The 72089-nt window shown below is 42.8% G+C and overlaps 2 protein-coding genes and 2 pseudogenes across 10 annotated transcripts; 2 read left to right on the forward strand and 2 right to left on the reverse strand.

Annotated features, from left to right (window-relative positions):
* Positions 1–9195: 9195 nt before the first annotated feature.
* On the reverse strand, positions 9196–11687 carry LOC147963595 (uncharacterized; annotated as a pseudogene).
* A 2580-nt stretch (positions 11688–14267) lies between these two features.
* On the forward strand, positions 14268–15389 carry LOC125516421 (alpha/beta-gliadin PW1215-like; annotated as a pseudogene).
* Positions 15390–36996: 21607 nt separating this feature from the next.
* On the reverse strand, positions 36997–42704 carry LOC125532013 (uncharacterized). 9 transcript variants are annotated; one of them, XM_087531088.1, is made up of 13 exons: positions 42275–42704; positions 41949–42052; positions 41475–41646; positions 41333–41387; positions 41147–41237; positions 40863–40935; positions 40330–40481; positions 39914–39981; positions 39599–39817; positions 39229–39346; positions 38266–38407; positions 37940–38004; positions 36997–37720 (listed from the first exon to the last, which is right to left on the reverse strand). In XM_087531088.1, the coding sequence occupies exons 6-9, from the start codon at positions 40906–40908 to the stop codon at positions 39739–39741; spliced, it is 345 nt and encodes a 114-aa protein (XP_087387214.1). In that variant the 5' UTR covers positions 40909–40935; positions 41147–41237; positions 41333–41387; positions 41475–41646; positions 41949–42052; positions 42275–42704; the 3' UTR covers positions 36997–37720; positions 37940–38004; positions 38266–38407; positions 39229–39346; positions 39599–39738. The 9 variants fall into 9 exon arrangements, 8 of the variants coding, with proteins under 8 accessions (XP_087387214.1, XP_087387212.1, XP_087387217.1 ...); XM_087531086.1 differs by having other exon boundaries at positions 37814–38004; XM_087531091.1 differs by lacking the exon at positions 38266–38407.
* A 14565-nt stretch (positions 42705–57269) lies between these two features.
* LOC125517166 (glutamate receptor 3.1-like) lies at positions 57270–65983 on the forward strand. The gene is made up of 9 exons (XM_048682352.2): positions 57270–57416; positions 58379–58719; positions 58819–60161; positions 60242–60519; positions 60962–60993; positions 61095–61501; positions 61698–62922; positions 63164–65070; positions 65706–65983. The coding sequence occupies exons 2-7, from the start codon at positions 58455–58457 to the stop codon at positions 62145–62147; spliced, it is 2775 nt and encodes a 924-aa protein (XP_048538309.1). The 5' UTR covers positions 57270–57416; positions 58379–58454; the 3' UTR covers positions 62148–62922; positions 63164–65070; positions 65706–65983.
* The last annotated feature ends 6106 nt before the right edge of the window (positions 65984–72089 follow it).

The raw sequence follows: 72089 nt of genomic DNA on the forward strand, positions 1-72089 counted from the left end.
TATATTTTTATCATTTTTATTACATGGTCAACATTATTAACATACACATTTAACAATTTCCCAATTCTTGATTAACATTTTTTTAAATACTCGTTTAACATTTCCGAATTTTAGCTAGTTATGGTGCAAACTAAGGGTTGTGCCTCGTCTTAATCTATCTATATATCCTATCTTCTATTCGGCGAGGTGGTTGCGCCCGTGGCGGATGTGGTCGCCGCCATGACTTGGTCGATCTCCCTCTTCTGTATTCGAGAAAAAAAAGATCTCTGTCTTCTCTTTAGATGAGATGGGGAGGAGATGGTGAGCGATGAGGTCAACGGCATTGGGGAGAGGATAAGGGTAGACGCCAGTGGTGAGGCGGCGTGAGGAATAGGAGGTGGTTGGCGGCTAGGACGCATGAGGGGAGGGGAAGGGAGGGGAGTGGTGCGTGGAGGGGAGTGGGTGTGCGGCGTGCCCAATTCGCAAGAGAGGAGAGAGGTCGGCAAGGGAGCGACCCATGGGAGTTTTTTTTTCTTCTGAGTGAGCCTAGTTGGGCTATCTGCTGCGTCCAAGGCCCAATGCACCACATGTCTTTAAATTGGCCACCAGTAGCAGCCCTTAGAACAGACAGGGCCAGTTTGCAAATTTAAAGACATAAGTTTTTTGCACGCATGAAAAACATACCACGTATCTTTTCACACATAATGAACTATAGGTACTACCCAAAAAAACATAATGAACTATAGGTTGTCACAAGAACTCATGCCATCCCACAACCTCCCTCTGACCCTGCCAACATTGTTGCAACTGCACTCGCAAGTGTTATCGTAGATGATCATTTGCATGATTTCCCGTAAAACAAAATAAGATCTACAAACGAATAGAAGCTACACATACCTTGGCATGCACACACATTGCAAGCCATACTAAGCAGATAAGTGTTAAAAACTTGTACTCCCTCATCTCAGTTTACAAGTCTTCCACGTGTATCTAGTGTTGGGGAACGTTGCAGAAAACAAAAAAATTTCCTACGGTTTCACCAAGATCCATCTATGAGTTCATCTAGCAACGGGTGATCGGATTGCATCTACATACCTTTGTAGATCACGCGCGGAAGCGTTCAAAGAACGGGGATGAGGAAGGCGTACTCGACATGATCCAAATCACCGGAGATCCTAGCACCGAACGGACGGCACCTCCGCGTTCAACACACGTACGGTCAGCGTGACGTCTCCTTCTTCTTGATCCAGCAAGGAGGAAGGAGAGGTTGAGGAAGATTGCTCCAGCAGCAGCACGACGGCGTGCTGTTGGTGGAGCTGCAGTACTCCGAGAGGGCTTCGCCAAGCACTATGGAGGAGGAGGATGTGTTGGAGAGGGAGAGGGAGGCACCAAAGGCGTGGGGGGTCAGGTCCTCCATCTCCCCACTATATATAGGAGGGCCAAGGGGGGGGCGCCGGCCCTAGGAGATCCAATCTCCTAGGGGGGCGCCGGCCAAGGGAGGAGTCCATCCCCCCCAAGGCACCTAGGGGTGCCTTCCCCCTTTGGGACTCTTCCCTCCTTGAAACCCTAGGCGCATGGGCCTCTTGGGGCTGGTGCCCTTGGCCCATATAGGCCAAGGCGCACCCCCTACAGCCCATGTGGCCCCCCGGGGCAGGTGGCCCCACCCGGTGGACCCCCGGGACCCTTCCGGTGGTCCCGGTACAATACCGGTGACCCCGAAACTTGTCTCGATGGCCGAAATAGCACTTCCTATATATAATTCTTTACCTCCGGACCATTCCGGAACTCCTCGTGACGTCCGGGATCTCATCCGGGACTCCGAACAACATTCGGGTTACTGCATATACATATCCCTACAACCCTAGCGTCACCGAACCTTAAGTGTGTAGACCCTACGGGTTCGGGAGACATGTAGACATGACCGAGATCGCTCTCCGGTCAATAACCAACAGCGGGATCTGGATACCCATGTTGGCTCCCACATGCTCCTCGATGATCTCATCGGATGAACCACGATGTCGAGGATTCAATCAATCCCGTATACAATTCCCTTTGTCAATCGGTATGTTACTTGCCCGAGATTCGATCGTCGGTATCCCAATACCTCGTTCAATCTCGTTACCGGCAAGTCACTTTACTCGTACCGTAATGCATGATCCCGTGACCAGACACTTGGTCACTTTGAGCTCATTATGATGATGCATTACCGAGTGGGCCCAGTGATACCTCTCCGTCATACGGAGTGACAAATCCCAGTCTTGATCCGTGTCAACCCAACAGACACTTTCGGAGATACCCGTAGTATACCTTTATAGTCACCCAGTTACGTTGTGACGTTTGGTACACCCAAAGCACTCCTACGGTATCCGGGAGTTACACGATCTCATGGTCTAAGGAAAAGATACTTGACATTGGAAAAACTCTAGCAAACGAACTATACGATCTTGTGCTATGTTTAGGATTGGGTCTTGTCCATCACATCATTCTCCTAATGATGTGATCTCGTTATCAATGACATCCAATGTCCATAGTCAGGAAACCATGACTATCTGTTGATCAACGAGCTAGTCAACTAGAGGCTTACTAGGGACATGTTGGTGTCTATTATTCACACATGTATTACGATTTCCGGATAACACAATTATAGCATGAATAAAGACAATTATCATGAACAAGGAAGTATAATAATAATGCTTTTATTATTGCCTCTAGGGCATATTTCCAACAGTCTCCCACTTGCACTAGAGTCAATAATCTAGTTACATTGTGATGAATCGAACACCCATGGAATTCTGGTGTTGATCATGTTTTGCTCTAGGGAGAGGTTTAGTCAACGGATCTGCTACATTCAGGTCCGTATGTACTTTACAAATATCTATGTCTCCATCTTGAACATTTTCACGAATGGAGTTGAAGCGACGCTTGATGTGCCTTGTCTTCTTGTGAAACCTGGGCTCCTTGGCAAGTGCAATAGCTCCAGTGTTGTCACAGAAGAGCTTGATCGGCCCCGACGCATTGGGTATGACTCCTAGGTCGGTGATGAACTCCTTCACCCAAATTGCTTCATGCGCTGCCTCCGAGGCTGCCATGTACTCCGCTTCACATGTAGATCCCGCCACGACGCTCTGCTTGCAACTGCACCAGCTTACTGCCCCACCATTCAAAATATACACGTATCCGGTTTGTGACTTAGAGTCATCCAGATCTGTGTCGAAGCTAGCGTTGACGTAACCTTTTACGACGAGCTCTTCGTCACCTCCATAAACGAGAAACATTTCCTTAGTCCTTTTCAGGTACTTCAGGATATTCTTGACCGCTGTCCAGTGTTCCTTGCCGGGATTACTTTGGTACCTTCCTACCAAACTTACGGCATGGTTTACATCAGGTCTGGTACACAGCATGGCATACATAATAGAACCTATGGCTGAGGCATAGGGGATGACACTCATCTCTTCTATATCTTCTGCCGTGGTCGGACATTGAGCCGAGCTCAATTTCACACCTTGCAACACAGGCAAGAACCCCTTCTTAGACTGATCCATATTGAACTTCTTCAATATCTTATCAAGGTAAGTGCTTTGTGAAAGACCTATGAGGCGTCTTGATCTATCTCTATAGATCTTGATGCCTAATATATATGCAGCTTCTCCAAGGTCCTTCATTGAAAAACTCTTATTCAAGTAGGCCTTAGTGCTGTCCAAGAGTTCTATATCATTTCCCATCAAAAGTATGTCATCTACATATAATATGAGAAATGCTATAGAGCTCCCACTCACTTTCTCGTAAACGCAGGCTTCTCCATAAGTCTGCGTAAACCCAAACGCTTTGATCATCTCATCAAAGCGAATGTTCCAACTCCGAGATGCTTGCACCAGCCCATAAATCGAGCGTTGGAGCTTGCACACCTTGTCAGCATTCTTAGGATCGACAAAACCTTCCGGCTGCATCATATACAATTCTTCCTTAAGGAAACCATTAAGGAATGCCGTTTTGACGTCCATTTGCCATATCTCATAATCGTAGAATGCGGCAATAGCTAACATGATTCGGACGGACTTTAGCTTCGCTACCGGTGAGAAAGTCTCATCGTAGTCAACCCCTTGAACTTGTTGATAACCCTTAGCGACAAGCCGAGCTTTATAGATGGTCACATTACCATCCGCGTCTGTCTTCTTCTTAAAGATCCATTTATTTTCTATGGCTCGCCGCTCCACGGGAAAGTCAGTCAAAGTCCATACTTCGTTTTCATACATGGATCCTATCTCGGATTTCATGGCTTCTAGCCATTTGTCAGAATCCGGGACCGCCATCGCTTCTTCATAGTTCAAAGGTTCGCCGTTGTCTAACAACATGATTTCCAAGATAGGGTTGCCGTACCACTCTGGTGCGGAACGTGTCCTTGTGGACCTTCGAATTTCAGTAGGAGCTTGATCAGAAGTATCTTGATCATCATCATTAACTTCCTCTCTAGTCGGTGCAGGAACCTCAAGAACATTTTCTTGAGTTGCGCCATTTTCCGGTTCAAGAGGTAATACTTCATCAATGTCTACTTTCCTCCCACTTACTTCTTTCGAGAGAAACTCCTTCTCTAGAAAGGATCCATTCTTGGCAACAAAGATCTTGCCTTCGGATCTGAGGTAGAAGGTATACCCAATAGTTTCTTTAGGGTATCCTATGAAGACGCATTTTTCCGACTTGGGTTCGAGCTTTTCAGGTTGAAGTTTCTTGACATAAGCATCGCATCCCCAAACTTTTAGAAACGACAGCTTAGGTTTCTTCCCAAACCATAATTCATACGGTGTCGTCTCAACGGATTTCGACGGAGCCCTATTTAAAGTGAATGCGGCAGTCTCTAAAGCATAGCCCCAAAAAGAAAGCGGTAAATCGGCAAGAGACATCATAGATCGCACCATATCTAATAGAGTGCGATTACGACGTTCGGACACACCATTACGCTGAGGTGTTCCAGGCGGCGTGAGCTGTGAAACTATTCCACATTTTCTTAAGTGTGTGCCAAACTCATGACTCAAGTATTCTCCTCCACGATCTGATCGCAGGAACTTGATTTTCCTGTCACGTTGATTCTCAACCTCACTCTGAAATTCCTTGAACTTTTCAAAGGTCTCAGACTTGTGTTTCATTAAGTAGACATACCCATATCTACTCAAGTCATCAGTGAGGGTGAGAACATAACGATAGCCACCGCGAGCCTCAACACTCATTGGACCGCACACATCAGTATGTATGATTTCCAATAAGTTGGTTGCTCGCTCCATTGTTCCTGAGAACGGAGTCTTGGTCATTTTACCCATGAGGCACGGTTCGCACGTGTCAAATGATTCGTAATCAAGAGACTCTAAAAGTTCATCAGCATGGAGCTTCTTCATGCGTTTGACACCTATGTGACCAAGGCGGCAGTGCCACAAGTATGTGGGACTATCATTATCAATCTTACATCTTTTGGTACTCACACTATGAACATGTGTAGTATTACGCTCGAGATTCATTAAGAATAAACCATTCACCATGGGAGCATGACCATAAAACATATCTCTCATATAAATAGAACAACCATTATTCTCGGATTTAAATGAGTAGCCATCTCGAATTAAACGAGATCCTGATACAATGTTCATGCTCAAAGCTGGCACTAAATAACAATTATTAAGGTTTAATACTAATCCCGAAGGTAAATGTAGAGGTAGCGTGCCGAAGCCAATCACATTGACCTTGGAACCATTCCCGACTCGCATCGTCACCTCGTCCTTCGCCAGTCTCCGCTTATTCCGCAGCTCCTGTTTTGAGTTACAAATGTGAGCAACTGCACCGGTATCAAATACCCAAGAGCTACTACGAATACTGGTAAGGTACACATCAATTACATGTATATCACATATACCTTTCGTTTTGCCGGCCTTCTTGTCCGCTAAGTACTTGGGGCAGTTCCGCTTCCAGTGACCACTTTCCTTGCAATAAAAGCACTCAGTCTCGGGCTTGGGTCCATTCTTTGGCTTCTTCCTGGCAGCTTGCTTTCCGGGCGCGGCAACTCCCTTGCCGTCCTTCTTGAAGGTTTTCTTACCCTTGCCTTTCTTGAACTTAGTGGTTTTATTCACCATCAACACTTGATGTTCCTTTTTGACTTCTACCTCTGCTGATTTCAGCAGTGCAAATACTTCAGGAATGGTCTTTTCCATCCCCTGCATATTGAAGTTCATCACAAAGCTCTTGTAGCTCGGTGGAAGCGACTGAAGGATTCTGTCAATGACCGCGTCATCCGGGAGATTAACTCCCAGCTGAGTCAAGCGGTTATGTAAAGTCAAGCGGTTATGTAACCCAGACATTGTGAGTATGTGCTCACTGACAGAACTATTTTCCTCCATCTTACAGCTGAAGAACTTGTCGGAGACTTCATATCTCTCGACCCGGGCATGAGCTTGGAAAACCATTTTCAGCTCTTCGAACATCTCATATGCTCCGTGTCTCTCAAAACGTTTTTGGAGTCCCGGTTCTAAGCTGTAAAGCATGCCGCACTGAACGAGGGAGTAGTCATCGGTACGTGCCTGCCAAGCGTTCATAACGTCTTGTTCTGCAGGGAGAACAGGTGCATCACCTAGCGGTGCTTGTAGGACATAATCTTTCTTGGCAGCTATGAGGATGATCCTCAGGTTCCGGACCCAGTCCGTGTAGTTGCTGCCATCGTCTTTCAGCTTGGTTTTCTCTAGGAACGCGTTGAAGTTGAGGACTACGTTGGCCATTTGATCTACAAGACATATTGTAAAATTTTAGACTAAGTTCATGATAATTAATTTCATCTAATCAAATTATTCAATGAACTCCCACTTAGATAAACATCCCTCCTGCAATCTAAGTATAACATGATCCGAGTTAACTAGGCCGTGTCCGATCATCACGTGAGACGGACTAGCCAACGTCGGTGAACATCTTCATGTTGATCGTATCTTCTATACGACTCATGCTCGACCTTTCAGTCTTCTGTGTTCCGAGGCCATGTCTGTACATGCTAGGCTCGTCAAGTCAACCTAAGTGTTTGCATGTGTAAATCTGTCTTACACCCGTTGTATGTGAACGTTAGAATCTAACACCCGATCATCGCGTGGTGCTTCGAAACAACGAACTGTCGCAACGGTGCACAGTTAGGGGGAACACTTTCTTGAAATTATTATGAGGGATCATCTTATTTACTACCGTCGTTCTAAGTAAACAAGATGCAAAACATGATAAACATCACATGCAATCAAATAATAATAGTGACATGATATGGCCAATATCACATAGCTCCTTTGATCTCCATCTTGGGGCTCCATGATCATCTTGTCACCGGCATGACACCATGATCTCCATCATCATGATCTCCATCATTGTGTCTCCATGAAGTTGCTCACCAACTATTACTTCTACTACTATGGCTAACGCGTTTAGCAATAAAGTAAAGTAATTTACATGGCGTTTCTCAATGACACGCAGGTCATACAAAAAATAAAGACAACTCCTATGGCTCCTGCCGGTTGTCATACTCATCGACATGCAAGTCGTGATTCCTATTACAATAGCATGAACATCTCATACATCACATATAGATCATTCATCATTCATCACAACTTTGGCCATATCATATCACAAAGCACTTGCTGCAAAAACAAGTTAGACGTCCTCTAATTGTTGTTGCAAGTTTTACGTGGCTGAATCAGGGTTCTAGCAAGAATGTTTTCTTACCTACGTGAAAGCCACAATGTGATTTGTCAACTTCTATTTACACTTCATAAGGACCCTTTTCATCGAATCCGCTCCAACTAAAGTAGGAGAGACAGACACCCGCCAGCCACCTTATGCAACTTGTGCATGTTAGTCGGTGGAACTGGTCTCACGTAAGCGTACGTGTAAGGTTGGTCCGGGCCGCTTCATCCCACAATACCGCTGAAGCAAGATAAGACTAGTAGCGGCAAGAAAGTTGACAACATCAACGCCCACAACAAATTTGTGTTCTACTCGTACAAGAGAACTACGCATAGACCTAGCTCATGATGCCACTGTTGGCGAACGTTGCAGAAAACAAAATTTTTTCCTACGGTTTCACCAAGATCCATCTATGAGTTCATCTAGCAACGAGTGATCGGATTGCATCTACATACCTTTGTAGATCACGCGCGGAAGCATTCAAAGAATGGGGATGAGGAAGGCGTACTCGACGTGATCCAAATCACCAAAGATCCTAGCACCGAACGGACGGCACCTCCGCGTTCAACACACGTACGCTCAGCGTGACGTCTCCTTCTTCTTGATCCAGCAAGGAGGAAGGAGAGGTTGAGGAAGATTTCTCCAGCAGCAGCACGACGGCGTGGTGTTGGTGGAGCTGCAGTACTCCGACAGGGCTTCGCCAAGCACTATGGAGGAGGAGGATGTGTTGGAGAGGGAGAGGGAGGCACCAAAGGCGTGGGGGGTTAGGTCCTCCATCTCCCCACTATATATAGGAGGGCCAAGGGGGGGGCGCCGGCCCTAGGAGATCCAATCTCCTAGGGGGGCGCCGGCCAAGGGAGGAGTCCATCCCCCCCAAGGCACCTAGGGGTGCCTTCCCCCTTTGGGACTCTTCCCTCCTTGAAACCCTAGGCGCATGGGCCTCTTGGGGCTGGTTCCCTTGGCCCATATAGGCCAAGGCGCACCCCCTACAGCCCATGTGGCCCCCCGGGGCAGATGGCCCCACCCGATGGACCCCCGGGACCCTTCCGGTGGTCCCGGTACAATACCGGTGACCCCGAAACTTGTCCCGATGGCCGAAATAGCACTTCCTATATATAATTCTTTACCTCCGGACCATTCCGGAACTCCTCGTGACGTCCGGGATCTCATCCAGGACTCCGAACAACACTCGGGTTACTGCATATACATATCCCTACAACCCTAGCGTCACCGAACCTTAAGTGTGTAGACCCTACGGGCAGGGGCGGGCCCAGGAATTCAAGACTGTGTATTCAAATTTTGAATTTTTTTTGAAAGTCTATGGCCTTCCTTTCAGGCGTATAATCAATTACAGAAGCATATTGTACTAGTTCTAAACTATATAAAAGATACCACATAATATATTATATTCACAAAAATTGATCATAACTTGGTATTGTTCACCATATGGAAGTAAAAAGCATTGTTCAACATATAATCGTAAAATCTAAAATATATATAGGATCGATAAAAACTTACAAATCACAGGATAACTTTGCGATCCTTGATGCTTTGAAAATGTGTGATAATGTCCTCATCCTTAACTTGCAAGAAGAAATCCCTTTCAATGAATGTGACCAAGCAACCATTCAAGTATTTTTGCCCCATCTTGCTTCTTAGCTTGTTTTTTTATATAGTTCATTGATGAAAATATCCTCTCAACACCGGCTGTTGCAACAGGAAGGACTAGCACCAATTTGAGAAGTTTGTAAACAATATCATACCGAAGAGCCCTCCCTGTTCTAACAAGCATCATAGACAACTCTGCTAGACTTCTCAAGTTTGTGAAGTTTTCATCATTCTCACATCAGTAATATAGAGATTCAATTGAAAAGGAAGTTGGTGCATTTCTTCAAAGTCAAAATCATGAGGATAGAACCCAGCAAGCTTAACCAGGTCATCAATATTAAAAGAAGAAAATGACTTGGCTGGACTGAATGATGCCGTGCATCTAAGTAGCTCCGTGTTTACCTCATCAAACCTGTTATTAAGCTCTTGAAGTTGCCTATCAATGACACCCAAAAACATATCGGCATGGAACCGGTGGTAATTCATGGCATTTTTATAGAACGCTCTTGCTCTTTGTATAGGCTTGTACTTCCCATCCATGTCAACACATCTGACATTGTGCTTCACACAAAAAGAAGTGACATTCTCAAGGAATTCTTTCCATCCATCATCTTCTCTTAGAACTTGCAGTTGTACCTTTGTGAACTCGAGAAGATCAACTGCATTCACAATATCTTGATCCCTCTTTTGCAAAGCGTTACTTAAGTCATTTGTGTACCCAAATATTTCATTCATCAAGTGCAACATGAAAACAAACTCAAATGATTTAAATACTTCCAACATAGTTTGAGCTCCTAAAGCCTCTGCCGAATTACTTTCTTTCCCAAGCCTAAAGAGAACTTTCCTGATTGAAGGATACAAAGACATAACATGCATTACCGTTTTGTAGTGAGATCCCCATCGTGTGTCACCGGGCCTTGCTAGGCCCATCTCTTGATTCAAACCTTGGCCAGCTTCAATTTCACCTAGTTTCAATGCTTCAATCATATACTCAGCCTGAGCTACGCGAAGCATGCGGATCTTTTTACATGACATCCCAAGAACATTCAACAGATATGCAAGGTGCCCAAAGAACCATTTGCAATCAATATTCTCCTTAGCAACAGCTACAAGGGTTAGTTGAAGCTGATGGGCGAAGCAATGAACGTAATAAGCAGAAGGAGAATCTTCCATGATTAGTTTCTTCAAACCATTAACATGACCCTTCATGTTACTCGCACCGTCATACCCTTGCCCACGTACCTTGGATATCGGCAGTTGATACTTCATAAGCAAGGTCTGAATTGCTTCTTTAAGAGTCAATGATGTAGTATCCTCAACTTGAGCAAGACCAAGAAACCTTTCAACCGGCTCCCCTATTTTATTGACAAATCGCAAGCAAAGAGCTAACTGTTCTTGTTGGTATGCATCACTAGATTCATCAGCAAGAATTGCGAAACACTCATCACCAAGTTCCTCTATGACAAATTTTGTTGTTTCATGAGCACAAGAACTAATAAGCTGTTTTTGAATCTTGTGATCTATCATCTGACAATTCTGTGGAGCATTTCCTAAAACAACCTTATTAACTTCTTCAAAGTTGCCTGCCAGCCATTGCAAAAGTTCTCGGAAATTTCCTTTATTTTTAGAATCCTTTCCCTCATCATGACCACGAAAAGCCAACCCCTGATGCAAAATAAATTTTATGCACTCAAGTGACCATTTTAATCGAGCTAGATACTCAGCCTTGTACTGTGTGGTCTGTGAGGAAATGGCCTCACGGATTGATGCTTTAGGTTTGATGAACAAATTATATTTCTCTTCGGCTTCACAATGAGAACTATTCACCTCACCAGCATGCTTACGAAATCTCGCTTTCATATTCCAATTTCTGAACCCTCCATTAACAAAACTATCTCCACCAGCAAATTTAGTACTATCTTTGAACAAATAGCAAAAAAGCAATATGCAGCATCTTTATCCACACTATACTCAAGCCACTTATACTCATCAAACCAAGCCGGTTGGAAGCGACGCTTACCTCCGCAGTCATGTTGCGGAAAATCTTTCTTCCGCATCTTTGGTTTACATCGTCCCAATGCAATGTAGGCCCTTCTAACTGAATCTCGTTCATTAACATCATAGCTTGAGATAGGAGTCCTCAACCCAGGATCAGGCACGATGTTATAAATGTCATCATCACTATCATCATCTTCTGTTATTGGGGCCTCTGTGTGAGGAGCTCTCTCAGGTTCAGGTGGTATTGTGTGTGTCTCACTACCACTTTGCCCTTCAAAAATTACCAATTGCATCTGACTTTCATTGGAAGATGGGGTAGCACTCGTTGGTTCAGGTTGTTTTCTTTTTGCAGCAACTCTTTTCATGAAAGCTCTCAAATTAGTAGTGCCAGTATTCTTACTCTTCATGTTTTACACCTGAAAAGTAAAGTTGCTCAAGTTTTAGAGTACTAATCATTATACATAACGCTCACTGGAACAAATTTAGAATTTATAAACGTTCTCTCATTACAAACTCGAATGGAAAATTGTAAATTCTCATGTCTAAACAATTCTTAATTGACTGCAAACTAGTCTCTAATTTCACTATATTAAAACAAGAAAGACAAGTGATTAGTGGTCAAACTAACTTACTTAGTCTTGCACTCCTGTACTGCAGCCTGCTGCCTGGACAATATGAGAGCAAAAGCGCTGCCTAGCTGCCTGAATTCAGTTCGACACTGATAAATAAATTCAGTTAGAACACGGGCATGAGAGGAGAGAGCCCAATTTCTGGGTCAAGTGATTAGTACATCTAATTAGTGATTATACCTTCGATAGTTGAATTCGAGTTGTGGCTTTGAAATTAGATTGATTCCTGCAATCCTGCTACCCGCCACCTACAACAGAGATTAGAAAGTTCAGAACCAAAAGGGGCAAGGGATTAGGGATTCAGGGATGTATTCGTCGGGCGCGTCCACGCTGCAGCCGCCGCCGCGCGTACCTGCAACCGATCGCCGATCAAGCGACGGCAGCTCTGGACCCTGGCCGCCGTGCGGTGCCGATCAGGAGGCGGTTCGTTGCTTGGCCGCTTGGGTCGCGTGCGGCGAGTGGAGAACTCGAGAACAGGGGCGGCGCTGCCGGTTCGTGTGCCTGGCTCTGATCAATGGAATTTTTTCTGTGCGATGATGGATGTGTGCGAGTGACTTGGGCCAATGGGCCATGCCTGGTCGTGGTGATGAGGAGAAATAGACAATGGGCTGCCTCACTTTTTGGGCTGAAAAGCTTAACTCGACACTCTGGATGTGTTGGTATCGTTTTTCCTTATACAACATAGTATATAGACTATATATACCTAGTTTTTTCACAAAAATAATGGGTATTCAACTGAATACCCTTGAATTGAGGTGGGCCCGCCCCTGCCTACGGGTTCGGGAGACATGTAGACATGACCGAGATCGCTCTCCGGTCAATAACCAACAGCGGGATCTGGATACCCATGTTGGCTCCCACATGCTCCTCGGTGATCTCATCGGATGAACCACGATGTCGAGGATTCAATCAATCCCGTATACAATTCCCTTTGTCAATCGGTATGTTACTTGCCCGAGATTCGATCGTCGGTGTCCCAATACCTCGTTCAATCTCGTTACCGGCAAGTCACTTTACTCGTACCGTAATGCATGATCCCGTGACCAGAGACTTGGTCACTTTGAGCTCATTATGATGATGCATTACCGAGTGGGCCCAGTGATACCTCTCCGTCATACGGAGTGACAAATCCCAGTCTTGATCCGTGTCAACCCAACAGACACTTTTGGAGATACCCGTAGTATACCTTTATAGTCACCCAGTTACGTTGTGACGTTTGGTACACCCAAAGCACTCCTACGGTATCCGGGAGTTACACGATCTCATGGTCTAAGGAAAAGATACTTGACATTGGAAAAACTCTAGCAAACGAACTATACGATCTTGTGCTATGTTTAGGATTGGGTCTTGTCCATCACATCATTCTCCTAATGATGTGATCTCGTTATCAATGACATCCAATGTCCATAGTCAGGAAACCATGACTATCTGTTGATCAACGAGCTAGTCAACTAGAGGCTTACTAGGGACATGTTGGTGTCTATTATTCACGCATGTATTACAATTTCCGGATAACACAATTATAGCATGAATAAAGACAATTATCATGAACAAGGAAGTATAATAATAATGCTTTTATTATTGCCTCTAGGGCATATTTCCAACATCTAGGTCGTCAATTTAATTATAGAAAATAAATTGTTTGACATAAATTATATCATTAGAAAATAGAAATATATATTTTGTAATGTATGCCTCTTATTAAGTTGATCAAATTAACAATCTAGGTACACATGCAAGACTTCTAAACTAAGATGGAGGGAGTACAACATATACAACACTTACGACAAGTAAAAGCAATTTGATGAGTCATGGTCTATCAAAGCAAGCTACATTACTAATCTAATCTATCTTAACATGTCACACATGATTACAATCTTTTTTGTGTGCAAGTCAAGCCTATCTAGTCTACATGTAACAACTTGTAGAACATTACAAAATTGATGTTTGCTAATAACTTTTAGAACACTACAACACTTGACATGTAAAAAGAATTTGATGAGTCATGACCTACTAAAGCAAGTTACATTACTAGTCTCATCTATCTTAATAGGCCACACAAGATTAAAAACTAAGTTCTGTGCAAGCAATGCTTATCTATTTTACACATAACAACTTGCATAACATTACAAACTTAGTTTTAGAAAATTAGGCAACCTAGATTAGTGTTTAGCTGTAAAGTGAATAAGATGAGTCATGTGTGTTATCACACCTTTTTGTGGTGGAATGATAGTGCCACCAAACACAACATACCAAAATATGATTTTGGGAAGCATCCAAGCACTTTCCAGACAAGCAAATGCCAATTGTGAAAGAGATAATGCCATAGCAGCTATAAATAGGCCTGTTGCATGATGATCATCCTTCCTCATTCATCATTCTCATAAGTAGAGTGCATCATTCAAGCCAAGCAAGCACTGGTCAATACAAATCCATCATGAAGACATTTCTCATCCTTTCCCTCCTTGCTATCGTGGCGACCACCGCCACAACTGCAGTTAGAGTTCCAGTGCCACAATTGCAGCCGCAAAATCCATCTCTGCAACAACCACAAGAGTAAGTTCCATTGGTGCAACAACAACAATTTCCAGGGCAGCAACAAACATTTCCACCACAACAGCCATATCCGCAGTCGCAACCATTTCCAGCACAACAACCATATCCGCAGCCGCAACCATTTCCACAACCGCAACCTTTTCCGCCACAACTACCATATCCGCAGCCGCAACCATTTCCCCCACAACAACCATATCCACAACCGCAAACACATCATCTGCAACCACAACAAACAATTTCGCAGCAACAAGCACAACAACAACAACAACAACTACAACAACAAATCCTTCAACAAATTCTGCAACAACAACTGATTCCATGCAGGGATGTCATCGTCTTGCAACAACACAACATAGCGCATGAAAGCTCACAAGTATTGCAGCAAAGTAGTTACCAAGTGTTGCAACAATTATGTTGTCAGCAGCTGTGGCAGATCCCCGAGCAGTCGCGGTGCCAAGCCATCCACAATGTCGTTCATGCTATTATTCTGCATCAACAACAACAACAACAAGTACAACAACAACCGTCGAGCCAGGTCTCCTACCAGCAGCCTCAGCAACAATATCCATCAGGCCAGGGCTCCTTCCAGCCATCTCAGCAAAATCCACAGGCCCAGGGCTTTGTCCAACCTCAACATCTGCCCCAGCTCGAGGAAATAAGGAACCTAGCGCTGCAGACGCTACCAGCAATGTGCAATGTCTACATCCCTCCATATTGCTCGACCACCATTGCGCCATTTGGCATCTTCGGTACTAACTGAGAAGAGAAGAACTCTAGTACTAGATATATGAAACACCGTGTTCTTAGTCCATGGTTTGGTCGTTGTACCGTTCAAAATATAAGGTGACATGCACTATCATGTAAGAACCCGAACTATACTAGTTCAAACATGGGAATAAAAGACAAACACATGTCTTGTCTGCATATGATTGTTTGTTTGAGTTCCATTCCTGTGCCCATTCACAAGTTCACCCCTAATTATATATATTACACATTAAGTAGATATTTATGTTGCATTAATCTGAAGATAACAAAATGAGTCTGAAACATGAATTAAATTGAAGTATTTTCTTGGACTTTCAAATTGTGTATTATTAAAGTAGTAAGGACTATCCACATCCTTGGCTTGCCCTTGATCAATTATTCCCAGAGAAGCTTTCAGTTCATAAATCAATTCATTGATTTTTGTGAATGGTACATCTCCTCATCACGAGTATCATTACGGCTACTCCAAATCGCCCACATAATCGAAGCATTAATAGCGCCCTTCTTGCATCCGGAAATATGGATCGAAGATATCACTTGACCATGTTTCCAGGTGCAGCCTTGGGATTTTTATGTCAAAATATTCTCAAGCAGAATCCAAGAATAAACTTGCATGCTCATGTGTGATGAGGGCAGATGAAGTAACATTTCCTCCCCATGGCCACACATAGGGCACACACATAACCCCATCACATGCCTTTTTAGTTATGCATATGAAAGGTAGGATGCTTTTAATTACTCGCCACCAAAATACTCTTAACTTGGCTTGTACCCTAAGATTTCGTTGCCTTTTCAATTGTTCTTCCCCATTAGACAAACTAGACAGTCCATCTACCACACCGTACCTTGTGTCCATCATTTCTCTGTACAACAATTGAACAGAACAAATGTCATTTCTTTACGATACCGACGACCAAATGTCCTTTGCTGGATTGTTTGGTCGTGGAATATTAAGGATGGCCACCTCATCTGATGGGGTAAACAACTAATGAATGAAAGGATTGTTCTAGTCGCCCGTGTTTTTCATCGATAAGATCATCTACAAGTTGGACCGGAGTTTCTCACATGCATCATAGTGGTTTCATTAGCGGCGTGCCCTGCACCCATTTATCACGTCGTATCTATGTAGTATGTGCATTCCCAATTTGTCACAACATACCCTCCTTCAAACCTTCTTGCCCTTTCAGATTAGCACGCCAAGTTAGCTATGCACTATGCGGGAACCTGCATTTGAAAAAAAAGAATCTCATTTCATGGTATCTTCCATGAAGGACCCTCGTACATGAGCTATGTAGGTAGAAATAGCCATGTATGTTTAGCAAACTTTGTATAAGTGAATAGATCAAGGTCGTGGAACCCCAAGCCTCCAATTACACACGACCTCTCTACCAATAAGATATCCAAAGACATCAAGGATACAGACAGCCAAAAAAGAAAATAAAAATAAAAAAATACCCTGCCATGGTGATCAATCACAAGCATCAGCAGCACTCTAACCACCACCAAAGACAACGCCCAGATTACAAAAAAATTCTCCAAAAACAATGCCCCCAAGAAGGAAACAATACACAAGCGTTGTCGTTTCCCGATCGAAGATCGTGGGTTTTCACCCTGGAAAATTTTTGAGTTCACCCAAAAACAATGCCTTCAACAAGGCCATTGCCAAGTACAACAAATATGGTCGAGACCTTGGGTTTTCACCCTAGGAATTGAGACTCGATGCTCGAGGAGTACCACCAAAAATGCAGTCCACTAGTGTTGCTGCCCCCACTTGGCGAGGCCGCTGTTGCAAGTCACCAAACACCTGGCATATAGTTGTCATCGCATCCAATACACCCTTCGGCCGAAGCTTCAAGACCTTGATCTGTCTCCAATGTATCTATAATTTTTGATTGTTCCATGCTATTATATTATCTGTTTTGGATGTTTTATATGCATTATTATGCTATTTTCTATGATTTTTAGGACTAACCTATTAAACTAGAGCCCAGTGTCAGTTCCTGTTTTTTCCTTGTTTTAGAGTTTTGTAGAAAAGGAGTACCAAACGGAGTCCAAACGGAATTAAACTTTTGCAATGATTTTTCTTAGACCAGAAGACATCTAGAGGACTTGGAGTGCATGTTAGGAAAGCCACGAGGCGGCCACAATGACAGAGGCGCGCCCCCACCCTTGTGGGCCCCTCGTGACTCTACCGACCTATTTCTTTCGCCTATATATTCTCAAATATTCCAAAACATACTACGAGAGCCACAAAAACACTTTTCCACCGCCGCAACCTTTTGTACTCGTGAGATCCCATCTAGGGGCCTTTCCCGCCATCCTGTCGAAGGGGGATTCGATCACTGAGGGCTTCTACATCAACACCATTGCCTCTCCGATGAAGCGTGAGTAGTTTACCACAGACCTATGGGTCCATAGCTAGTATCTAGATTGCTTCTTCTCTCTCTTTGATTCTCAATACCATGTTCTCCTCGATGTTCTTGGAGATCTATTCGATGTAATACTCTTTTTGCGGTGTGTTTGTCGAGATCCGATGAATTGTGGATTTATGATCAGGTTATCTATGAATATTATTTGAATCTCCTATGAATTCTTATATGCATGATTTGATATCTTTGCAAGTCTCTTCGAACTATCGATTAGGTTTGGCCAACTAGATTGGTTTTTCTTGCAATGGGAGAAGTGCTTAACTTTGGGTTCAATCTTGCGGTGCTCAATCCCATTGACAGAAGGGGATGATACGTCTCCAACGTATCTATAATTTTTGATTGTTCCATGCTATTATATTATCAACCTTGGATGTTTTATATGCATTTATATGCTATTTTATATGATTTTTGGGACTAACCTATTAACCTAGAGCCCAGTGCCAGTGCCAGTTTCTATTTTTTCCTTGCTTTAGGGTTTCGAAAAAAAGGAATATCAAACGGAGTCCAAACGGAATGAAACCTTCGGAAAAGTTATTTTTTGGAAAGAAAGCAATACGGGAGACTTGGAGTGCACGTCCGGGGATCAACGAGGAAGCCACGAGGCAGGGAGGCGCGCCCACCCCCCTGGGCGCGCCCTCCACCCTCGTGGGCCCCTCGTGGCTCCCCAAATGTATTTCTTCCGCCTATATATATCCATATACCCTAAAACGATCGGGGAGCACAATAGATCGGGAGTTCCGCCGCCAGAAGCCTCCGTAGCCACCGAAAGCCAATCTAGACCCGTTCCGGCACCCTGCTAGAGGGGGAATCCCTCTCCGGTGGCCATCTTCATCATCCCGGTGCTCTCCATGACGAGGAGGGAGTATTTCTCCCTCGGGGCTGAGGGTATGCACCAGTAGCTATGTGTTTGATCTCTCTCTCTCTCTCTCTCTCTCTCGTGTTCTTGAGGTGATACGATCTTGATGTATCGCGAGCTTTGCTATTATAGTTGGATCTTATGTTTCTTCTCCCCCTCTACTCTCTTGTAATGGATTGAGTTTCCCCTTCGAAGTTATCTTATTGGATTGAGTCTTTAAAGATTTGAGAACACTTGATGTATGTCTTGCCACGCGTATCTGTGGTGACAATGGGATATCACGTTATTCACTTGATGTATGTTTTGGTGATCAACATGCGGGTTCCGCCCATGAACCTATGCATAGGGGTTGGCACACGTTTTCGTCGTGATTCTCCGGTAGAAACTTCGGGGCACTCTTTGAGGTTCTATGTGTTGGTTGAATAGATGAATCTGAGATTGTGTGATGCATATCGTATAATCATACCCACGGATACTTGAGGTGACAATGGAGTATCTAGGTGACATTAGGGTTTTGGTTGATTTGTGTCTTAAGGTGTTACTCTAGTACGAACTCTAGGGCTGTTTGTGACACTTATAGGAATATCCCAACGGATTGATTGGAAAGAATAACTTTGAGGTGGTTTCGTACCCTACCATAATCTCTTCGTTCGTTCTCCGCTATTAGTGACTTTGGAGTGACTCTTTGTTGCATTTTGAGGGATAGTTATGTGATCCAATTATGTTATTATTGTTGAGAGAACTTGCACTAGTGAAAGTATGAACCCTAGGCCTTGTTTCAACGCATTGCAATACCGTTTACGCTCACTTTTATCATTAGTTACCTTGCTGTTTTTATATTTTCAGATTACAAAAACCTTTATCTACCATCCATATACCACTTGTATCACCATCTCTTCGCCGAACTAGTGCACCTATACAATTTACCATTGTATTGGGTGTGTTGGGGACACAAGAGACTCTTTGTTATTGGGTTGCAGGGTTGCTTGAGAGAGACCATCTTCATCCTACACCTCCTACAGATTGATAAACCTTAGGTCATCCACTTGAGGGAAATTTGCTACTGTCCTACAAACCTCTCCACTTGGAGGCTCAACAACGTCTACAAGAATAAGGTTGTGTAGTAGACATCAAGCTCTTTTCTGGCGCCGTTGCCGGGTAGGTGAGTGCTTGAAGGTATATCTTTAGATCTCGCAATCGAATCTTTTTGTTTCTTGTTTTAGCACTAGTTTAGTTTATAAAAGAAAACTACAAAAAAATGGAATTGAGTTTACCTCACATGCTTCATCTTTTTAATATCTTTCGTGAGTATGACGGAAAGTAAAATTGTGCCAAAGTGTTAGAAGAAGAATGCATTAAAATGTTTGGCATTAAATATTTGAATGATGAGCATGATTGCAATGTTGTTAGTATGAATTCCTTGAATATCCATAGTACTAATGATGATTGCACTAGTTATGATGAAAATCTCTCCTGTAAACATGTCAATTTTTGTGGAGTGCATTGGGTTTGCAAGTACACACCAATTAGGGAAGATAGATTTTGCAAGAGGCATAAGTACTTAGAAACTAAATTGTTGCAAGAAAGGCTAGATGAATGTGCTGAAAATTTGAATTTTCTTGGTCATACTTGTGAGCTTTGCAATGAACATGGTCATTTAACCATCTGATGCAAATTGTTTCATGATCTAATCGTTTCCAAAAATTGTGATGACTTGATTTCCCTTGCACATCATAACGAACTTAGTTTGCTTATGGGTTATGAAGAAATGAAACGTATAACTAACTATCTTCCAGTATTTGCCCTTGATAAACTTCTTGGCTTTGATCTAGAGGAAATTTATATGTATTGTGCGGTGAATTGCATTGAAAACCCCTATATTGCCAATTACATAAAGAAAAGAAAACAAATAGAGGATGAATAGAATACTAATGAAAGGGAAGAGACCTCCCAATATCCTCCTATTATTTCTTATGATGAATCAGGTAACGAGGAGGAGCCTCCTATTCAACCAATCTCATTAATAAGGAGCTCCAAAAAGAGGATTGAACCCACACACGATGTAGTGAAGAAGAAGAAAAGAAAGAGGAAGAGAGGTAAAAAGATATATCTCCCAAATAATGCTGCTCCTATTACTATTGTGCCTCATGAAAATATAATTGTGGAAGATAATGATACTTCTTATGATCTTGAAAATCCTTTTGGCACTTGCTTGGAAGAATATGATAATTGCTATACTATTGGTGCTTTCCATACTATTAATGATGAGAGTGATTATGCTTATGATATGAAAAGGCCCAAGCTTGGGGATGCTATGTTTGATGAAGATGATGTTTTTGAGAATATATTTGCTACAATTAATGTTTGTCCCAAGCTTGGGGATGCTACGTTTAATGAAGATGATATTTTTAGTCTCCCAAGTTTTGATATGCAAATTTATAATGATGATAGCATGCCTCCTACTTATGATGATTATTGTGATGATACTTATGCTATAAAAAGTAGTGATTATATTTATAAAACTTGTCATGATTATGGTTACCCCTTTTCTGAACATTACTCTTTTAATGTGGAAACAATTTATAGTATCCGAGTTTCTTATGATACTCCCACTATTCCAAATGAGAAGAATTTTGCTTGTGTAGAGAGTAATAAAATTTCTATGCTTGTAGATCATGAAAAGAATGCTTTAGGTGCTGGTTATATTTTTGAATTCATTCATGATGCTGCTGAAAATTATTATGAGGGAGGAACATATGCTTGTAGGAATTGCAATAATATCAAGTTTCCTCTCTATGTGCTTAAAGTTTTGAAGTTATGCTTGTTTTTCCCTCCTATGCTAGTTGATTATTGTTCCCATAAGTTGTTTGCTCACAAAATCCCTATGCATAGGAATTGGGTTAGACTTAAATGTTCTAGTCATATGCTTCATGATGCTCTCTTTATGTTTCAATTCTTATCTTTTATGTGAGCATCATTGAAATCATCATGCCTAGCTAGGGGCGTTAACCGATAGCGCTTGTTGGGAGGAAACCCAACTTTATTTTTGTTCCTTGCTTTTTGCTCCTGTTTAGAAATAAATAATTTATCTAGCCTCTGTTATGATTGAGTTTTTATGTAAGAACCGTTGGGAAGACTTGGGGAAAGTCTTTACGATCATGCTGTAAAAAACAGAAACTTTAGCGCTCACGAGAATTGCTGACATTTTTTATTGGAGAGTGCTATTTGGTTAATTATTTTTGCAGATGATTAATAGATAAATTCCTCACTTCCAGCAATTTATTTTATAATTTTTGGGGTTCCAGAAGTTTGCGTTAGTTACAGATTACTACAGACTGTTCTGTTTTTGACAGATTCTGTTTTTCGTGTGTTGTTTGCTTATTTTGATGAATCTATGGCTAGTAAAATAGTTTATAAACCATAGAGAAGTTGGAATACAGTAGGTTTAACACCAATATAAATAAATAATGAGTTCATTACAGTCCCTTGAAGTGGTGTTTTGTTTTCTTTCGCTAACGGAGCTCACGAGTTTTCTATTTTAAGTTTTGTGTTGTGAAGTTTTCAAGTTTTGGGTAAAGATTTGATGGATTATGGAATAAGGAGTGGCAAGAGACTAAGCTTGGGGATGCCCAAGGCACCCCAAGGTAATATTCAAGGACAACCAAAAGCCTAGGCTTGGGGATGCCCCGGAAGGCATCCCCTCTTTCATCTTTGTTCATCGGTAACTTTACTTGGAGCTATATTTTTATTCACCACATGTTACGTGTTTTGCTTGGAGCGTCATTTTATTTCATTTTGTTTTGCTTGCTGTTTGAATAAAGTATCAAGATCTGAAATTATTAAATGGGAGAGTCTTCACATAGTTGCATAAGTATTCGACTACTCATTGATCTTCACTTACATTTTTCAGAGTAGTTTGTCATTTGCTCTAGTGCTTCACTTATATCTTTTTAGAGCACGGTGGTGTTTTTATTTTGTAGAAATAGATGAACTCTCGTGCTTCACTAATATTATTTTGAGAGTCTTTAGAACAGCATGGTAATTTGCTTTGGTTATGAATTTAGTCCTAATATGATGGCCATCCAAGAGGGATATAATAAAAACTTTCATATAAGTGCATTGAATACTAAGAGAAGTTTGATACTTGATGATTGTTTTGAGATATGGAGATAGTGGTATTAAAGTTGTGCTAGTTGAGTAGTTGTGAATTTTAGAAATACTTTTGTTGAAGTTTGCAAGTCCCGTAGCATGCACGTATGGTAAACGTTATGTAACAAATTTGAAACATGAGGTGTTCTTTGATTGTCCTCCTTATGAATGGCGGTCGGGGACGAGCGATGGTCTTTTCCTACCAATCTATCCCCCTAGGAGCATGCATGTAGTGCTTGGTTTTTGATGACTTGTAGATTTTTGCAATAAGTATGTGAGTTCTTTATGACTAATGTTGAGTCCATGGATTATACGCATTCTCACCCTTCCATCATTGCTAGCCTCTTCGGTACCGTGCATTGCCCTTTCTCACATTAAGAGTTGGTGCAAACTTCGCCGGTGCATCCAAACCCCGTGATATGATACGCTCTTTCACACATAAACCTCCTTATATCTTCCTCAAAACAGCCACCATACCTACCTATTATGGCATTTCCATAGCCATTCCGAGATATATTGCCATGCAACTTTCCACCATTCTGTTTATCATGACACATTCATCATTGTCATATTGCTTAGCATAATTATGTAGTTGACATAGTATTTGTGGCAAAGCCACCGTTCATAATTATTTCATACATGTCACTCTTGGTTCATTGCATATCTCAGTACACCGCCGGAGGCATTCATATAGAGTCATATCTTGTTCTAGTATCGAGTTGTAATTTTTGAGTTGTAAATAAATAGAAGTGTGATGATCATCATTAATAGAGCATTGTCCCAAAAAAGGAAGAGAAAGGCCAAATAAAAAAAGGTAAGGCCCCCCCCCCCCCAAAAAAAGAAAGGCCAAAAAAGGGACAATGCTACTATCCTTTTTCCACACTTGTGCTTTAAAGTAGCACCATGATCTTTATGATAGAGAGTCTCTTGTTTTTTCACTTTCATATGCTAGTGTGAATTTTTCATTATAGAACTTGGCTTGTATATTCCAACAATGGGCCTCCTCAAGTGCCCTAGGTCTTCGTGAGCAAGCAAGTTGGATGAACACCCACTTAGTTTCTTTTGTTGAGCTTTCATACATTTATGGCTCTAGTGCATCCGTTGCATGGCAATCCCTACTCCTTGCATTGACATCAATTGATGGGCATCTCCCTAGCCCATTGATTAGCCGCGTCGATGTGAGACTTTCTCATTTTTGTCTTCTCCACATAACCCCCTCATTATATTCTATTCCACCCATAGTGTTATATCCATGGCTCACGCTCATGTATTACGTGAAAGTTGAAAAAAGTTTGAGATTACTAAAGTATGAAACAATTGCTTGGCTTGTCATTGGGGTTGTGCATGATGAGAGCATTCTTGTGTGACGAAAATGGAGCATGACCAAACTATATGATTTTGTAGGGATGAAATTTCTTTGGCCATGTTATTTTGAGAAGACATGATTGCTTAGTTAGTATGCTTGAAGTATTATTATTTTTATGTCAATATTAAAATTTTTTCTTGAATCTTATGGATCTGAATATTCTTGCCACAATAAAGAGAACTACATGGATAAATATGTTAGGTAGCATTCCACATCAAAAATTCTGTTTCATTAGCGGCGTGCCCTGCACCCATTTATCACGTCGTATCTCTGTAGTATGTGCATTCCCAATTTGTCACAGCATACCGTCCTTCAAACCTTCTTGCCCTTTCAGATTAGCACGCCAAGCTAGCTATGCACTATGCGGGAACCTGCATTTGAAAAAAAAATCTCATTTCATGGTATCTTCCATGAAGGACCCTCGTACATGAGCTATCTAGATAGAAATAGCCATGTATGTTTAGCAAACTTTGCATAAGTGAATAGATCAAGGTCGTGGAACCCCAAGCCACCAATTACACACGACCTCTCTACCAATAAGATCTCCAAAGACATCAAGGATACACACAGACAAAAAAGAAAATAAAAAGAAAAAAAACAAAAAATACCCCACCATGGTGATCAATCACAAGCATCAGCAACACTCTAACCACCACCAAAGACAACGCCCAGATTACAAAAAAAATCTCCAAAAGCAATGCCCCCAAGAAGGAAACAATACACAAGCGTTGTCATTGCCCGATCGAAGATCGTGGGTTTTCACCCTGGAAAAATTTTGAGTTCACCCAAAAACAATGCCTTCAACAAGGCCATTGCCAAGTACAACAAATATGGTCGAGACCTTGGGTTTTCACCCTAGGAATTGAGACTCGATGCTCGAGGAGTACCACCAAAAATGCAGTCCACTAGTGTTGCCGACCCCACTTGGCGAGGCCGCTGTTGCAAGTCACCAAACACCTGGCATATTGTTGTCATCGCATCCAATACACCCTTCGGCCGAAGCTTCAAGACCTTGATCTGTCTCCAACGTATCTATAATTTTTGATTGTTCCATGCTATTATATTATCTGTTTTGGATGTTTTATATGCATTATTATGCTATTTTATATGATTTTTGGGACTAACCTATTAAACTAGAGCCCAGTGCCAGTTCCTGTTTTTTCCTTGTTTTAGAGTTTCGCAGAAAAGGAATACCAAACAGAGTCCAAACGGAATGAAACTTTTGCGATGATGTTTCTTAGACCAGAAGACATCTAGAGGACTTGGAGTGCACGTTAGGAAAGCCACGAGGTGGCAACAATGACGGAGGGCGCGCCCCCACCCTTGTGGGCCCTCGTGACTCTACCGACCTATTTCTTCCACCTATATATTCTCAAATATTCCAAAACCTACTAGGAGAGCCACAAAAACACTTTTCCACCGTCGCAACCTTCTGTACCCGTGAGATCCCATCTAGGGGCCTTTTCTGGCATCCTGTCGGAGGGGGATTCGATCACGGAGGGCTTCTACATCAACACCATTGCCTCTCCGATGAAGCGTGAGTAGTTTACCACAGACCGATGGGTCCATAGCTAGTATCTAGATGGCTTCTTCTCTCTCTTTGATTCTCAATACCATGTTCTCCTCGATGTTCTTGGAGATCTATTCGATGTAATACTCTTTTTGCGGTGTGTTTGCCAAGATCCGATGAATTGTGGATATATGATCAGGTTATCTATAAATATTATTTGAATCTCCTATGAATTCTTATATGCATGATTTGATATCTTTGCAAGTCTCTTCGAACTATCGATTTGGTTTGGCCAACTAGATTGGTTTTTCTTGCAATGGGAGAAGTGCTTAACTTTGGGTTCAATCTTGCGGTGCTCGATCCCAGTGACAGAAGGGGATGATACGTCTCCAACGTATCTATAATTTTTGATTGTTCCATGCTATTATATTATCAACCTTGGATGTTTTATATGCATTTATATGCTATTTTATATGATTTTTCGGACTAACCTATTAACCTAGAGCCCAGTGCCAGTGCCAGTTTCTATTTTTTCCTTGTTTTAGGGTTTCGAAGAAAAGGAATATCAAACAGAGTCCAAACGGAATGAAACCTTTGGAAAATTTATTTTTGGAAAGAAAGCAATACGGGAGACTTGGAGTGCACGTCCGGGGATCAACGAGGAAGCCACGAGGCAGGGGGTGCGCCCACCCCCCTGGGCGCGCCCTCCACCCTCGCGGCTCCCCTAATGTATTTCTTCCGCCTATATATATATATATCCATATACCCTAAAATGATCGGGGAGCACAATAGACCGGGAGTTCTGCCGCCAGAAGCCTCCGTAGCCACCGAAAGCCAATCTAGACCCGTTCCGGCACCCTGCCGGAGGGGGAATCCCTCTCCGGTGGCCATCTTCATCATCCCGGTGCTCTCCGTGACGAGGAGGGAGTAGTTCTCCCTCGGGACTGAGGGTATGTACCAGTAGCTATGTGTTTGATCTCTCTCTCTCTCTCTCTCTCGTATTCTTGAGGTGATACGATCTTGATGTATCGCGAGCTTTGCTATTAGAGTTGGATCTTATGTTTCTTCTCCCCCTCTACTCTCTTGTAATGGATTGAGTTTCCCCTTCGAAGATATCTTATCGGATTGAGTCTTTAAAGATTTGAGAACACTTGATGTATGTCTTGCCGTGCGTATCTGTGGTGACAATGGGATATCACGTGATTCATTTGATGTATGTTTTGGTGATCAAGTTGCGGGTTCCGCCCATGAACCTATGCATAGGGGTTGGCATGCGTTCTCGTCGTGATTCTCCAGTAGAAACTTTGGGGCACTCTTTGAGGTTCTATGTGTTGGTTGAATGGATGAATCTGAGATTGTGTGATGCATATCGTATAATCATACCCACGGATACTTGAGGTGACAACGGAGTATCTAGGTGACATTAGGGTTTTGGTTGATTTGTGTCTTAAGGTGTTATTCTAGTACGAACTCTAGGGCTATTTGTGACATTTATAGGAATAGCCCAATGGATTGATTGGAAAGAATAACTTTGAGGTGGTTTCGTACCCTACCATAATATCTTCGTTCGTTCTCCGCTATTAGTGACTTTGGAGTGATTCTTTGTTGCATGTTGAGGGATAGTTATGTGATCCAATTATGTTATTATTGTTGAGAGAACTTGCACTAGTGAAAGTATGAACCATAGGCCTTGTTTCAACGCATTGCAATACCGTTTACGCTCACTTTTATCATTAGTTACCTTGTTGTTTTTATATTTTCAGATTGCAAAAACCTTTATCTACCATCCATATACCACTTGTATCACCATCTCTTTGCCAAACTAGTGCACCTATACAATTTACCATTGTATTGGGTGTGTTGCGGACACAAGAGACTCTTTGTTATTTGGTTGCAGGGTTGCTTGAGAGAGACCATCTTCATCCTACGCCTCCTACGGATTGATAAACCTTAGGTCATCCACTTGAGGGAAATTTGCTACTATCCTACGAACCTCTGCACTTGGAGGCCCAACAACGTCTACAAGAAGAAGGTTGTGTAGTAGACATCAGGGGAACCGACACATATTGTATTGTTTCCATCGAGGATAACAAGATGGGGTTTTCGTCATATTGCTTGAGTTTATCCCGCTACATCAAGTCATCTTAATTAGTGCGTTATCTTGTTCTTATGAACTTAATACTCTAGATGCAGGAGGAGTCAGTGGACGTGTGGAGTAATAGTAGTAGATGCAAGCAGGAGTCAGTCTACTTGATACAAACGTGATGCTTATGTTCATGATCATTGCCTTAGATATCGTCATAACTTTGCGCTTTTCTATCAATTGCTCAGCAGTAATTTGTTCACCCACCGTAAGATTTTCTATCTTGAGAGAAGCCTCTAGTGAAACCTATGGCCCCGCTGTCTACTTTCCATCATATAAGTTTCCGATCTACAATTGTGTTGGTTGAATAGATGAATCTAAGATTGTGTGATGCATATCGTATAATCATACCCACGGATACTTGAGGTGACAATGGAGTATCTAGGTGACATTAGGGTTTTGGTTGATTTGTGTCTTAAGGTGTTATTCTAGTACGAATTCTAGGGCTGTTTGTGACACTTATAGGAATAGCCCAACGGATTGATTGGAAAGAATAACTTTGAGGTGGTTTCATACCCTACCATAATCTCTTCGTTCATTCTCCGCTATTAGTGACTTTGGAGTGACTCTTTGTTGCATGTTGAGGGATAGTTATGTGATCCAATTATGTTATTATTGTTGAGAGAACTTGCACTAGTGAAAGTATGAACCCTAGGCCTTGTTTCAACGCATTACAATACCGTTTACACTCACTTTTATCATTAGTTACCTTGCTGTTTTTATATTTTCAGATTACAAAAACCTTTATCTACCATCCATATACCACTTGTATCACCATCTCTTCGCCGAACTAGTGCACCTATACAATTTACCATTGTATTGGGTGTGTTGCGGACACAAGAGACTCTTTGTTATTTGGTTGCAGGGTTGCTTGAGAGAGACCATCTTCATCCTACGCCTCCTACGGATTGATAAACGTTAGGTCATCCACTTGAGGGAAATTTGCTACTGTCCTACAAACCTCTGCACTTGGAGGCCCAACAACATCTACAAGAAGAAGGTTGTGTAGTAGACATCAGGGGAACCGACACATATTGTATTGTTTCCATCGAGGATAACAAGATGGGGTTTTCGTCATATTGCTTGAGTTTATCCCGCTACATCAAGTCATCTTACTTAATGCGTTATCCTGTTCTTATGAACTTAATACTCTAGATGCAGGCAGGAGTCGGTGGACGTGTGGAGTAATAGTAGTAGATGCAAGCAGGAGTCAGTCTACTTGATACAAACGTGATGCTTATGTTCATGATCATTGCCTTAGATATCGTCATAACTTTGCGCTTTTATATCAATTGCTCAGCACTAATTTGTTCACCCACCGTAAGATTTTCTATCTTGAGAGAAGCCTCTAGTGAAACCTATGGCCCCGCGGTCTACTTTCCATCATATAAGTTTCCGATCTACAATTTTAGTTTCCTATTACTTCCTTTGCAATCTTTAACTTTCTGTTCCATAAACCAAAAATACCAAAAATATTACTTTACCGATTATCCATCACTATCAGATCTCACTTTGCAAATAACCATGAAGGGATTGACAACCCTTTTATCGCGTTGGGTGTAAGTTGATGTTTGTTTGTGCAGGTATTCGGTGACTTGTGCGTTGTCTCCTACTGGATTGATACCTTGGTTCTCAAAACTGAGGGAAATACTTACTCTACTTTGTTGCATCACCCTTTCCACTTCAAGGGAAAAACCAACGCAGGCTCAAGAGGAAGTAGGAAGAATTTCTGGCGCCGTTGCCGGGGACATCTACGCCAAGTCAAGACATACCAAGTACCCATCATAAACTCTCATCTCTTGCATTATATTATTTGTCATTCGCCTCTCGTTTTCCTCTCCCCCACTTCTAAAATGATTTGACTTTTCTTCGCCCTCTTCCATTCATCTTCTTCGCTTGCTTTTTGTGTGCTCATGTGTTGGATTGCTTGCTTTGTCACGATGTCTCGAGAGAATACCGAATTGCGTGACTTTTCCAATACCAACAACAATGATTTTATTAGTACCCCGATTGCTCCCGCTACTAATGCGGAATCTTGTGAAATTAATGCTGCTTTGCTGAATCTTGTTATGAAAGATCAATTTTCCAGCCTTCCCAATGAAGATGCCGCATCCCATCTAAACAATTTCGTTGATTTGTGTGATATGAAAAAGAAAAAATATATGGATAATGATATTGTTAAATTGAAGCTATTTCCGTTCTCACTTCGAGATCGTGCTAAAACTTGGTTTTCATCTTTGCCTAAAAATAGTATTGATTCATGGAATAAGTTTAAGGATGATTTTATTTCCAAGTATTTTCCTCCCGCTAAGATCATCTCCCTTAGGAATGACATTATGAATTTTAACCAACTTGATCATGAACATGTTGCACAATCTCCGCAGAGGATGAAATTGATGATATGAAATTGCCCTACACATGGTTTGAATATGTGGATGATTATACAATTTTTTATGACGGATTGAATTTTGCTTCTAGAAATCTTTTAGATTCGGCCGTGGGAGGTACTTTTGTGGAAATTACTTTAGGAGAAGCTACTAAACTCCTAGATAATATTACAGTTAATTATTCTCAATGGTATACCGAAAGATATTCCACTAGTAAAAAAGTGCATGCGATTGAAGAGTTTAATGTTTTGAGTGGAAAGATGGATGAGCTTATGAAATTATATGCTAGCAAGAGTGCTTATGTTGATCCTAATGATATGCCTTTGTCTACTTTGATTGAGAATAATAATGAATCTATGTATGTGAATTTTGTTGGTAGGAACAATTTTGGTAATAACGCGTATGGAGGTAATTTTAATCCTAGACTGTTTCCTAATAATTCCTCTAATAATTATGGTAATTCCTACAACAATTCTTATAAAAATTATAATAAGATGCCCTCTGATTTTGAGAATAGTGTTACATAATTTATGAGTTCGCAAAAGAATTTCAATGCTTTGATTGAAGAAAAATTGCTTAAGATTGGTGATTTGGCTAGGAACGTGGATAGAATTACCCTTGATGTCGATTCTTTGAAACTTAGATCTATTTCACACAAGCATGATATCAATGAGTCTCTCAAGGCTATGAGAATTTCCATTGATGAGTGCAAGGAAAGAACCGCTAAGATGCGTGCTAAAAACGATTGGTTTATAAAAGCGTGTTCTTCTAGATAGTTTCCGTGAAAATAATGATGAAGATCTTAAAGTGATTGATGTGACTCCTATTGAATCTTTGTTTTCCAATATAAATCTTGAGAAAGATGGGACTGGATATGAGTCAACTTTGGTTAGAAGGCGTCCCAATGATTCGGAGTTTTTAGATCTTAATGCAATTGATAAAAGTGGGATTGGAGAGGTTAAAAGTTTAGGTAGTGATGAACCCACTCTTTTGGATTTCAAGGAATTTAATTATAATAATTTCTCTTTAATAGATTGTATTTCCTTGTTGCAATCCATGTTGAATTCTCCTCATGCTTATAATCAAAACAAAGCTTTTACTAAACATATCATTGATGCTATGATGCAATCCTTTGAAGAAAAGCTTGAATTGGAAGTTTCTATTCCTAGAAAACTTCATGATGAGTGGGAACCTACTATTAATATTAAGATTAAAGATTATGAGTGCCATGCTTTGTGTGATTTGGGTGCTAGTGTTTCCACGATTCCAAAAACTCTTTGTGATGTGTTAGGTTTCTGTGAATTTGATGATTGTTCTTTAAATTTGCATCTTGCGGATTCCACTATTAAGAAACCTATGGGAAGGATTAATGATGTTCTTATTGTTGAAAATAGGAATTATGTACCCGTAGATTTGATTGTTCTTGATATAGATTGCAATCCTACATGTCCTATTATTCTTGGTAGACCTTTCCTTAGAACGATTGGTGCAATTATGGATATGAAAGAAGGAAACATTAGATTTCAATTTCCGTTAAGGAAAGGAATGGAACACTTCCCAAGAAAGAAAATTAAATTTCCTTATGAATCTATTATGAGAGCCACTTATGGATTGCATGACAAAGATGATAATACTTAGATCTATTCGCGTTTTATGCCTAGCTAAGGGCGTTAAACAATAGCGCTTGTTGCGAGGCCACCCAATTTTATTTTTGTTTTTACTTTTTAGGTTCTGTTTTGTAATAAATATTTCATGTTGCCTCTGGTTAGATGTGGTTTTGTGTTTTAATTAGTGTTTGTGCCAAGTAAGACCTTTGGGATAGCTTACATGATAGTTGATTTGATCTTGCTGAAAAACAGAAACTTTTGCGCTAAGAAAAAATTCCCATTTTTAGCAGAAGCGCGATAAAATACTGATTATTTTTTCAGAAGATTAATAAACAAATTGTTTAGGTCGTCCTAATTTTTCAGAATTTTTGAAGTTAAAGAAGTATTCGTAATATCCAGATTGCTATAGACTGTTCTGTTTTTGACAAATTTTGTTTTCTTTGTGTTGTTTGCTTATTTTGATGAATCTATGGCTCGTATCGGGGCGGGGGGGGGGGGGGGGGTATGAACCATGGAAGAGTTAGAATACAGTAGATATTACACCAATATATATAAAAATGAGTTGACAACAGTATCAAAAGTGGTGATTTATTTTCTTATACTAACGGGGCTTATGATATTTTCTGTCGAGTTTTGTGTTGTGAAGTTTTCAAGTTTTGGGTAAGGAATTGATGGACTATGGAATAAAGAGTGGCAAGAGCCTACGCTTGGGGATGACCAAGGCACCCCAAGGTAATATTCAGGGATAACCAAGAGCCTAAGCTTGGGGATGCCCCGGAAGGCATCCCCTCTTTCGTCTTCGTTTATCGATAACTTTACTTGAGGCTATATTTTTATTCACCATGTGATATGTGTTTTGCTTGGAGCGTCGTGTATGATTTGAGTCTTTGCTTTTCAGTTTGCCACAATCATCCTTGTTGTACACACCTTTTGAGAGAGACACGCATGAATCGTGATTTATTAGAATACTCTATGTGCTTCACTTATATCTTTTGAGGTAGGCAATTTTGCTCTAGTGCTTCACCTATATCTTTTTAGAGCACAGCGGTGGTTTTATTTTATATAAATTGATGAACTCTCGTACTTCACTTATATTATTTTAAGAGTCTCTAAACAGCATGGTAATTAGCTTTGGTTATAAATTTAGTTCTAATATGATAGGCATCCAAGAGGGATATAATAAAAACTTTCATATGAAGTGCATTGAATACTATGAGAAGTTTGATTCCTTATGATTGTTTTGAGATATGAAGATGGCGATATTAGAGTCATGCTAGTGAAGTAGTTGTGAATTTGAGAAATACTTGTGTTAAGGTTTGAGAGTCCCGTAGCATGCACGTATGGTGAACCGTTATGTAACGAAGTTGGAGCATGAGATATTTTTGATTGTCTTCCTTATGAGTGGCGGCTGGGGACGAGCGATGGTCTTTTCCTACCAATCTACCCCCCTAAGAGCATGCACGTAGTACTTTCGATGACTAGTAGATTTTTGCAATAAGTATGTGAGTTCTTTATGACTAATGTTGAGTCCATGGATTATATGCACTCTCACCCTTCCGCCATTGCTAGCCTCTCTTGTACAGCGCAACTTTCGCCGGTATCATAAACCCACCATATACCTTCCTCAAAACAGCCATCATACCTACCTATTATGGCATTTCCATAGCCATTCCGAGATATATTGCCATGCAACTTTCCACCGTTCTGCTTATTATGAAATGCATCATCATTGTCATATTGCTTTGCATGATCATGTAGTTGACATTGTATTTGTGGCAAAGCCACCGTTCATCAGTTTTTTATACATGTCGCTCTTGATTCATTGCACATCCCGGTACACCGTCGGAGGCATTCATATAGAGTCATATCTTGTTCTAGTATCGACTTGTAATTTTTGAGTTGTAAGTAAATAGAAGTATGATGATCTTTCTTTTTAGAACATTGTCCCATGTGAGGAAATAAAATAAAATAAAAGAGGAAAAGAAAAAAAGAGCAAAAAAAGAAAAAAAAGAGAAGAAGAAAAAAAAGGAGGGAAAGAAAGAAAAAACGAGAGAAAAAGAGAGAAGGGGCAATGTTATTGTCCTTTTCCATACTTGTGCTTCAAAGTAGGACCTTGATCTTCATGATAGAGAGTCTCCTATGTTCTTACTTTCATATACTAGTGGGAATTTTTCATTATAGAACTTGGCTTGTATATTCCAACGACGGGATTCCTCAAAATGCCCTAGGTCTTCATGAGCAAGCAAGTTGGATGCACACTCACTTAGTTTTCTTTTTGAGCTTTCATAAACTTATAGCTCTAGTGCATCTGTTGCATGGCAATTCCTACTCACTCACATTGATATCTATTAATGGGCCTCTCCATAGCCCGTTAATACCCCTAGTTGATGTGAGACTATCTCCCTCTTTTTGTCTTCTCCACAACCACCATCTATTCCACCTATAGTGCTATGTCCATGGCTCATGCTCATGTATTGCGTGAAAGTTGAAAAGGTTTGAGAACATCAAAAGTATGAAACAATTGCTTGGCTTGTCATCTGGGTTGTGCATGATTTGAATATTTTGTGTGATAAAGATGGAGCATAGCCAGACTATATGATTTTGTAGGGATAAGATTTCTTTGGCCATGTTATTTTGAGAAGACATAATTATCTTGTTAGTATGCTTGAAGTATTATTGGTTTATGTCAATATTAAACTTTTGTATTGAATCATACGGATCTGAACATTCATGCCACAATAGAGAAAATTGCATGGATAAATATGTTAGGTAGCATTCCACATTAAAAATTCTGTTTCTATCATTTACCTACGCGAGGACGAGCAGGAATTTTCTGGAGTACCGGGGGCTACCGGAACCCCCCGGGAGTTAATGAGCCTTCATGGGCCCTAGTGGAGAGAGGAGGCGGCATCCAGGTGGTGGCGCCCCCCCCCCCCCCCCAAGCCCGAACCGAATTGGACTAGGGTTGGGGGGCCGGCCCCCCTTTCCTTCTCTCCTTCTCCTCCTTCCCTCCTTCTCCTAGTGGGAATAGGAAGGGGGGGCGAATCCTACTTGGACTGGGAGTCCAAGTAGGACTCCTTCCATGGCGCGTCCCCCCTTGGGCCGGCCACCTCTCCTCCCCCCTTTATATACGTGGGAGGGGGGCACCCCAAAGGCACACCAAGTCTTCTCTTAGCCGTGTGCGGTGCCCCCCTCCACAGTTTCACACCTCGGTCATATCGTCGTAGTGCTTAGGCGAAGCTCTGGGCCGGTAGCTTCATCATCACCGTCGACACGCCGTCGTGCTGACGAAACTCTCCCTCGTCCTCAATTGGATCAAGAGATCGAGGGACGTCATCGAGCTGAACCGCTAGGGGTACGAAGGAGAAGGAGACCGGATGCGTTAAGCTAGTTGGTAAGAGTTCTTGTCATTATTGATAGTGGCCCTAGAGAAAGAGATTACGCTGATTGTTCTAACTTCATTCATATTTGATTCTGCAACTGAGACCTTTTCCCACATCTGTGCCAGGAGGGCAAGCGGTCAAAGCAGAAATGGTTCTCGCTTCTCCTTCTGGAAGGGTGTGCTAAACGCTTGGATCGGTTGGATCGCGAAAACGTTCGACTACATCAACCACGTTACTAAACGCTTCCGCTTTCGGTCTACGAGGGTACGTAGACAAACTCTCCGCTCTCGTTGCTATGCATCTTCTAGATAGATCTTGCGTGATCATAGGTAAAAAAATTGAAATACTGCGTTCCCCAACATGATTGCGTTTATTTCACTACATCATGTCATCTTACTTAATGCGTTACTATGTTCTTATGAACTTAATACTCTAGATGCAGGCAGGAGTCGGTCGATGTGTGGAGTAATAGTAGTAGATGCAGGCAGGAGTCGGTCTACTTGATACGGACGTGATGCCTATGTTCATGATCATTGCCTTAGATATCGTCATAACTTTGCGCTTTTCTATCAATTGCTAGACAGTAATTTGTTCACCCACCGTAATATTTTCTATCTTGAGAGAAGCCTCTAGTGAAACATATGGCCTCCAGGTCTACTTTCCATCATATAAGTTTCCGATCTACAATTTTAGTTTCCTATTTACTTCCTTTGCAATCTTTTACTTTCCGGTTCTATCATATCTCACTTTGCAAATAATCGCGAAGGGATTGACAACCCCTTTAGCGCCTTGGATGCAAGTTGGTGTTTGTTTGTGCAGGTATTCAATGACTTGTGCGTCGTCTCCTACTGGATTGATACTTTGGTTCTTAAAACTGAGGGAAATACTTACTCTACTTTGCTTCATCACCATTTCCTCTTCAAGGAAAAAACCAACGCAAGCTCAAGAGATAGCAGACCGCTCAAGAGGTAGCAGACCTCCAGTCGTAGCCGCCATGACTTTCTCCACGTCTATCAATGCCTTGAGAATCTTGACTTGGACATGTCCTATGGCATGAATAAGAAATCGAAGCTTCGCGCCGCGCCCTCTTGAGGCCATGTTGGCTGATAATATTAGTACACATGACCGGAGCCTTTCCGATCAAGATATCCAAGGGCGACATACACCAATCCATATAGATCTCCGCTCGGAAAAACCGGAACTCATCAACGGCTAGATCCAAGTTGTCGACATCCGGCAGAAAGACGACTTGGCGGAAGAAGAGCATCAGGGCCAAACCACCATTATTAGTCCAAAGCTAATAGCCTCCACGCCGCCCTCCTCTCGATCCAGACAGGCAGAAAAAGATCAACGGCGTCGCAGTGTCACTCGCATTCGTGGAGGCTTGAACATGGCAAGACGCCAACCATGGCTAGAGACGGGGACCAGCCACTCCTGGCCGAATCCGGTGACTCTTAGTTCCACCGCTGCCGCTACGGCGGCACCACGTGTGGCCTACAAGCCCATCCACGATGATGTCTGATTAGAAGGATACATTAATATACAGATGAAAAGGCCCTCGTTATCCCTCCAACAATATGTATAGAGCTTATTGGGACGTGAGAAAGCTCGCACAATTTCATAGTGGTTATGGAAATGTGTTACCAGACAGAGATATAAGATTTTCATTTGGCATCCAGACCGCTTGTGTCATCCTTAATTGATGGTCACTCTAATTTTTCCAGCGGGCCTTCCCTGTGGTACTGCAGCCTTACATGTGTCCGGGTTTCATACAGCTACTAGATCGGTAACGCGCCTTGGCGCGAGGGTGCCGGTCCCATCATTGTGGTTATGCAGGTAATGCTCAAGTTAGTACTAATTCAGGTTTAACATACTTACTCAAACAGGATATAACAAAATAAAAGTAAGAAGAAACATTCACATGTGATAGAAGCAATGAGTTCAACATCACCATGAGATTATCATAAGGCAGCATCGAGTTTAGTACTATTTATGTACACATCATTATTGAAGATCAAGAAATCTTATCATTTCATTAGAAATGATAGCTATTTTCTATCTATATGGTACTACAGACAGCAAGAGCTATTAATAAGAACATAGGTCCATGCTCAGTATTTTTCACACTCAAGGCAATTTTCAAAATAGAAAGAATGTAAGATAACATACATTCTTTCTTCTTGCCAGAACCCTTCACTTTCGCAGCATGCTCTTCAGCTGCCGTCTTCTCCGGTTCAGTTTTCTCTCCAAAAAGGTCGACATTGTTGTCATCCATTCAGAAGTTATTTTCTCATGTTTTTGCAATCCAATCTCCAACAATACATTGTATAAAACCCATTAGTTGAAACATCAAATGAATATTAGAAGCTCAAATGCAGCCTGCTAATTTTTTATGGCAATGAACAGAAGAAAAAATCGAAGATGATGTCACTTGTGCCATTGTGCATCATTGGCCGCTGAATGGCAGCTGATAATATTGTCAGTGGCGCCTCAGATCGCTGATCGCGAAACTCTGTCCTATTTTTAATGATAGGAGAGGAGGGTGACAGAATGGCTGGGAACTTGTAAGAAAAGCCATCAGAGACAAATCTTTTGATCCTCATAAAGAAAGTCCATCAGAAAAAATAGTACCAAGCTCCTCTTAAATTTGAAGAGATATTCTAGCAAAGCAAAGAGAGACATTATAGCTATAATTAGTGTTCTGAAGCATGTATTCTGAAGTATTTCAAAGAGATCATTTTATTCCCTTTTACCTTCTACATTACATCAATAATTAGTATTCTGAAGGGGATAACTAAAAGCAATTGTGTCTCTTGGTAGCTCTTATGATTATAGGAAAGGCCACAAGGGAGATCCCAAAGTGGGCATCAATTTTGTACCTGCATGTAATTGCAGCAGTGCTCTGCTATTGGTGATGTCTTTTTTAAACATCCTCAGCAGTTACCTGAATAAGCAAAGGAGAATACTAAAGAAAGGATACAGTTTATTAAGGACAAAAAAGAATAATAATAGGCCGGCAAATGAGCCTAGGATGGAAAACAAATTATGGATGTCATTCTTTCCCAGCTATTTTTGGGTCATGAAAAAGGAAGATACAGTGTATGAAGATACAAAAGGACAACAAATTATGGCATGTCATGCTTTCTCAGCTACTATATATGTGTAGTATATTCTTGCCGAAGCTTGAGGAGGAGAAGAAAAGCACCTGCTGGCTGCAGTTCGAGCAACAATATTATGTAGTTCTAGCCTAACCATGAACGATGCTTCAATTATAGGTGGCACGACTTGCCGCGCGTTGCCCGCCAGACGCAACCAGACATGAATAACCATTTTGAAAGATCGTTGAGCTACACAGGCACATACACAAGCTATTTGATCACACTTGGAATTGTCTCAACTCATAAGCTATAGATAGACAGGAAGCAAAGCACAAAGCTACACATATACATTGGAATTGGATTAACCATAGTAAGAAAATGTATGTGTGTATACATGGTATCGTACAGCTTACACAACTTCATGCTTTGTAGTACAATACAACCGCAGAAGCAGGTTGTATGAATAAAAGTGAATGCGGCCAGAATGGAGAGAGATGGTTGTAGTCGAAAGAAAGTTGATAACATGGCAGTCAAACTTATAAGCTCAGTTTATTTTTCACAGTCAAATTTATAGGCTCAGCCTATTTGTCAGGCGTCAAACTACTTTGTATGGTTAAGGCGGGATCTAAAATGAGAAAGAAAGTGAGGCAAAACCACATGATTTCCACTAACCGATAATCTAAGCACTTCAGTAATTACACTAATCAATAAAAGGTGGACCATCACTTAGTCAAAGAAGCCATGAAAAAGGGTTGGGTTGAGACTTGATGCTTAACTCCTAGGCGATTCATGACTGGAATTTGGACGGATACTTAAAACCTTCAAATATGATCCAATTTGAGAACATGTGTGCAGATGTCGTGTTTTGTTTAACACAAATAGTTTAGTAGTACAGCATAGAGAAAACACACATATATTTAGAATTGCAAGTGAATATAAGAAGTAAGCATTGTTTGAGATTGTTAATCCAAAGTTTTACAAACAAAAATTCAAGAACTAATGGAAGTTTGTGTGGCTTAACCTTAGCTGGACTTGAAAGCATAAAACTGGTGTAGCAAAATATCATATACCTGGATGTCCATACGGCTGGCGCCGTCAAGGTCTAGCTGTGGAAGGTCCTGCGACGGCGGCTGATTCAAAATCAGTTAGGTAGCACAGCAGGGCCAAACCGATCTACCATGGGAAACGCTGCAAGAAATTAGGCATTCCTTATAAATTATTGATCATATAAAGCAGTACATTTGACTGCCTGGGACATGATGCATATGAAACACTATGTTGATGTACGTGCAGCCGATCATAGAGAAGAATGAAATTGCTTGGAACATGACGTACATAAGATACTGTGGGAATATTAGCTGCAACCAATCGTACATACACTGCTTGGTCTGAATTCATAAATAAAAAATTAAGAGAAATGCATGCCAGAGCAGGAATTACCGCAGGTAGTTTTCCTAAATCTGTGTATACTTCGCAGCCATGCAGTAAAAGACTAAAAATGTTGACCGGTCCCTCCACAATTTGTAATCCAATGAGGATTTAATATATGTTTAGATCTAGCCAGCCGCTCATTTCCTTCGTCATGCAAAAGAGATGCTCATATCTAGCAAGATTCCTAGGAGTTTTGATGCCTTCCTTATTTTGTTTGGTACCTTGGGTCTGCACAGGTATGACAGATGCGCATACAATGAGCATACCAAAGAAATACATGTGACGGGCAAAATAAATTATGAACAGACATCTTCAGAGACTAACCTTGGGTCTAGCTGCTTGTCAACAAAAGGATCAATGGAGGTGACTTGGTTAAAAGATGTGCCGACAACCTGCATACAATGATTTACAGAGAAGGAGACGAGTAAGGTTTGTTTGCTTAATTAGGACTCTGCATCAACAAATCACCTGAAGCATTCTCAATGAACAATAATTTACATATCCACCAAGATAAACTTCGCGGTTAGCAAATATGTTGATAATAGGAATCTACACCACAAAGAAATCGCCAAGGCATCTAATACTTCTATCTTTAAAGAACGGCTATTCAACAAATGCATCTTAGACTCTTAGTGAAGCTCCAAATGAGAAACCATCATAATTATTTTGAGATGCCTTATTCAGTTAACCAAACAAAGCATGTTCATCTTAATAAAAAGGCAGGAAATAAAGCATCGTACCACTATCCGTGAATTGCATGTAGAACTTGATCGTGGAGGTGAGTTGGGGCTCTTTGGTGCTAGCTCTTCCAGTTCTCTTTGAAATGCATTTGAAATGCATATGTTGTACCTCTCCCAATTGGTGCCTCTGGATATGTACTTTCCCTCAGTATCTGCAAATGTAAATGCAGATTTTCAGGCTCCTTTTCTGATTAGAGAGAATAAGCGAGAAAAACTGATAATAGACCAAACAAATCTGATAAAAAAACTGATTATAGGTTACAAAACCTGAGAAATAATAATGGTGGAATTTGCTTCAAAACAACAGTATCCACATGTAAAAGAAATAGAGATTACATCTACAGAAACTTCACTACAAATGGAAGAGTTTTTTTCATTTAGGTGTTCTTTTGATCATTGGTGTACCTTGGACTCAAGAGCAGGGGAGCATCCTCTTACAAGCCAGGCTAGCAGCCAGCAACAAGCCCAACGTGCAGAATGATCCATACATCCAGCGAGATGAAGTTAGAGAAGACACACACAGAGGCACATACCTGCTCCAGAAAGCTTCAGGGCACGGTTGAACATGGCCAGTGCCATGTCCTCTGCGGCCTGCTTGCTTGTGAACTGCAGGGGCAATTGGAAACCAAAAGCATGGTCGGTGAGTCAGTCTGATGAGTGCCTAGGGCGTGTCAAATGTGATGGCTCCAAAGTCCTTTCTTGATGGAAACAAGCACAAATGTTTTTGCACTTTCTCTAAAAACTCATACAAAAACATAACCTATTGGTTGAAAGGTGCTATAGAATCGCTTAGCCATGAAATCATTGAAATATATACCCCAACTTCAGACTCAAGGAAGGCGGGTTAGAGAAAGCCAACATCCCAATCTCAAACTGAAGCACATCACCCCTAGGAAGCCATCTGGAGCCTGTGACAACACAATCACATCAAAATGCAGTAACAAATTTCACTGTGTACACAAGAGAGAGAGAGAGAGAGAGAGAGAGAGACAGAGAGAGGTACTTTTTGTTCAATATTTTCTTCAGGCAAATTCTTCATCTTTCGTCCCTTCTCGAACCTGCAAACATGGTGTACAGATAAAACATATATTACATTATGAAATCAAAACCAGGGAGACATATTAATAACTCCTTTGCTTCCTTACCTTCAGACCTCTACTAATAGAGAAATCATTTACTATCTTGTGATCAACACCCTGCTGCTGCGCGGCGCTGGCCATCCCCCTGTGCGCCGAGGAGGTGGGAGAGGCGCAGCGGAACATGCTCCTCCTATGGAGTCTGAGCTCGTCTGCAGCTCGAGCTTACTCCCATGCGCCTCTGGAATATAAAAACAGACTTACTGCACATACTTATGATATAAGAAGCTGTAGATGGGAAGTATAACCAAAACCAGTTTACTTTTATAGACTTATTATAGTACATCCTGCAACACTATAAAGAATTTTTGTGAAACTAATTTTTGAAGGCAAGTATCTCCAATGGTAATTTAATCTGGTAATTGTTTATTAGTGCTGAGAAAAACTATTTCATTTATCGAATAATGAAAAGAGCAGCAGCGAAATGATAATAGAGACAGTGTTATCATTTCGTAAGGAAAAAAAGTAGTGTGGAAAACTTACAGATAGGACCAAGACCAACATCAACCTTTCCCTCCACCATGAATACCTTAACCACCATCTTCAAGTTCATCATAAGAAAATAGTCACATATATGCACATCAAGCCTGCACCATCATAACCAGGATTAACCCAAAATCAAATGTCTCAGCCTTTTGGTACCTCAAAATTGACAGCATTAGAGATAGAGATGTTTCCATTTGCATATGCAAAAAACCTAAGAATTAAACATATACGTGGTTGAATGAGTTTGTATTAGGAAACTTGGCAACCAAGATGAGCACTACAAAAAAACAAGAACAGAGAAAGGAGAGAGAGAGGGGGTCGACCTGCAGTTCACTGGAACAAGACAAACCCTAGCCTCTCAAGTCTCACCAATTCTGCTGCTTCTTGCCCGCCGCCGCCTTGAGCACAAACTTCTTCCCGGATGTGGTGCCTGCTTCTTGCCCGCCGCCGCCTTGAGCACAAGCTTCTTCTTCCTGGATGTGGTACCCTTGCGCGGGCGCGTGGTGACTGTGGCCACCAGGTCGGCCTCGGGCGCGGCCTGGGCGGAGGACGTGCGCTTGCCTCGCGACGGTCCGACGGCCAGGGGTGGCGAGCTAGGCGGCGCCATGGGTTGCGTGCGGCTGGCTAGGGTTCCGGGGGAGGATTCTGATGGGGGGGCGAATGGGAGGAGGAAGAGGCAAGAGTAGGGGTGGCCGTTGGTGGGGAAGGAGGCTGGCGGCGGCCTCGTCGCGGGAGGAGCAGCGCGGATGGGGCGGCTAGGGTTCTACAACGGGGGCTGCTGTTTTTATATGCCTCTGGCGGAAATGACGAAAATGCCCTAGGTGGGGCACCAATTTTACAGGCGGTGGCACAGCCATTTCGACACGGTTTCGATCTACAATGCTTATTTTTAATCCAACGGCCGGCCTCTCTCCATCTCTAGATCGGATGGCCCAAAACGTATCAAGGAATCGATCCGACGGCCAGGAAGCACTGATCTATGAGGAGGCTGGGTTCCTCCCGGTATGTATCTTACACGATTCTGTCTTGTCTGGAAAAAAAGAAAACCAAAATTATATGAAGTTGATAACTAATATGTTTCCTTTAACTACCACGTGCACGGCGAGGATTTACGGCACGCAAGTGCGGGGGCACTCAGGTCTTGGTGCCACCTTTTTATTTTAGCCACCCATTTTCAAACTTCTATGTCTTTTAAACAAAAAAATCAATTTAAGTTATGTTTTCATATTCGTATTTCTTGCGGCCAGCGCTTTCAAATAATATTTATTTTGAATATATTTTGGCAACTTTTGGAAAAAATGTTAATTTTGATTGTTTGAAACTTAGTACGAGCGACCGATAATATTCAATTATTTTGTGTCTATGACCAACAGAAAAAATTGCTCAAAATTGCATCTTTGAAACTTATTGAAACTGGGCATTTTCTAATGCAAAAGCGGTAAGTTTCATCGTTGAAACTTGAAGGTTTTTGATGGATTTTCTTTTTTACTGTGCCCTACTTCATGAATTGTGAGGCAAATCGAGCAGTGGCAGGGCTTGGCCAGTGAGTGCCCTCACACCTACTCCCTCCGTTCGGAATTATTTGTCGCAGAAATGGATATATCTAGACGTATTTTAGTTCTAGATACATCCATTTTCGAGACAAGTAATTCCGAACGGAGGGAGTAGGTGCCCAGCGAATTTCCGCTTGCATTGTAGCATTCTTTTCCCGCTTGGATGTTTTTAATTACTCTCCACCAAAATACTCTTAACTTGGCTTGTATCCTAAGCTTTCGTTGCCTTTTCAATTTTTCTTCCCCATTAGACAAACTAGACAGTCCATCTACCACACCATACCTTGTGTCCATCATGGATCTGTACAACAATTGAACAAAACAAATGTCATTTCTTTTCGATACCTACGACCAAATGTCCTCTGCTGGATTGTTTGGTCGTGGCATATTAAGGATGGCCACCTCATCTGATGGGATAAACACCTAATGAATGAAAGGAGTGTTCTAGTCGCCCATGTTTTTCATCGATAAGATCATCTACAAGTTGGACCGGAGTTTCTCACATGCATCATAGTGGTTTCATCAGCGGCGTGCCCTGCACCCATTTATCATGCCATATCTCTGTAGTATGTGCATTCCTAATTTGTCACAGCATACCCTCCTTCAAACCTTCTTGCCCTTTCAGAAGAGCACGCCAAGTTAGCGATGCACTACGCGGGAACCCACATTTGAAAAAAAGAATCTAATTTCATGGTATCTTCCATGAAGGACCCTCGTACATGACCTATCTAGATAGAAATAGCCATGTATGTTTAGCAAACTTTGCATAAGTGAATAGATCAAGGTCGTGAAACCCAAGGCCTCCAATTACACCCGGCCTCTCTATCAACAAGATGTCCAAAGACATCAAGGATACACACAACCAAAAAAGAAAATAAAAAGAACAGAAGAAAAAATACCCCACCATGGTGATCAATCACTAGCATCAGCAACACTCTAACCACCACCGAAGACAACGCCCGGATTACAAAAAAAGTTCTCCAAAAGCAACACCCCCAAGAAGGAAACACTACTAGGAAAAGGGCTATAGATAGGATTGATACTAATGGCGCACCAGGGAAGCAGTGCGCCACTACTATATACTAATGGCGCATCTGTTGGTGATGCGCCATTAGTGTCAGAAACAGGGTGCGCCACTAGTATTAATTTTTTTCTCCATTTTTCCATACATACTAATGGCGCATCAGGTAGACAATGCGCCATTACTAGTTCTAACTAGTAATGGCGCACCTGGCAGAGAGTGCGCCATTACTGTAATTTTTTCTTATTCTTTTTTTTGCAAAACTACTAATGGCGCACCGTTCCACAGTGCGCCATTACTAGTTTAAACTAGTAATGGCGCACTATTAGACGGTGCGCCATTAGTATATATATTTATATTTTTTACTTTTTTGCAAAACTTCTAATGGCGCACCACCTGCAGGTGCGCCATTAGTAACCAGGGTTACTAATGGCGCATTTCCTTGTGGTGCGCCATTAGTAACCTGGGACCCCAACAAGATATTTTGGACAGCCCCACACCTACGCACTCACTTTTCCCACTTCATTCCCTCCACCTCCTTCTCCAAGCTTTCGGCTGCCTCCTCCTCCTCACCTCATTTGCACCATAGATTCATCAAAATTAAGTGGCAAAATTACCTTTTTTTTGATAGGTAAGTAAGGGGAAAGCTATCTTCATGATGTAGATCTACTTTTTTTCTCCCTGGCTCGCTCCAACAACGTGCACATGCACTTTTTGTGGCCTAGCTAGATCTATGTATGTTTGTGGTGTTGCATGTGTTTGTGGTGTTGCATATATGTTTGTGTTTGAAGGTACCGGTATTTGAAATGCGATAGTTGCCAATATTTTGCCGGAATGTTTTGATTCATTTCCGTTTCGGCGAGAATTTTGGCACTATGCATTCCTTTTGGTCCTATTTTTAGGGAAGGTCATGCCAAATTTTTTCTTGGTTCTAAAATATCGTTTTGCTCTACCCCGCAGGCGGCCATGGTTCGCATGATGACCGAAGGCATCGTGAATAGGTTTTTGAGGTCCGCGAAGGCCGAGATGCTTCAAAAGAACGAGACGGAGATAAGATGTCCGTGTCGAAGATGCAAGCTGAAGAGCCTTATTGCGGACCCAGAATCCGGGCAGGTGCGGGACCACCTGCTCTTGCGTGGTTTCATGGATGGCTATCGGTGGCAAGGTGATGAAGATGACTACGAAGTCGTCCATGGGGGCCGGGCAAGAAATGAGGAAGGGCAGCAAGACAACCACCGCGGCTCGGGCAGGCGAGAAGACGAAGAATCCCCAGGAGATCATCACGACGGTGATGCTGTACACAGTCATCATGTAGAAGATGCAGGACATGATGATGAGGAAGATGCCGGAGCAGACGACGGGCATGATCATGAAGATGATGATGCCGGCGGAGCAGACGACGCTGGACCATCGATGGGCTGGGTGCAGGACCCTCATATTCAAGAGCTGCTTCTCAAGCAGACGGATAACGCAAGAGCTGCCGCCCGAGAGAAAGCCAAGATGGATCAACTTGAGTTAGACGCGGTTACTCCATTGTATGAAGGATGCAGGCCCGAGGATACCCGCCTGAAAGTAACGCTCATGGCTCTGGAGATGAAGGTAAAACACAAAATGACCGACACATGCTTTGACGAGAACATGTCATTCTGGCACGAACGTATTCCCAAGGGGAACAAGTGCCCGACCAGTTTGGAGGAGGCGAAGAAAATCGTGTGTCCTCTGGATTTACCGCACGTGAAATACCATGTGTGCATGAACAATTGCATCATTTATCGGGACGAGCACGCGGAGTCTACCATATGTCCTGTGTGCGGCGTCACTCGATACAAGAAGAGGAAGAAAGCTCCTTGAAAAGTGGTGTGGTACTTTCCGATCACTCCTCGTCTGCAGCGGTATTTCGCGGATCCTAAGGTAGCAAAGCTCCTGCGTTGGCACGCGGATAGGGAGGAGAAGAAGCGAGAAGATGACGCAAATGATCGGGAGATAGATAAAAAAGACAAGATGTTGAGTCACCCTAAGGATGCGAGCCAGTGGCAAGCGTTGAACTTCGAAGACCTAGAATTTAGGAACGATCCAAGGAACATCGTGCTGGGCGCGAGCACCGATGGAGTCAATCCGTTTGGCAGCCAGAGAAGCACACATAGCACCTGGCCTGTATTTGTGTGGATGTACAACCTTCCCCCTGGTTGTGCATGAAGAGGAAGTACATTCACATGAGTATGCTAATTGAAGGGCCGAAACAACCAGGGAACGACTTCAATCTGTATCTGGGGCTGCTGAAGGAGGAGCTAGACACGCTGTGGAAAACGTCAGCCAATACGTGGGATGCCGCAGAGAAAGAATATTTCCCTATGAGAGCCGCACTGCTCATGACGGTGCACGACTATCTCGGTTACGGATATCTCGCGGGGCAGGTAGTCCACGAATTTTCTGGATGCGTAAGGTGCATGGATGACACAACGTATCGCCAGCTAGATAGAGATTCCAGGTCTTCGAAAACCGTGTTCATGGGACATCGAAGGTGGCTTCGCGACGATGACCCGTGGAGGAAACGCAAGGATCTGTTCGATGGTGAAACCGAACCCCGAAAACGCCCGTGTACGAGGAGCGGCGAGGAAATAGACGAGCTGTTGAAAAATTGGAAAGACTGCCCACTGCCGGGAAAGAAGCAAAAGGCGCCAGAGCCAGGAAAGAAGCGAAAGACGCCAGAGCCGCTGCTGAAGGTATGGAAAACGAGGTCTGTTTTCTGGGACTTGCCGTACTGGAAGATCCACCGTGTGCCTCACAGCCTTGATGTCATGCATATCACGAAGAACGTGTGCGAGAGTTTGCTTGGTACCCTGCTCAACATGCCAGAGAGGACCAAAGATGGGCCGAAAGCAAGGGCAGACTTGAAATCAATGGGCATCAGGCAGGAGCTTCACGCTAATGATGATGATGATGATGATGATGATGATGATGAGGCGAAGCAGGACACAGAAAGTCGTCGCAAAGGCAAAAAGGACAAGAAGACCGGAAATGACTACCCTCCCGCGTGCTTCACTCTAAGTCAGGAGGAGATCGAGCAGTTTTTCACCTGCCTCCTAGGAGTAAAACTTCCTTACGGTTACGCGGGGAAGATAAGCAGATACCTAGACCCAGCGAAGCAGAAGTTCAGCGGAATGAAGTCTCACGACTGTCACGTGCTGATGACGCAGATACTTCCAGTTGCAATCCGTGGGATCATGGACGCGCACGTCCGTGAAACGCTATTTGGCCTATGCAACTTTTTCGACGTCATCTCTCGGAAGTCGGTTGGCGTGAGGCAACTCAGAAGGCTACAGGAAGAGATCATGGTGATACTATGCGAGCTTGAAATGTACTTCCCGCCCGCATTCTTTGACGTTATGGTGCATCTGCTGGTCCATATCGTGGAGGATATCATCCAACTCGGGCCGACGTTCCTGCACAGCATGATGCCGTTCGAAAGGATGAATGGTGTCATTAAAGGATACGTTCGCAACATGTCACGTCCAGAGGGAAGTATAGCCAGGGGCTTTCTGACCGAAGAGTGCATCTCCTACTGCACGAATTATCTAGGCATCGAGAACCCGTTGGTCTGCCCGTCAACAGGCACCTTGGCAGGCTCGCTGGATGGGGTCACCGTGAGGGTCGCCCCGAAATGCATGTTGACTTCGAGGATCGACTCATCGACTTTGAAAGAGCAAACCTAGTCGCGCTACAACACATAGACGTGGTCGATCCTTGGGTGGTAGAGCACAAAACCTTTATTGAGAAGACGTACAATGACCGAGGCCAACAGAGGACGGACAGAGATATACTCAAAGAGCACAACTCATGTTTCACGTGTTGGTTCAAGCAGAAGCTTCTGTCGTACCCTTTACATGAGGATTCTTCCGCGGAAGAACAACTCATATTTGCCTTGTCACAGGGCGCCGAGCACAACCTAATGACCTATGAGGCGTACGATATCAACGGCTACACATTCTACACCGAGGACAAGGACATGAAGAGCGATGGTTATCAGAACTTCGGGGTAATGATGGAATCCTACACCGGTAACGATAAGGACAGATACTACGGAAGGATCGAGGAGATCTGGGAGCTGAGCTACGCTGGAGAGAAGGTCCCGATGTTCCGTGTCAGATGGGCCAAGAGCGTCCTAAAAGAAGACCGGTATTTCACCACCATGGTTATACCCGAAGCCAAATCCAAGACTGCAGGCGCAAACGTCACCGCGAAAAATGAGCCATGGGTACTGGCTTCACAAGTGGACCAATGCTTCTTCATTACCGATCCGTCAAAGCCCAGTCGTGTTGTCGTGAGGAGAGGCAAAAGGAAGATTATCGGAATGGATGGAGTAGCCAATGAGCAAGACTTCGACAAGTACGGCGACCCGAAGATCGAACATGACGACGACGATGAAGTAGCAGCATACACCACAAGAAGAAGCAGGACCACCCTACCTAAAGGACGTCCCTTCCACAGAAGAACTCCATTTGTGAAAAAGAAGGGCAAGAAGATTGTGAACAGATAGCTAGCTAAGATCGATTGTATTTAAATTGTAGCCTTCATTTCTCGGGCACTTTTTGATATCATGAATATTTTTGTATTCAATATGAAAAAATATTTCTCGGGCCTACAGAAGATCGATTGTATTCAATGTGAAAAAATATTGAATATTCATGAGGACACTCGATCTCGATCCCCCTCCCTCTTGATAGCTATCCCCCTCTCCAGATCCCCCTCGCCGCCAAGCACCCCCCGCACCCCCCCCCCCCCCGCTCCACCGCCGCCGACGACCCACCGCACCCTCCCCCGCTCCACTGCCGCCGACAACCCACCGCACCTTCCCCGCTCCACCACCGCCGCCGACACCCCACACCTTCCCCCGGCCCGCTCCACCGCCACCGCCGACACCCGCACCCTCCCCCACTTTTTGAAGATATTTTTAAATAACAAATTTGATGATATTTTGAAATAAGAAATTTGATGATATCTTCAAATAACAAATTTGATGATATTTTCAATTAAAAATAAAAAAACAAATTTGATGATATTTTCAAAAAAAAATTGATGATATTTGATGACATCTTCTGTTCTAGTCCTCATGAAAATAACAAATTTGATAAAAAAACAAATTATTAGATGCAACAAGAAATAATGAAAAAAATGTTACTAATGGCGCACCAGAGGAGGGTGCGCCATTGCTGTCAGAAAAAAAAAGTTACTAATGGCGCACCAGAGGAGGGTGCGCCATTGCTATCAGAAAAAAAATTACTTATGGCCCACCGCTAGGTGGTGCGCCATTGCTATACCTCCCCCGACTAAAATCTCGGCCCCAATCCCCGGCCGATCCCATCTCACATCTCTCAGCCCCTGCGCGCCGCTGCCCCGACGACCCACGACGCCGCCCCCGCGCCCCCGCGCCCCCACCACTGCAGCTCCTCCGCCGCCCACCGAACAGCAAGCCGCCGCGGCCCCCAACCATCCCGCCGCCGCCGACCGCACGGGGTGCAGGACGACGACCGCCGCCGACCCGCAACCGTCTCGCCGCCGCCCGTAAGCCCCCTCCTCCTCCGCCCGTCCTCCTCCGCCCGTAAGCTCCCTCCCCCTAGACTCCCCTCTCTGCTCCTCCCTCCTTGCCCTCTCCCACTCTGCTCGATCCCCTCTCTTCTCTGTCTCCACCTTCTGTTCTTGCCTGTGAGGTGTTTGATTGAATGCCAATTCAAACGATTGATGCAGCCGCATCCACTGGAGCACCACGACCCTGTCTGTGACCTTGTCTCTGCTCCGCCGCCGTCTACGACCTCGTCTGTGACCGCGTCCATCGAGGTGAGTTCTAGTCTGAAACTCTCAATGCTCAAGTCTAGAAGCATCATGGATTCAAGTGTTAGCTAGCTAGATGATAAGAGGGATGCATGAGAAGCTAGCTACACTGCCATGAACTTTGTTTTTCCTTTTGACAAACACTCTTGTTAACATCAGGAATTAAAAATACAACATAGAACAAGATATATAGATAGCTAGTAAACAAAATCTGTATATGTACATACTCTCATAAGGTTCTAAGAGATTTTATTATAAGCTTGATGTTCCTTGTCGTTGACTTATCACTGTTAAACAGAGACCTCTAAGCTGATACTCTGCATGTATGCACACAAACAATAATCCTATAGACAAAAAAAATGCCATGATCCATACAGTATAAATTCCATGATGCATAGGCTATATTTGCCATGGGAGATGGCAATTTTGTTAGATCATGATCCAGAGATTAAAAAAATGCATGGACTATAATTTCCTGGCATGATCAATAGAATAAAAATGTAGAATAAAAAATGCCATGATCCATACACTATAATTTTCATGATGCATAGACTATTTTTGCCATGGCCCGGTGCAAAAGAAATTTGCCATGTTGCAAAAAGAAAAGAAATTTGCCATGGTGCATATAGTAAAAACAATGCCATGATCTATAAAATACATTTGTCATTCTTTCTGTGTTTGTACAGACTTGCTAAACTATTGATGATTTTTTGTTGGGAGACATATTATATCTGGAATGGAAGCTCACATAAGTTGAGCTGATTTTTGTCCATATGAAAGCAGAGGACCATATGGTCTGTGGCTGAGTTTTGTCTCCGACCATTGTGTCGTGATGAATTTGTAGGTACCCTGAGAGGCCCTTGAGTTTGCCGGAATGTCGATTAACTTCCGTTCCGGAAAATTCGGGTACTCCATATGTCCTATTTTCAGCAAAGGTCATGCTGAAATTTTCCATGAATTTTAGCATGACTTTGCTAAAAATAGGACATATGGGGTACTTGCAACTAATGCATAGGCCGGGGTATCTTAGTACTTAGTTAAGTAGGATCAACTGCCCCGCCATTCTTGCTGCATTAAACCATATGTGGCAATAGAGCCAAGTGATTAGGCCCAACCTAGGGTGCCTCGGCATCGATAAACCCTAAATGATGAAAACTTAACTTGGATGCCCCGGATGCCTCGGTGTCGATGAGAACCTAAATGATGTACGCTTAGGCTTTTAGGGTGCCTCGGCGTCGACAAACCCTAAATGATGAAAACTTAGGCTTTTAGGGTGCCTCGGTGTCGACAAGCCCTAAATGATGAGACCATGACCTTGTTCCTTGACAATAACCAACTTTTTGACCAAACTTTTTTCCTATTTAGAGCGAAACATGGCCCACAACGATGAGGCCGGTGGTTCGGGCGGCAAGCAATTCTGGGAGCTGTCCCAGGATATGTCGTCATCATCATCGGACGACGAAAGTCTCCCGGCGGAGTGCGACTGGTGCCACGACAATCGAGGTCTGTGCGACATGCCTTACCTGGACGATGATCGGCGCTTCAGCATTAAGCTCGAGGAGACCTTCGAAGTTGAAACGGTACACAACAACGACAAGTGTTATTTTCATAATTAAGCATGCCTTCAACTATTTCAACGTGTAATTTTCATATTTTACAATTCGAGTATAGCTTATCCCATGCCATGCAAGACGCTATGTCTTGGAGAGGATGGATTTTGAAGACCATGAAATTTCTGAAACAAAGAAAATTCACCTAAGGACTCATCACGATGTGGACTTTGAAGTAAATCTATATAATTCTGAGAGCGTAACCCATTTTGGTTGCAAAAGTTGGGAAGCATTTTGCAAGATGTATGGTTTTGATGAGGGTATGCTTATCACCATGGATCTTGGTAATCCTGACATCAACCAAGACAATATGGACATTTGGGTCCTTGTTGATACGCCTCCAATTCTACTGCTATGTGAGTTTCTCAAACATAGTTATTAGCTAATTTATATTGTTTATTTCAAAATAGTTGACAGCTTATTTCCATTGACAGCTTATTTTTATTGTTCAAAGAATGTGCGGGAGATGATAGAAAAAACCCACCACCGATGGCTCCGAATTAACAACTTACAAGGAGAAAAATCATATGGTCGGATTTTGTACTGACATTGAAAATTACATTATCCACAAACAAACTCCTCAACATTATGGTAAATACGTGCCACTAGTGCATATGTTCAACTACGGTAACTACCATGGAGATACCCTGGTAAGATTTTTACTATTACGACATCCGTGCATCTTTTGCATACTTCTAAAACTAGTACATCATTGCTAACTATGAAGTTATTACTATGTTTTTCAACAGATAATCCTAGAGAATTGTGTGCCTCATATGATGTATCTGAAAGGTAGTGTTAATGTTTTGAACATACAGCCAGGTCGTCCTACGAATCTCAACTGTCCATACGAGATTTCTAAAAGAAATGGAGACATGAAAATCAAAGGATGGAAAAAATATATGGACAGTCGTAAGGAGCTTCTTGGAAGCAAAAGGAAGCGAAGCGCAAGAATTGGAGACAGGATGTTCTCCATTCTCCATAATGGAGAGTCAGGGTCTGTATTGTTTTATGCTATTTTAGCTTAAATAGGGTATTTAGGTCCTGCCTAATACTAATGATCATGTGCTGATGAACAATTAAGTAGGGTTGGTTCGAAGACTATCAAGATGATGATCGTATGACTTGTTATGAATAACGAGTAGAAGTTGTATGATAATGATTAGTAGGACTTGTTAGGATTAGTATTACTTCCGACAAACTCAATACTTGCGGTCTTGAGACTTGTAATGTTTTATCTTTGTTCGGTCTTTTGAATTCGGAGACTAATATGATGAATTGTATTCGGAGACTAATCTTCTATTGTATTCGATGAATCTGATGTTGCTGTCTATATTCTGTCTAATAATATATTTTATATTCTGTCTAATAATATATTTTATAACCCGCGCAAAAATCAGAAAAGGAAAAAAAACCAAATATTCATACTAATGGCGCATCATCACCAGGTGCGCCATTAGTATGCCAAAGCCATGCTTACGTATGGCCCCCCGGGAGGCACACTAATGGCGCATGCTGTTACATACTAATGGCGCACTAGCTGGTGCGCCATTAGTAAAAATTACTAGTGGCGTGCTACTAATGATGCACCAGTGATGCGCCATTAGTAGGCAAAACCGGTGCGCCATTAGTAGGCCTTTTCCTAGTAGTGAAACAATGTACAAGCATTGTCGTTGCCCGATCGAAGATCGTGGGTTTTCACCCTGGAAAAATTTCTGAGTTCACCCAAAAACAATGCCTTCAACAAGGCCATTGCCAATTACAACCAATAAGGGCCAGACCTTGGGTTCTACCCTAGGAATTGAGACTCGATACTCGAGGAGTACCACCAAAAATGCAGTCCACTAGTGCTGCCGCCCCCGCTTGCCGAGGCCGCTGTTGCAAGTCACCAACCACCTGATATACATTTGTCATCGCATCCAATACACCCTTCCGCCGAAGCTTCAAGACCTCCAATCGCAGCCGGCATGACTTTCTCCATGTCTATCAATGCCTTGAGAATCTTGACTTAGATATGTCCCATGACATCAATAAGAAATCGAAGCTTCGTGTCACGTCTCCTTGAGGCCTTGTTGGCTGATAATATTAAGCGCGCACGACCGGAGCCTTTTTGATCTAGATATCCAGGGCGACATACACCAATCCATATAGATCTCCGCTCGGAAAGACTGGACCTCATCAACGGCCAGATCCAAGAGGTCGACATCTGGCAGAAAGACGACTTGGCGGAAGAAGAGCATCAGGGCCAAACCACCATTATTAGTCCGAAGCTAATAACCCCCACGCCGCCCTCCTCTTCATCCAGACCTGTAGAAAAAGATCAACGATGCCGCATCGTGCCAGTCGCATCCGTGGAGGCTTGAACTTGGCAAGACGCCAATCATGGCTGGAGACGGGGACCAGCCACTCCTGGCCAGATCCGGTGACTCCTAGTCCCACCGCTCCCGCTACGGCGGCACCGCATGTAGCCTACAAGCCCATCCACCATGGTGTCTGATTAGAAGGATATATAAATATACAAATGAAAAGGCCCTTGTTATCCCTCCAACAATATATATAAAGCTTATTGGGACGTGAGAAAGCTTGCACAATTTTATAGTGGCTATGGAAATGTATTGCCAGACAGAGATATACGATTTTCGTTCGGCATCCAAACCGCTTGTGTCATGCTTAATCGATGGTCACTCTAATTTTTCCGGCGGGCCTTCCCTGTGGTACTGCAGCCTTACATGTGTACTAATGGTTGGAGTGTCATCCGGTGGCACCGCTTAAGAGAAAGTTGTTTACATGTTTTTTTTTAATCATGTACTCCTCATCTCCATCTAAAAAAATATTTATAGAGAATCCTTATCTCCGTCTGGAAAAAGAAGTAAAAAAGAAAAGAAAAGAAAATCACCAACGCAACCTTACAGCGAGCGCCACTTAGCATAGTCCTCCATTTAAAAAAATATGTGAGGTCATCACCTTCATATAAAAAGAAAAAAACATTTTCACCTCCATCTAAAAATAATATCCCAAAAGCTTTTTCACTACGGCCAACCAGTTTATACCACGTGGCATAACTGGTTGGCCGCTCTTCATACATAACTTAATGGGTTTAATGAGTTTCATACAGCTATTCATTAAGGAGAAAACCAAAACTACTTGGAGTTAATAACTAATACGTTTCCTTTAACTAACACGTGCACTGCAAGGATTTACGTGCATGATGTTTTTTCCTCTCCCCACGTCGTATTGGGCCGGCCCATTCGTGCACATCTCTATTTCTAATGGAGCAGTTGGTAGTCTCGTTTTCAGGTTTTTTTCATCCCACCTCCCATGGTTTTTTATACCTCCTTCCACCTTCGCTGGTTTTTTTTATACCTCCTTCCACCTTCCCCTCCCCCTACTTCATTGGTTTATATTCGCGTCATCCTCTCACACAACGAAAGAAATCTGAACAGATCAGAACTTTCCATACTGGCGCAAGTTATTTAGTAATGTAGAATCAATCACGAACAATCGCTAAAGATCAAATCTAAGTTAATTAACCTTACCTTAAATCACTCAATCACATTGATTTCCAAAAAAAAAAATGCTCAATCACATTAACCTTACCTTAACTCACGGATAGTAATCAATCTTCAAACAAAGGAAAAAATACATCGAGGGAGCAGTAAATAAACTCCCTTTCTTATGACATGTATATGATCTTTCTTTCCCTCTCCGTTGTCGAGCGTTCTTGATTCTCAAGGCCGATTCTTGGGTTGCGTCACTAGGTCGCGACGGTGCCGAAGGACGAGGACGGCGAGGCCGGGTGCCGCGGCACCGCGTTGGCCGCGGCCGGTGAAGGAGGTGAAGAAGGGCGGCTTCCCTGACCCTGGCCGTGGCTGTGGCCCTGGGAGTTGGTGCGGTGAAAGCGACACTTGAAGGACCCGGCGTGGGTGGCCGGCGTGCAGACGCACTTGTAAGCAGGCTCATGGCCCGCGCTGGACGGCGCCGACGCCGACCCGGGCCACCTCCTCCGCGTATCCTTGGAGCTATGGCTGGCCAATTTACATGAAATTAATTCCCTCAGTTGTTGTGGCAAATATAATACACATAATCCATATTGTTATGCACTAGCATGTGTGTGTGAAATAGATGGATTATGGTCCTGTACCCAATAAGATCGATATGTGTGTGTGTTAGAGAGAGAGAGGGAGAGGGGAGAGAGAGTGAGGAAGAGGGAGGGAGTGTGTGTATGAGGATTTGATGGTAAAAAAGGTTGTCAATGTCATTTGATATGTATGAAAATATTAATATTAAAATCTTAAAATTAATATGGTCCCGTTGAAATGCACTAATATAGTTAGAGAAAGACATGAGGAAAAGGAAGAACCGGGATCGATTCCTAGTCTTCTCAAGGTGGCCACGTGGGTTTGTCTAAAAAAAAAAGGTGACCGCGTGGGTGCTGCTACCAGTCCGCCCAAGTCTCGTTCGTGATAAGTTGTAGGTGCGCGTCCTACTTGAGGCGATTCAGGCCGGTTTTATTTGAGTTTTTTCTCTCTTTTTTCTTCTTCATTTTTTTCATTCTTTTTTGCACTCCGTTTTTTTTGTTTTGTCATTCTTTTTTTTTCTTTTTTTTATTTCCTTTGTTCTATTGGTTATTACTGTACATTTTTTGTATACGTCAACAACATTTTTTTCTAATACACATCTAACATTTTTCAAATACAAACCAACCATTTTTGTAATACATTGTCAAGATTTTTCTGTACACATTTTTTAAATGCTTGATTGTCATTTTTCAAATACAAGATTAACATTTTTTCAATACATGGTCAACAATTTTTTTTGCCATTTTTACAAAAAAAATAAATGCTTGATTAACATTTTCTTAATGCATGGTCATTTTTTTTCTATACACATTTAACATTGTCCAAATGCTTGATTAACATTTTCAAACCCTTGTTCAACATCTCTTTAAAATGCTTGATTCACATTTCTGTATACATGATCAAACATTTTTATCATTTTTAATACATGGACCCATACACATTTAACAATTTCCCAATTCTTGATTAACATTGTTTAAGTACTCGTTCAACATTTTCTCAAATGCATAACGTTGACATTGTTCAAAAGTGGCATCATAAGTTCCAGGGAGTAGAAAAGAGATTAATCAACGAAACCGCGCGAACTTTGTGATGCTATTGTGTTATATCAACATTGTTCAAAAGTGGCATCATAAGTTCCAGGGAGTATGTGTTTGTTATGTCACCAAATTCAGTACATATAGAACATGGAAATACAGTAATAGTGAGCTCACTCGGTGGGAGCCCGTCACGGCCATGGGAATAGGATCCTCCTCGTACTGCTCCTCTCCTGCCCTGCCCTGAGGAGCAGTATCGTCCGTCGTCGCCGAGCGGCGCAGCAGCCGGTGGCCGAGGGGAGACCGAGATTTATTCTCCGGAGGCGCCGAATCCGGCTCGTAAGTCGAAATCCCTCTCTGTCCCGCCTCTCGGATCCTCCCACCGATCTCCTACTTCCCTGCCGCCAATGCCCGCCTTTTCTTTGGACTCCGAGCGAGGAATCGGAGGGAAAGCTGTGTACTTCCTGTGGCTTCATACCCCGGTAATGGCGGCCCTGCTTGCCGTTGCCGCTTGGTCTACTCTCTGCGTGCCCGTCTGCAAGGTGTTCGATGGATTGTGCGCAGGGTGTCGGCCCGGCTGGCCTCGTTTCACTTCTTCCAGGTTTCAGTCCGTTTACCGCCGGTTGCTGAAAATGTGCACGAGAAGCATAAGAATGCTGGGATATGCGCTCTTTGTTTACCGTTTACTGTCATTTGTTTGGTTGCAGGAAGCACCCGGCCTTAAGCATAGTACTACATATAAAGTTGTATGTTCTGTTCTGTTCTGTTTGTTTGTTTGCTGTCTGATGATTGAGACAAGTGCATAATCTAAAGTTTGGCACCTGCACCTGCACCTGCTCCTGCACATTTATGTGTTGGAAACTGGAATCTGTTCAGTGTAGTATGGCCATGCCACATGTTTTGGCTTTAGCCTAAGGACCACATTGCTTCTTGACTTTCTTGGATGCTTGCTGGCCCAACCTTGGATCTGTATCTTTCTAATAGTCTTCTAAATCAGAAACATAACGATTTTTTTTGTGCTGCTTACTAGATTCGGTGTGTTTACTTAGCGTGTTTAGTCGAATCATCTGTCATTGTTCTCTCAAGTTGCTTTTCCTTGCGATATTCAACCCAGCGGTTTAAAATTCCTGCAATTGCTTCATTCAGATTGATTTTTCGCTTCTTTGTTGCTGATTTCCTTTCAACGTTTGGGCTGAGGCTCCAAATGTTGGTACTCTTTTAATTGGAGTATGTTACTTTGGAGAATAGAAGAATTATGCATTGGTATCATGATAACATATGCCTAATGGTTTTTCTTACAGGAGGGCGTTTCCAACACATAAATAGTTTGCTAGCATGCAGACAGTGTCCAGTAGCCTTTGCGCCATTTGAGGCATAATGGACATAGCTTTTCTCATGTTGTTGGTTCTTTCTCTGCTCCTGTTCCCTAATGGCATCTGCAAGAGTTTAGCCACAGGACCTCCTGTTGTGAATATTGGGTCTATTCTTCAGTTTGACTCCACCACCGGGGGTGTTGCGGCAGTTGCCATCCATACAGCCTTGGAAGATATCAACTCTGATCCAACAGTTCTAAATGGAACTACACTAAAGGTTCAAATCAAGGATACAAATTGCTTTGATGGTTTCCTTGGCATGGTTCAAGGTAGGCTAGCTTTAATGCCACTCATTCATTTCACAATCTTCAAATAGTTATTACTTCTGTTGTGGAGTTGTGGCAATGATGCCGTGTTCCTTGTATCAGCTTTGCAGTTCATGGAGACTGATGTTATTGCACTCATTGGCCCTCAGTGCTCCACAATTTCTCATATCATTTCATACGTAGCAAATGAGCTTCGAGTCCCTTTGATGTCCTTTGCTTCTGATGCAACTCTTTCATCGATACAGTTCCCGTTCTTTGTCAGGACGGGTCCCAGTGATCTCTATCAAATGGCGGCTGTGGCAGAAGTTGTTGACTACAACCACTGGAAGATAGTGACTGCCATATACATTGATAATGTTTATGGTAGAAATGGCATTGCTGCTTTGGATGATGCACTTACTTTAAAGCGCTGCAAAATATCCTACAAGGTTGGGTTTCCTTCCAACGCTAAAAGGAGTGACCTCATAAATTTGTTGGTTAGTGTCAGTTCTATGGAGTCTCGTGTTATCATTCTCCATACTGGAACTGAACCTGGACTCAAGCTTTTCTCTATTGCACACCAACTGAACATGATGGGCAACGGCTATGTGTGGATTGCAACTGACTGGCTGTCTGCATATCTTGATGCTAATTCATCAGTTCCTGTTGAGACTATATCTGGTCTGCAAGGTGTTCTTACTTTACGGCCACATATTCCCAACTCAAAGATGAAGAGTAATTTGGTCTCCAAATGGAGCACGCAAAGTAAAAAGTACAACTACAGTGATGTTTGTATAAATACTTATGGTTTTTATGTTTATGATAGTGTCTGGGCAGTAGCTCATGCTCTGGATGCCTTCTTTGATGATGGTGGTAGGATTTCCTTTTCAAATGACTTGCATGATGGAACTGGAGGAACTCTTCACCTTGAAGCAATGAGCATTTTTGACATGGGAAATAAATTACTGGAGAAGATTAGAAAGGTAAACTTCAGTGGGTTATCTGGGCAAGTGCAATTCGATGCTGTAGGCAACCTCCTTCACCCTGCGTATGACATCATAAATGTCATCGGAAATGGCATGCGGACCATTGGTTTTTGGTCAAAGTATTCTGGCTTGTTGTCGACTGTCTCTCCAGAGGCTCTAGATTCAAAGCCTCCTAATACTTCTCTAGCCAATCAGCATCTCTATGATGTTATTTGGCCTGGGGAGACTGCACAGAGGCCTCGAGGATGGGTTTTTCCTTCTAATGCCAAGCAGTTGAAAATTGGTGTTCCCAACAGATTTAGCTTCAAAGAGATCGTCACGGTAGACAATGCTACTGGGTCAATGAAGGGTTATTGCATCGATGTCTTTACTCAGGCATTGGCTTTGCTTCCTTATCCTGTTAGTTACAAGTTTGTACCTTTTGGGAATGGTACTGAAAATCCTAATTATGACAAACTCGTACAGATGATTGAATCAAATGTAAGTACGGAATGCCTCTTTTTTCTTCCTCGAACCATTTCATCATATACCATGCTGACCAGGGGCATCTTATCCTGCAGGAGTTTGATGCAGCTATAGGGGATATTGCAATTACAATGAGGCGGACAGTAACTTTTGATTTCACCCAGCCATTCATTGAAACAGGCTTGGTTATCTTGGCTCCGGTTAAAGAGCATATAACATCGTCCTGGGCATTCTTGCAGCCATTTAGTTTGGAGATGTGGTGTGTTACAGGGCTATTCTTTCTTATTCTGGGTGTGGTTATTTGGATTCTTGAACATCGGATCAATGACGATTTCCGTGGTTCAGTATGTCAACAAATAATAACTATTTTCTGGTAAGGAGCTGACCTGCACCTTTTGTACCGTCTTCTTGTATATCATTCCTGTTTTCGAAGTGTTGATGTTTTAACAAGTCTTGTGCAATATGTTGCATACAGCGAGCACCTTAGAGCAGTGGCCAGTTAACATACCTAAATGAAGCATCTAGTGATTACCAATGAACTACTCCCTCCGTCCCATAATATAAGAGCGTTTTTGACACTACACTAGTGTCAAAACGCTCTTATATTATGGGACGGAGGGAGTATTATCTTAATAATCTTGTGAGACATATATACATGCACAGCATATATATTCGCTTAATGATATTTATGATGCATTGCTATATTTTTTCCTGTTTTCACATACTTCTCCTGTTCTCCACATGTATTTGCCAAATGCTCTTATAATGGCGTGATTCCTTGCTGTGATTATAATTTCAATTTTTATTGCCTGCAGGTTCAGCTTTTCGACTTTGTTCTTCGCACACAGTGAGTAAACCAACCTTCTCTCTTATGTGTTTTTTTTGGCTATAACATTTTGTTCTGAGGCATGAGGCATGACTCGTGATTTCATATGTATCTGCTCGCAGGAGAAAATACTATGAGCACCTTAGGGCGTGGTGTCCTGATCATATGGCTGTTTGTTGTTTTGATAATTGTATCCAGCTATACCGCGAGTCTTACTTCCATCCTGACCGTGCAACAACTCGATACTTCTATAAAAGGAATCGAGGACCTGAAAAATAGCAATGATCCTATTGGTTTCCAAGTTGGTTCTTTTGCACAAGACTACATGGTCAAGGAGCTCAACATCTCACGGTCAAGGCTAAGAGCTCTTGGTTCACCACAAGAATACGCTGAAGCCCTCAAGATAGGCCCTAAGGAAGGAGGTGTTATGGCCATTGTCGACGAGCGCCCCTATGTTGAACTGTTTTTGTCAACCTACTGCAAGATTGCGGTAGCTGGCACAGATTTCACCAGCAGAGGATGGGGCTTTGTAAGTACAGTTCAACCATATTCTTTTATTTAAATTAGAATATAAGAACAAAAATTGCTGTTAATGTCCTGGAATAGAGGTTTTAACTTTGAATAGTTGTGTCTAGTCTTTAGTTTATGCAACTTTTATTGCACTTACCTGCGGCTACTTTGTTTCACAAATCGAAATGTAGCACCTTACAAATTCATTCTGCCAGGCATTTCCAAGGGACTCCCCTTTGCAAGTAGACCTCTCCACCGCAATCCTGTCTCTGTCAGAGAATGGGGAGCTGCAGCGGATCCATGCCAAATGGCTCAATACAGGGGAGTGCACAACTGACAACAGTGAGCTTGTCGACTCGAACCAGCTCCGCCTTGAGAGCTTCCTTGGTCTGTTCCTAATCTGTGGTGTGGCATGTGTTCTCGCGCTGCTACTCTACTTTGGTATCATGCTATGCAAATATCTGAGGCATGAACCGTGGAAGAGCCTCAGAAGATTCATCTCGTTCGTCCATGGGAAGGAGCCGCCGAAGAACAAGGAGAGGCAGTCCATGAGCCTGCCTGGAAGCTCGACGACAACAACGCCGATGAGCAGCCATAGTTCCCTTGACATGGAAAGGCCGGCCAGGCCAGTCAGAAACGGTAGCATTATTGATATGGAAAGCTAATTCATGTGTAGAAAGCTAGTTAACAATGCGGTCGACTAACCTAGGTTCTGGTAGTCGGACAGCAGGGCTGTATAGGAGGATTCGAAATACTTCGTAAGTACTCCCTCCGATTCAACTTAATTAACTTTGACTTGGTACAACCTTAGTACAAAGTTGTACTAAGTCGGCGCAATTAATTTTGATCTGAGGGAGTACTAAAGTTTATGAAATAACAGAAGGAAGGATTAATAAGAAATAGAAATATTGAAATGCTCCTCCTGTCCTACATATATTGTTTTTACCTTTGCATGTGTTTGATAGGGCGTAGTAGTAGTGTGTGGGTACTTCAGTTAGAAGGTATGCAGTGGACCAGTCTATCGACCGTGTGGCAATGCCTGTAGTTTGTAGCACTAAACTTTGATGCCCATTCATAAACTAATTTAGACGGAGCCGCACAAAGATTGTGTTTTTTTTTTTGCTCACACACTCTGTTTTGTCTCAGTTTTAGTCCAGGGCAACTTTGAAGCTTATCCAGGGCAACTTTAACTATTTACAGGAGAAATTGTTAAAGACCTTATTAAGAAGTGAAGAAGAATAGACGTCTCCAGTTTTTGTTTCTCCAACTCTATGCCTACACTGTAAATTATTTATGGATTAGCTTCAGTTGATGCAACTGTACTCTTTCTGGTAGGTCTGAGATGCGACTGAGCCAGATCGATCCTGAGCTAGCTACTTGTCTCCCTTAAGTCTTACAGCAAGACAAATGCACTGGACTACAAAGAGGAAATTCCTGCAGGTCCGTAATGCATCTATTTTGGTTCTGGCATTTTCACCAATCATAAAACAGTGTTTGTTAGTAGCGGAGTGGTAGGCGGACGCAAATCAAACCATCATTTTTCTTCTAAATACACATGTAAAAGCATCAATGCATCTCCATCGCTTAATTTTATTTGTCATTCTGTTCAATACCTGGTTCAGGAAGAGCTCCTTTTCCGGTGCAAAATGTATAATGCATATGTTCCTAATTCCAATTACAGGCATATTCATCGCGCTTATGTTTTGACGTGTTGCGGGGAACCAAGAGCCGTTCAACAGCGCATTTCTGGGATAAGCCACTGGTCTTACAGTAAAGGTAGCGGTGATGAACTGGTTTCAAGCGTGCTGATCAGTTCTGCTGTTACTAATATATCATGGCATCTTGCTGCTCTCGGTCGATGTTCTGTCAAATCATCTCCAAAAAATATCAGTAGCACCTGTTTTATTTCCCCGTCTTTTTTGCGTTTTGATGCACAGCCTGCTCTGTTGCATATCGTTCCTTGCGTGTGACTGGTTTCGTCGCCGTTCACTCTCGGTTGAACGGAGAAGCGAAAGCGGGCAAGTAAGCCTGTCTACTCTGTCCCTTTTGTATAGTCCTGGGATCAGAGAAGATAGCTGGCAATCTGGATCAGCCTGGTTTTGAAACGCGACTTGTTTTCCACTGACTGTTTTGCGTTGGCAGCTACTGCAGTTCAAGTGGGAAGCTGGAGAGGAGGAAGAAGACGAAGGTCCCAACAGCCAGAGCAAAAAGGTGAACCAATGCTTGCCTTTTTAATTACTAGGAGAAAGAAACATTGAGGCAGAAATTACTTCCAGGCAAGATCGATCGATTGGCAGCTAATTTAGTAGGCTGGATGGCATTGAGAAATCCAGAAACGATTTCATACACATATGGTACATGAGTACATCCTCTCTCTCTCTCAAATATTTGAGTATTCATAAAAAAAAATGAATTTTCTGAAATAAGGGAGCACATCTTCTCCAGAATTGATCACCGAGGTCATCTATTAAGCAATCCAGGTTCGCCTAGTTATCTATTTCAAAATTTATGGCGAACAATTTGGGTGGTGTTTTTTCAAAGTACAAGGCACATATTTATAGTTCATTGAAATGCATCTATCTTTTGACCTCATTAATATCTCATCCTTCATAATAAAGTATGGGAAACGCTTCCTAACAGTAATCTGATAGGAGCAAATCTTCAGACTAGTCAAGAGACGTCGATGCAGCTTTCATCTCATGGCTGAAATTGATTCCAAATCTGGGCGATTTTGTTCCCATGTATTCACCCATAATCACTCCCATAATAATTGCACCAGCCCCAAACCCACCTGTTCCCATCTCCCTCGCCTGTTCCCAAATCACCTCCATCTCTGAGCTCTCACCCCGAATCCATGCGCCATGATTCAGCCATCCCCCATTGGACCATGAGATTAACAGGGCCGGTGCGCCGTCCCATCCGGTGGCCGCGCCCCTTCTACACGACGCACACAAGGAATGAGCTCACAACCCCCTTGCCGCCCCCATCATCTAGACTTCTAGAGTACCTTCTGCTGAATATTAGTTGAGCTACAGGCCCACTTAACAATTTCAGAAAATCCCTAATGGCCCATGTTGTCAATTGAGTGGTGAGAAGTTTAGTCCCACATGGCTAGTTGAGAGAGATGTATACCAACTTATAAGGTGAGCTCTTCTCCCATTAGTATGAGTTGGTGTAAAGGAAGGAGAGGTGTTCCACACGCGCGCTCCTCCTCCTCCGCTTTATTGCTGGACCATCGCAGCTGCTGCTACGGCCGACTGGCCTACTGGAGGGTATAACACATTTACACCTCTCCTGTTTACTTTCATGTGTGCAGTACTAGTGGTTTGCATAGATGTTTCTACTATCTGCCTAGTACGTGCATACATCATCAAAATTCAGTATGTCATTAACACTGCCTATGTCATGTTCATGATTTATTATTGGATTAAATTAATCGAACAATTGCTTAATTTCTCAACACCTTCATGGCACGCGGCTTCCGGTTCACCGGGGCATAGGGTTTTCCTGGTTGAGGAACGGAGCCATCACTTAAGATTCGCCCCCTCGAACACCATCATCTGCAGGAACCATCCTCATCTAACCTAGGTATTGTGTCCAGGAAAGTCTTGATATACTCCTCTCTAATTTATTTATATGTTCTATATGGTTTTTCGTTATATGTGTGCATATATATGGTTGTATAGTCCTTTTTGTTGGCCCCGAATTTGGACAATCCATTGTGTACTGTATGGCTCAGTCATCGACTGTTATCTCTGAATTTGTCACGTACATGAAGCACATGTGCTTCCCAATTTTGGGGGCAATATCTTTTAGGATTTTATTTTCATATATACATGCTTCCAAGTTCCAACTGATAGTGTATATATATATATGTTCTTCATGCTTCCTAACCATATGTGTTTCTTCATTGTAATGCATATGCTTCTTTCGGAGAGAGAGTTTGCTTCATTTCGTGTGAGGGAGCAGGCATATGTTTCTTTTTTCTTGATCTGGAGAGAACCATGCATTGCTTCCGAAATATGGCCATGCATTGCTTCATTATTATTCACCCACTACAAGTGTATGCTTCTTTTACTGAATTATTTTGTTTTATGCTGCAAAAATGTACATTATTCACCCACCACAACTTCATTATTCACCCACTACAAGTGTATGCTTCTTTTACTGAATCACATGCATTGCCTGACGCTGATTGATGTTTTATATGTATATTTTTGCAGCATAAAATTGTAGTCGTGCTTCTCAGTTTTGGGCATATGTCAAGGATATTATAATGATGTCTAGAGCATTACGAACGGGATGAGGCGTCACCATTTGTAGGGCAGATTCCTTGTTGGCGACAAACTAGCTGTATATGTGGAGCTCTTCCATGATACGATGCTGTCAGGCAAGGGTGGAAATAATGTATTATGCTTCTTTTTGTTGAAAAAGAATTGTCACTAGCAATGTGTTCGTCGTGGACAACTCCGTAATTCCTTTGAAGCTTATGTAACTTTCATAGAGCAAAGTATCCTTTTCTTTTGATGCAAACAAATTGATATGTGGCTGGAAGCAATTCTCTGGTCGGTGGAAACAAGAGAGTGACACTTCTGAATTATTGTGTCCAGATGACAAAAAACCTACTCCCTCCTTCCATCTATATAGGGCCTAATACGTTTTTCAAGACCGCCTTTGACTATTGACAAGACTAATTATACATGAGATGTATAATATGAAAATTATATCATTGGAAGCTTCTTTCACATACGAATTTGACTGTATGCTTTGTGTAAGTTGCATGTCATATATTATTGCACTAACATTTGGTCAAAGTTAGCTTCGAAAAACGCATTAAGCCCTATATAGATGGAAGGAGGGAGTACCTTATAATCCATTCATGTTGTACCGTATGATACTCTCATTACGGACAGCCTTAATTAACCATCCCTAGATTTGGGGAAGAAGTTAGGAAGTAATATAATCGTAATTAATGCAAAATCATGCAAGCAAACTGACTCGAGCGGGGGAGTTTTGGTAGAGAATCCAACGACGTGGGTGCTTCTAATTGGATGGCCACAGGCTGGTTTGATAAGTAGCAAAACAATAATGCTAAACATACAAAGAGTTATTATTGTCATATTCTGCTAGTTTCTCTCATGTTCCTGAGACGACAACACCATAGCTATTATTGTCATTCCCCTTCTCTCTTAATACCTTCCACCCTTTCCATTATAAATAATAAAACTAAAACATATCATTCTCTTGGTTGTATTTTTCCTAAAATGTGTCATCGAATATTTGAATGTGAATATATCATATTGCAAAGTTTCACAAAATTTAATTAGTATGCAACCTGTGCACAGGAGAAATAAAGATTAAAATAAATTTAGTTATTTTTGTTAGCCACTATTATTGTTTTTAGAAAAAAAGCAAAAGTTAAGTCACTTTTTCATGAGAGCTGGAGGCAAATTGTGTATTCTAACATAAAAATGATCGATTTTCCTATTTCTCTCTCTCTCTATATATATATATATAGAGAGAGAGAGAGAGAGACACACACACACACAGATATATGTAGTGCAAACTTAAGAATTTTTGGAAATAATGGGAGCAAAGGCCATGTGAAAATATGAGGCACTCTCCATCGACGAATAAGTGTACGTTTGACATTCAAAATTTGTCTACAAAAGAGTGTGCTTCTATCTTCACAAGACACTTTAAAGTAAAAAAAATGTTTCTCTCTCATCACACGGTAATGAAGACTAATAAAATTCAACACATGCTCTTCTCACATTCTACATGCACTTTGCTCATTGGCAGTGGGGTAATTAAATAGAAGAGAGATAATGGCTTGCACCTTCCGAAGGCATTTTTTACTCCACTTAATAATATGTCCTAAAATTTCTACTTGTACACTTATTTGTGGACATAGGGAGTATATAGCTTGTGTGATTTCTTTTCAGTGTACAAGGCTTGCATGTAGAATGGAAAAAAAAATCTATTTTTGATTCCCTAATTTAAAGCTTATCCTTCATCATCAATTATGACTAAACATACACAGTAACCACTAATTTATATGCTGCGAGAAGATAACACCGTGGATTATTTAGTCATTCCACTTTGCTATTAATTGTTTCCCTTGTGAGCATCATGCCATCATGTTCTATATATATATATATATATATATATATATATATATATATATATATATATATATATATATATAGTGTTCAGTATGACATAACAAACACATTGTGAGAAGGAGTAGCGTACATTGTTCTCTAGTGCAGTTTGTTCAGCAAATTGGAGGAAAATGTTCTGTAGAACCATCCAAGTCTTCATACTTTTTCTCATGGCACAGGTTTGCCTTCTCATGATGATGGCGGCACCTGTTGTAGAAGCCGCTGGGAGGCCTGTGGCATCCTTAGGGCATCTTCAGCCGTGGGCCCCCCAGGAGGTGCAAAAAATCGCCCCCTGGGGGTGCACCGTCGCTAAACCGCGCACTGGGGGCGTGATGCCCCCAGTCGCGCCCTCATGGGTTTTTAAAATGTTTAAATTCGGCGCAAACACAATGCAAACACGGGCGAGTTTGTTCAAATTTAAACATATTTTATAAAAAAAAGAAAAAAACTACCGCGGGCTACCCCCGCCGTCTCCCTCGCCACCCGCCTCGCCGCCCGCCTACGCGGTTCTACATGCCGAGGAGGCTGTAGAACCGCGTGTAGTCACCGCTGTCGTCGTCGTCATCGTCCCCGCCTCCGCCTCCGCCGTCCCTGCTGCATCCCTCCCCGGTTGGCGCGGCGGGTTGGACGGTCCGAGGGCGTCGTCGTCGTCGCTATCGAGGACGACGACACCGTCCTCGTCCTCGCGCCCACGTTTGCGGGCGGCGATCTCCTCCAGGGCCCGGCGCTGCCGGATCATCTCCTCGCGCAGGTAGTCGTTGCGCGACCACCGCATGGCGTCCTCGTCGGAGAAGCCGCGCCGGGCTATCTCCTCGTACTCCGGGGGGAGGCTGGACTCCACCTTGGGCTCGATGAAGGCGCCGGAGCTACGGGTACGCGCGCTGACAGGCGTGTCCTGGGGCTCCGGCTTGACGGGGCGGAGGTGGAGGCAGGGAGAGCCGCCGGACGAGGAGGAGGACACCCCGGTCTCCATGCGCCTCGGCGTCCAGGAGCTTCCCCGGCGGCGTGAGAAGGACGGAGGAGCGGGGTACTCGAGGCGCGGCGTGTTGCCACCCTCGATGTACTCGAGGACGGACTCCAACGTGCGCCCGGGCACGCCCCACCACCGATGCCGGCCGGCGGCGTTGAACCTGCCGGAGGGCACGACGCCGTTCGTGGCCTCGAGCTGCTCGTCGTGCCGGCAGCGGAAGTACGGCTCCCAGATTGGGCTGTCGGGGACGTACCGGGGCCCCTCCCTCGCCGCACGCGGCAGGGACGAGCGGATGCGTGCGATCTCCGCACGCCGCGCCGCGCCGATGGGTACCGGGGCACCGGCACGCCGCCGGCGCTGATCCTCTACGCCCCGGGCACCCGCATGTCCGGCGGGACTGGGTACTCGGCCTCGAAAAGGAGGTGAGCCTCGTCCTCGTGCAGATGACGGCGCCCGAATCCGTTCGCCGCTGCGCCGTCGCCTGGGAAACGCTCGGCCATGCTTTCTCAACTGGTGACGGTGAGAGGAGGAAAGGGGTAGAAATGAGCGCGTCGTCGGTGGATGATCGGGGTGAGTCTCTCCGGCGCACTTGCAGTCGGCTTTTATAGGCGGAGACGCCGCGTGGTAGGCTTGGCCGGCGCGTTACGCGTGGCGTGATTGCGTGGCGGCCGAGGGACGCGTCGCCCAGCCTTCACTGCGCCGCCCGTGAGGCATCAATGGAGGCTGACCGGCGCGGCAGCGCGCGGCAGCTTTGGCATTGATTCGTCGCGGGAAACGAGGCGATGAGGACGACGAAGGGGCGAGAAAAGAGTAGAGTCGCTGACACGGCGGGCCCACGGCTCTTCGCGACAAAAACGATTCGCCCGGCGCCCCCGAGCGACCCCCAGCGCGCCGGGTTCGGGTTGGGTCCGCCTGCGCCAATTTCGGCCCGAGCTGGCGAAAACTAGGCTCTTGGGGGCGCGACTGGGCCGATTTTTTGACGCCGGCGGACGAAAAAACACCTGAGGGGCCTTCTTGGGGGCGCGGCTGGAGATGCCCTTACCATGGGTAGTGGGGTGTTGCCCAAGTAACTATTTGTGTTGTGGTGTCGGTGCCGTTGCCCCGACATCCCATGCATCGCAGGCCACCTCTGTACCTTGAGTTATGGTTTCGCTTAATCTCCTCTCATAACATAGTTGATATAACACAGTAGCATCACAAAGGTTGCATGGCTTCATTGATTCATCTCTTTTCTACTCCCTGAAACTTGTGATGCCACTTTTGAACAATGTCATTGCTATGTCTTCTTATCACTAATAAAACTAGATGATACCCCGCGCGTTGCTGCGGGATTTTGTAGCAGTGTATAGGAGGATTCATAGAGTGAGAAAGATTAATTGAAACAAATAATATAAATACATGTCTATGGAGCTTTAAATGCTATAAAAAGTCATGCAAATTAATATATGGTAGACTTTCTCCATATTTACAAAATTAAAAGAATGCATCACCAACATTAACAGAAGTAACATATATTGTAATGAGATATTTCATAATATTTAAAGATAATATCATTTGGTTGTCTATTGGAAGTGCATCGGAGCAAGAAAAAGATATACTTCATACTAATTTGCCCGAATAGTAATCATCTTGCCTTCTCCACCTTGATCCACTTATTGAGCGGAAGATAACGAACTATACAAAATGTCATCGTTACTTAATAGAAACATGTGCACTCCATTTTACTACATAGAGTATTATTTAACACACTACCAGCAAACAATGAGCAATTTTTTTATGAGATAAACAAAGAGCAATTAAATTGAAGGACAATGAGAACAGCCCATACGTGATCTCTCTGCAAGAAAAACCTTTGTGGTTTGGATTGTTATTAGAAGCAGAACAATCAAATACTGATATTCTATTCTATCTATAAAAAAATCATGTATAGTAAATCTATAGGAGTAGTTATCGTAAATTTGAGAGAGAATGCAAGTATGTTTATAAGAGTCGCTTCATATTTATTTTTCATTTATGTAGGTAGATGATTGTTGTGACAACAGTAGAACCCTGCAGTATTGGGAAGAAAAACAATGTCAATCACACAATTGTATCACTCAGGTATAGAAAGATACCAAAAAATTCACAATGGAATACTACTCATAGGGAACAAATTACCTGAAATGAACCCCAATATGCCATATGATTCTACAAAGCAACCAGAAATGAGCAATAAAAGTACCGAATTTGTACTACATTAACATGTGTGATAGGGAGGGAGACAGAGAGATGCAGTTGTTGGGGAACAATACATGGTAGCTTCATCTGTTTGTTCTTTCCACAACCCTAAAGAACACAAAAGGAAGAAGAAATTTTCACCATCTAGTGCCTCCAATAAAAAAAACAACCGGATTGAAGAAACATCAATGATCCATCGCATCTCGATATATGTGTCAGCAGTAGTTGAGTTAGAAATGAGTTGGGGGGAGAGAGACTGACCGGACTTGTTGCCGCAGAGGACGTCGCTGGGGATGGAAAAGAGATTCCTACCATGAAAACCACACACAAATCAGAGCATCAAACCAATGCAAGTTAACTCAAAAATTACGTTCATATATGAGAAAATTGAGAGGAAGGAGAGCACCCACCTCTCGCGCAAGTGATTTTGGAGGACAGCGGTGGCGTCATGTACAGCTCAACTTGTCGACGCCTGAGAGTTAGTCTTGGGCCATCATAACCTTCGACGGTGGGGATTGCAGGGCTCCGTGAGCGGTAGAGAGAAAGGAAACGATCACGAGGCCTGGAGCCGGCAGTAGTGAGCAGCTCTTCGATGGCGAGAACGCGTGAAGGCATCGTCGGCGGCAGCACAGTATATATTGGAGAGAGAGAAGATGAGAAGAACCGGTGGTTTTTTTTTTTAGGGAACGAATCATTAGTGCTGAAACGGAATCAGTGCTGCCATTAATTGGATCAATCACCCACTCACGTTCTGAGGCATGCAAAATTACACTACCGCATGCGTTGGTCTGGTTGCCTACCTCCTTGAATTAATGCCAAAAACTAATTAAGGAGACGCACTTTCCAGGAATTTAACACGAGGAGTTTCTGAGATGCTAGAATCACTGCATGCACGTATTGATTGCGATTTATCGAGCATGCCTAGCGAGATGGACACTTGCATGCAGCGCCGTGACCTTAGGGAATAAGACTGATCAGATGATTTTGGAAACTGAATTATGACGTGGCAATCCACTAACGTGGACAGTGTGCATGATAAGAGAATAGGAAGAAGTGGAGAGCAACTTCTTAAGAATGATAGATGGGAGGATATTTTCATCTTATTTCAATTGTGTTGTAACATTAACTACTAATGTGGATGATCTGGGTGGACTACATAGATCAGATCTTCTAAAGAATGCTTGGTTGATTCTGTTGAATAAATAGGCAATTTCTTGATTAAATTAATCCAAGAGTAAATCACTAGCATGACATTG

The sequence above is a fragment of the Triticum urartu genome, chromosome 6A, assembly GCF_056163025.1.
Source record: "Triticum urartu cultivar PI428250 chromosome 6A, HENAU_Tu73, whole genome shotgun sequence".
Classification (NCBI taxonomy): Eukaryota; Viridiplantae; Streptophyta; class Magnoliopsida; order Poales; family Poaceae; genus Triticum; species Triticum urartu.

Bases quoted from the DNA above. Each gene is read 5' to 3' on its own strand.
- LOC125517166 (XM_048682352.2), top strand. From the start codon at position 58,455: ATGGACATAGCTTTTCTCATGTTGTTGGTTCTTTCTCTGCTCCTGTTC. The intron at 58,720-58,818 runs GTAGGCTAGCTT...TCCTTGTATCAG, and splicing joins TTTCCTTGGCATGGTTCAAG to CTTTGCAGTTCATGGAGACT. The intron at 60,520-60,961 runs GTAAGGAGCTGA...TATTGCCTGCAG, and splicing joins CAAATAATAACTATTTTCTG to GTTCAGCTTTTCGACTTTGT.
- LOC125532013 (XM_087531089.1), bottom strand. From the start codon at position 40,908: ATGGCACTGGCCATGTTCAACCGTGCCCTGAAGCTTTCTGGAGCAG. The intron at 40,482-40,862 runs GTATGTGCCTCT...TTACATTTGCAG, and splicing joins CCTGAAGCTTTCTGGAGCAG to ATACTGAGGGAAAGTACATA. The intron at 39,818-39,913 runs GTTAGTCTCTGA...ATACCTGTGCAG, and splicing joins GACAAGCAGCTAGACCCAAG to ACCCAAGGTACCAAACAAAA.